This window comes from Heterocephalus glaber, unplaced genomic scaffold, assembly GCF_053883595.1.
Source record: "Heterocephalus glaber isolate CG9 unplaced genomic scaffold, H.glaber_assembly_v1.0 deba00001624, whole genome shotgun sequence".
Classification (NCBI taxonomy): domain Eukaryota; kingdom Metazoa; phylum Chordata; class Mammalia; order Rodentia; family Bathyergidae; genus Heterocephalus; species Heterocephalus glaber.
This window is the reverse complement of record NW_028258391.1, coordinates 350-72,438: the sequence shown is the minus strand read 5'-3', so window position 1 is coordinate 72,438 and position 72,089 is coordinate 350. Positions and strand designations below refer to the sequence as shown.

Sequence of the window (72,089 nt, the reverse complement as noted above, 5' to 3'; positions counted from 1 at the left end):
CCAGACTGTGCGACATTGGTTTTGTCACCAGCCTGTAGTCCAGCCCCTGCAGGCCCAAGAGGCCTTTTCTAGCAGACACTGCCAGGGAAAGGGAACAGGCTGGCCACTGCTGCCCTGGTGCCCACACTGTGGACCAGCAGGGATGGCTGCAGGCTCTTCCCATCCCCACTCCAGCATCCTGCTCCATTGTGTCCCACTCTGTCCCCAGATGGAGAGTGAGGAGCAGGAGGAGCCTGGGGCCTCGTGACTCCTGTCCAGTGGGAACCAGTCACATCTGCCCTATGTCCCTGGCAAAGGTCTCTGGGTCCCCACAGCTCTGCCAGTCAAGCATCAGGGGGCAGAAGAGAACTGCGCCTGGTGCGGAGGGACGTGTGATACTCGGGGCTCCATGGTGAGTGGGTGAGAGGCACCCACCAGGAGGCCACCTTCTCCCCTCCAGAGATGATCATGCCCACAAGTGGGACCCCCGAAGGTCACACAAATGTGTGCTGACTGTCACACTCCAAGAGCCACCTCCTCCTGTTCCATCTACTCTGCTAGGCTGGGTCTAAATCAGTGTAGAAACCAGGAGGAAATGAAGAACTAAATCATCCTAACAATCTCCTGGTAACAGACAGGGAGCACACGTGTCCCAGGCACGTAGAGGTCATTTTCCCTCCAGATCCACCCCGTGATGTCTGCTTAGTCCCAGTTCATGATTGAGGAAAATGAGCTCTTTTCAGGCTATTTGTCACAATGTCCATACCCGGGATAAATCTATAGCCAGGTCTTTCTTCATACCCCATGCACTGTCCACTGTATTTGGCATATGTGAGTGACACTGCTGTCTGACAGTTGCTGTGTAAGCAAACACCAGACCCTAAGACTTTTCCAGGATGCAGGCTTTACCCTCAGCAACTCCAAGATTAAGAAGCAAGTCACCTCATTTCCCTAATCCTCACACTCTTTGCTTTCCCTCTCATCACTCTTCACCTGCTTATGGCACCTGCTCCTGGGGAGTCCTAGGAGTGATGATTTTGAAAGAGGGTTTGGACTGTAGGACACAGGAGAAAGCAAGTGCTCGTGGGCAGAGGAAAGGACACAGGCACAGTCAGGTGCCCAGGAAGTAGGTGCCTTGGGGAGGGCCCACCTCCTCATAGGCTTCCACTTCTGATAAAATCTGATTGAAACATCATTGTGACAGCACCAGGTTGAGAAGATGAAAGGATGTGAGATCAAATCGTATAGGGGAGTAGAAGCTGAGAAAATTTCACCATAAAAACAAGTTGATGAACAATGGGTAAATCTCAAAGCAGCAGAAGACAGTTGTTACAAACACGTTATCACAAACATCTGTACATTGTCAAAGAAAACTAGAGATTTGCATGGAGCTATGTTTGGCTATTGGGTTCAGACACAGAGAGTGGTTGGGAAGGAGCTCTCAGTTTTTTGTGAGTTTCTTTCTACTATTTGGCATTTAAATTTTTCTTCAAACCATTCCTTGACAAATGGGAAAAATGGAATTCTAGGTAAAAGTTAGTATCATGGAGGGATGTTAGAATAAACAGCCAAGTATGCTTTGGGCCCTTGTTCTCCTACAGAAACTTACAAAACAAGTGAAATGCTTGTGTGCTCATCTTGCAGGAGCTCTGCAAAATGCCCATCAGTGCTTTATGGAAATGGAGCAAACGTGCCACGGTGAAAAAGCCCCCTTCTAAAGGGTGGAAAAGTGTGAGGTGTTCTGTGGAACCCTTCCCTTACCCGCTTCCCAGCATGGTCCAGGCCAAGTGGCTCTCCACAACCACAGGGGGACACACATGCTTTACTTGTGAGCTTTCGTTTTCACCTGCCTAGGGGACATCTGAAGGATTTGCTGCTGATTCTGTTTCACAGAAGTCAGAACATGAGTGAGGAAACTGGACAATTCCATAGACACCTGGAGTAGCCTATTTTCTGTGGGGACCTACACTAGGTCATCAAAGGCAAGGGGAGGGAGACTGGGAGTTAGGATGCTCACAGCCAGCAATGTGTCCAGAGTTTTGAGGTTCACACTTGTACAGGAGCAAGGATTGTGTTTAGAGAAATCCAAACATAGGCTTTTGACTCAGGTTGATCTTTAGATGCAGAACAACCTCAGCTAAGTTCCAAAGCTGTACCTCAGCACAAACCAACTGTAAAGACAGGCTGGTGGATGTTTTCTCTGCCTAATTTTTATGGTGTTTGTACTTCTGTTTGAGCTTCCAGAATTCAGCGAAATCTGTCACGATATTACCTGAATAGGAGCTGAAGGGCCACCAACTCAGTAATCAGATATAGCTAGGAAGTCTTTGCAAAAATAGTTTGGAAAAGTCTCAAAATACATGAATGAATACAGACATCTACCCGCCCCCCCGCCAAAGCACGCTGGGATTTGATTTCTAAAGTTACAATATAATAATGTTCAAACACCTAATTGTCAAAAAAAGAATAAATAAAAACTCCACAAGGCATACAAGGTAATAGGAATGCACACCTCACTCAAAGGAACTATATTAATCAACAAAAACCACTCCAAAGGATGTCAAATCTTTAGATTTACTACATATTCATTCAAAACAACTGTCTTAATTATGCTTAAAGACTGAAGGAAAACAAAGACAAAAAAATTAAAGGAAGTCAGGATAACAACAAAGAGTGAGAACATTAAGAAGGAACCAAACAGAAATGCTGGTGATGAAGTGCCTCATAGATGGATGATATAATTTTTTTCAGTATAAATATTCATTTATTTTGTGGAGCTGTTCAGCTCTAAATCTGAACAGTTGAACAGCAGAAGAAAGAATAAGCCAATTGAATTATAGTACAGTATAATTTAAAGCACGTATTTCAAGGAAATGAAAATGAAAGAGAGAAGAGTCATGCGGAAGACGCCGAATCAGCCCGCTGCAGACAGGCAGGTCTGTGCACACCCTACCGAGGTCCTGAGTCACGCGGAAGACACCGGATCACCCCACTGCAGACAGGCAGCCACCTGATTCCACATTACCAAGGCGCAGAGGACACCAGACCACCAGACCAAGGTACTGAGTCCCACTGTTCCCGGCCCAGAGGTAGGGGCTTCTGAGCCGTTGTCCCAAAGGGGAAGGAAGTGGAAGGGCTAAGGGAAAGGATAGAAGGGAATGGGATTAATATGAGAAAATGGAAAAATAGGAACAAAATCTTTGTAAATAGGGAGGGCTGGAGGGGTTGAAGGGAGGGCTGGGCAAAGGTGAAAAACAAGAACCAAGAGAGACTATGTAAAGGTGCAAATTTCCAATGATGAATGTCATTATATTGTACACCTAAAATGTACCGATTATTAGAATGAATAATCGATAATGTAAAATAGGAAGAAAAGGTCCAAAGGGGTAGGGGTAGTGGGAGGCACAGGGGAAAGGAAAGAAGGGAAAGGAAAAACTGATGAGAAATGGAAAAAATGGAAATAAAGTCTTTGTAAATAGGGAAGGGTGGAGGGCTAGGAATGGGGAAAAAATAAGAACCAAGATGCATTATATAAAGGTACAATTCCCAATGAGAAATGTAATTGTTTTGGATACCTACAATGTACCAATAAAAGAATTTAATACAAAAAAAAAAAGAAAGAGAGAAGAAAAGTGATGGATATTTAAGGGATCTGTGGGGTACCACCATGCAGACCACTATAGACAATGTAAGAGTCTCAGAAATAGAGAGAAAGGAGTAGAGACACTTCTTGAAGAAATACTGGCCAAACACATCCCAAATTTCACGAATGATACTCATCTGCAAATCCAATCCATCCACGTAGGATAACGCAAAGAAGCCTACACCAAGACACGTCATAATGAAATAGTTGAAAGGTAGAGACAAGGAGGAAGTCTGCAAACCAAGAGAGTAGACCTGGTGGATGTGAGCCGTCCTCATGGAAACCTTGGTGCCCAGGACACAGTACCATTGCCTTCCATATCTCCAGCTTTTCCATCTACCCATTCACCTAAAGATGGACTGAAAATATTTTTAAAATTGCATGGGCCCTGTACATGTATAGACATTTTTCTTATCGTCATTCCCTAAATACAGTGAACAACTATTTCCACAGACCCTTGTAGACAGCAGAGGATAGGGGAGGGGATGCAGGAAAGATCCGAACTGCAGCCTCTCAATCCAGCCCTTTCTTTGCTTTTCAGGAGACAGTCAGAGGCAGATTTGCCCGCTTCCCATCTAAACTCTGCTGACACCCCTTCAGGGCAGAGGCACGCAGGCTTCTCTGTTTCCAGAGTACAGCGACCCTGGTTTGTGTGTTCCAGCAGCTACCACAGTCCTGATGCCCGGGGAGGGCTGCAGCCCCTGTCCCCTGCAGCAAGGTGACACTGCCCAGAGCTGGGGTCAGGAGGATGGACATCAGCTCCTCTGCTCCCCCCTCACTCTCCCTCCTTCCTCTGCCAGCTCCAGCCTGTGGGTGCCACCTCTGCTCTGCACACACCTGTCCCAGGCTCCCTCCTGCCTTCCCCAGGCCGCCTAGGACCCTTCCTCTTTGTACTGCCACCCAGTCTCATCCTTCCCCTTCCAACTGATCCTCCCCAAGGCTGCCAGTCTTTTAGGAATCACAGATGTGACCCATCCCTCCTCTGACGGAAGCCTTTGTCTCAGGGACCCCTATTTGGCTTCCCCCTCTTGCCCGACCCTCTCCTCATACTCTGGTCCTGCTTGGACTCCCAGGTTGGAATCATAGGGCATTGCACCGATGGCTCCCGTAATGGCTCTCAGAGATCACCTGGACAGAATTCTGGCACACAGGGGACTCACTTATTTTCTTTAACTCACTCCAAAGAGAAGCTGACCAATAAAGGCTTGGATGTTCAGCTGGATGCAAAAGACTACCACCTTGCTGGGTCCTTAGTCCCCCTCCAGGAATCAGGAAGCCACAGAGGCTGGAATCTCCTCTCTTACAGCACACTGGCCCTGCTTCTCTTCTGGCAAAGGCTCATAACCCCTCATACCACATCCTCCTACAGTGACCTAGGGGACAGACAGCTGGGCCCACCCAGGCCGAGGTAAGAAGAGCACTCACGAGTCAAGGAGGTAGTAGACATCAAAAGCGCCATCACAGTACTGCAGAACGTCCTCATCTTGGTTCCCACTCTGCCTGGCCTGTGGGTCTCCGTAGCTGCAGAAATGGGTAGAGTTCGGGTAATAGGAGTGGGAAGCTCTCCAGCCTGAGCCAGGGTCCTGGAAGCTCTGGGCTCTGGAAAGCCACATAGGTAGCAGCAGGAGGAGCAGGAGGAAGAGCACAGAGCAGGGCACACAGGGGCTGTGCCTCCCCATTTTGCTGCCCGTCTCTGTGACCTCCTTGCTCATGGGACCCTGTCCAGAGCCTAGGGAGGCCGAACACCAGCCACCTCGGGCCTCCTGTGTGGCCACCTCCTCTGTGCCCAGGGACCAAGGCCCCTGGAGCCCTGTCACCAATGCGCAGTGGGCCCACACCAGTTCCCTCTGAGAGCACAGTGACTGAGGACACTGCTTCCCTCAGTGTCCAGCCACGGACTGTCCCCAAGGCCCTCCCCCCACCCCAGGGCAGAATACCCTGTGGTTATGATGGACGGAATGGTTGGCATGGTGACTTTGTGACCTGCAGCTCTGCCCAGGGACCTGCTTGTTGACAGCATCAGGATCATGGTCAGCATCATGACCACATGCAGGTCCCTGGGCGGAGCTGTAGCTCACAAAGTCACCATGTCAACCATTCTGTCCATCATAATCCCAGTGTTTTGCCTAGAGGAGGAGGCAAGGGCCTTGGACACAGCTGGCAGCAGGACACCTGGGGCAGCAGGATTCCCAGTCTCTGTGCTCTGAGAGGGAACTTGTGTGGGCACATTGGGCATTGGTGACAGGGCTCCAGGGGCCAGCCAAGGCCCCTGGGCACAGGGGAGGTTGTCAACCAGGAGGCCCTGGGGCAGGGTTCATAAGCAAAGCGGTCACAGAGACAGCCAAGAAAATGGGGAGTCATGGCCCTAGTTCTGTGCTCTTCCTCCTGCTTCTGCTGCTGCTCCTTTCAGCCCTGTTTAGCACAGGGAGCCCCCAGATGTAGTTGCCAGCTCGAGAAATGTCCAGCGACTCGGCCTGGGCTCCGGAAGTTTCCAACCCCAGGTCTCAGTGCACAGCTGGCATAAGAGGAATGCAGATCAGCCGCCATGCCCAGGCGTCTCCGACATCTACTTCATCCTGAACAAGTGAGTGGCCCTCAGATCCTGCCTCCACCCAACTCCAGGAAGAAGCAGTCCCGGTCACTGCAGGCAGGATGGGGCCTCAGAGAAACCCCGTGTCTGTAAGAGGACTGGCAGGGCCTCCAGTGCTCAGCCCCCAGCACAGGCCTCAGTGACTTCCTTATCTCCTCAAGTGGGGGTGTCACCACAGGGGTGGGCTCTGGGTGGCTCTGGCCCTGCAGCAACATGGCCCAGCCCTGGGTTCTGCAGGGCTCTCAGTCACTGGGCCCCAGGAGCCACCTCCCAGCCCTGGGAGAAGCCCCAGCAGGGATATTTTGCTCATACAAGAAATGAAACATACTCATGCCAAAGGCTGTTTCGGATACCGTTTCCCACTGCACACTCACAGCTAATTCAGTGCCATTAGTACGCGATACATTTAAGTATACAGTCCTGTTGGCTTCTTCTGTGTTAATAGAGGTGGCCCTAAAAAGAGAAAAAAATGGATTGTGGAAAGCAGAAAAAGGAATAATTTATACATTTTAAAATATGTACCACATTGCCAGCACATACTTGATACGTTACTACATTTATGCAACTCAAGTAACATCCACAAATTTTATATACCAGGGAGACTAGATTCTAGAACTAAAAAAATCATTCAATTATGGAGTTTTTCCAAAAAGCCCAATGCAGTACCCTTATACTATAATCCTAAGAAAATATTAAGAATCAGTAACTTCACATTATACATTCTAAAAAAAAAACCCTATTTCTAAATTTCTTCACATGGAAATCAAAAACTTCTAACTAGGGGAAAATGAGTCAGGAAATTCTTTTTCTTTTTCTTTTTTTTTTTGGTACCAGGGATCGAACTCGGGTCCTTACATTTGCAAGGCAGGCGCCAGAACCACTAAGCTAAATTCCCAGTCCTGAGTCAGGAAATTCTTTGTATTTTAATAAACATTTATCACTTAAAGTATTTTTAAGACATAAAATATAAACATTTGTAGCTCCCAGAGGAAACTTTAGAACTACAGCCATGTTAATATATGTTTGAAGAGTCATTCATTTGGTCTGAGCAATTAAGTACATGCCATATATATTGATTTTATTATTTTTAAAAACACAAAATAGGCCGGGGATTTATTTATTTATTTATTTATTGGTACCTGGGATCGAACTCAGGTCCTTGTGCTTGCGCAGCAGGCAGCAAAACCACTGAGCTAAATCCCTGGCCTAGGCCGGGGATTTGATCCCGAGTTTGATCCCTGGTACAAAAAACAAAAGAAAACAAAACACACACACACACACACACAAAATAATGCAGGCCTTTACTTGAAAACCTGAGAACAGAAAAATTCTAATAACATCACCACATCAGACACGTTTAGCCTTTGGATGTTCCCTATTACGGGAGAGAATGCACAACCTCTCGGAATCTATCTTCCAGAGGTCATTCTAAAAGGCCCTTTCTCAAATAATCAAACATTTTTTATGTCAAAAAACATTCCCTACTTAGTTTTTGAAGTGATAATCTCCTTATAAATTATACCTATTGTCAACGGCAGAGATACTGAATAGCCCCAGAGGGGCCTGGTTTTGCAAAACCGTTATCAAGGTTTCAACGCGTGACCCCAGTCTGGCACCTCCAGTTGGGTTAAACAAGGTGCAAACAAAATGCTCAGCCATTTCTGGTTCCGTGTCTAATATGGCAGATATGTGTAGGGCCTGAAAACAAAATCAAAAGATACAGTTACTAGAATACAGTTTGCAACACACACACACACACACACAGAACTTTATTACACATTCTGACAAGAAAATAATATGTTTTGAGAAATACCACCTTTTTTCTTTATAATAATGATCCCCGTAATGTGATAGCTAGAACTGTTTCAAGGTACTAGTATGTGGATTTTCAAAACAGGCATATATTGAAAGAAAGTATCTAAAACATAAATATTTTAAGCATTTTAAAATAACACTCATTAAAAGATTAAATTCACATCTTCATTTTTGCTAACTTCTTATGCTGCCCTGACTTTATACCTTTATTGATCCCATTCTAAACTAGGAGTCACTGCTCAAGTGTAGTGAGGGATCAGGCACCAATCAGAAACAATCTGAATCTCTACCAGCAGGAGACTGGATCAACAAAGTGGGATCTCTTTACTGGAACACTACTCCGTAACACAAGAGGAAGAAATTACTGCTTTGTGCAATCATGCAGATTTCAACAATTATGTTGAGTGAAAGGAGTCCAACACAAAAGAGTAGATACCCCATGAGTCGATTGACACAGCCCAAGAACCAGCAAAATGAGTCTGTAATTATAAACATTAGAAAGCAATTTCTTCTGGAAGAGGGAAAGGGCAAAGGGAACGCTTCTGGGTGAGAGACTTGTTAAGTATCTTAATCTGAGTGGTTACACGTGTGCATATGTCTTTTAAGTCATTCATGCACACATTTAAGATTTGTATATTATATTTCATGATTAAAAATGTGGGGAAGAAAGCAGTTATGTGCATTAAAATTTATTCCAATTTGCCCTAACATTTAATTTGCCTAATGAACAGAAAGGGCTTTTCTTCACCCTATGAAAAAGTAACAGGAAAAAAACAATACAAATAATTTAAAATTTAAAAATGAAAAAATGTGAACACAGCAAAAGAAGGGCAAAATCATAATAAACTTCAAATCTGAATTTTTATATCATTTCAGGATTTAAGTGTCTCTGAACAATTAAAGGTTTACATTTCCAAGAACATAACAACAGCCCAGCATAAAAGTATGCTGAAGTTTACACAAAATTATCATGAGGAAAATTATTTAACGGGATGAACTATTCTAGATGAAAGAATTATGTATATTAGTTTGGAGTTATATTTTATATAGCCAGCTAGAGAAAAATGTCGAAAGGTAGTATAACTATCTTAAAATTAAACTGTTTTTAAAAATAAAGTTTAGTAACAAGTATAGAAAATAAAAAATATAAAAAAATTTAGAGGGTAAACTTCCATGAGATCACAGTCATAATTCAACTCAAACTCAGCATTTTTCCTCTAATATACTATTCCTACGCCCAAACAAGCAATCTAAGATAAGCAGTTACATTTAAACTGTGGCAAAAAGAAGTGTCTGAGTGAGGCTGGGATTTTTTTGTTTTTAGTTTATGCTTAATACACAATATAAAGAGAATTTTGCCATTGACATGGGCTTGAAATTCAAACTAGCTCTATGTCGTTTTATTATTTCTCCCTCCCTTGCTCCATGAAGAGCGACTTCTCCAGCTGCACCTCATTGGGACCACACACTCCTCTCCGGGTCTGTAGGAAATCCTCAGTTGGGAATGCTTCCTTTCCCTTTGAGGATAGGTAGGGTGCACCTTTAGAGAAGCCCTCTGCAACATTAAAGATAAAAGAGCCACACCGCACCTTGAATCGAACTCCTTCCTCTAAAACAATGTAGCCTCGGGAAGGGGTCAGGTCCTGGGACTCCGCAGAGGAGTTGGCCTCGGTCACCGGGAACTGCACGGTCACGGTCCCGAACAGCCCCTGCGCGGGCTCCCAGACCACGGACAGCACTGCCTCGCTCTGCTGCGTGGAGAGGGAGACCGAGGCGGCCACTGGCTCTCTCAGGAAGAGGCGCTCGCTGTTGTTGAAGGACAGGACTCCGGGGCCATCGTCGTTAGCGAGTACAGTGACCAGGTCTGCGAGGGCGAGGAGCAGAGGTGAGCGGAAACAGCGAGCTCTGAATGCCAGAGGAGCGTGGTTGTGTCATTGGAAATGAGGCCTATTCGTTACCTAAAGCCATTATTTTACGTAAGTTTTTCTCTTTAAAAAGAGGAAAATTGGGGGCTCAGTGGTTCTGCTGCCTGCCTCACAGGCGCAAGGACCCGAGTTGGATCCCCGGTGCCAAAAAAACAAAACAAAACAAAACAAAACAAAACAAAACAAAACAAAAGAGCAAAATTGTCTAAAGCATTTAATAAAATTCCATATTCCCTCGTGATATAAAAACAGTCTGTAATCTTGGAAGAGAAGGCATGTTTGTCAAGCTAGTGGAATGGCATCTCCCAGGAGTCACTAGCAATACCCCATTTAATGCTCAAAGAGCAATACCATTGCCATTAGAAACAGAAACAACACACGCAGTGGCATCTCTCCTCCCTGCTCAGGCAGCAGAGTCCTAGGGCTATCGCCCAGGAAACTGGCACAAAGAACGGAAAGGAAGGGCCAAACTGTCACTATTTTCTAAATGAAATGTTTGTCTACTAAGAAAATGTACAAGAAAAAAATTATTATGAGTCAAAAACAGAGGCTTAGAAATCCCCAAATATCAAGAGCTTTCTATTTTTACAATCATTAATAAAAATATTAGTAACTGCAACAACCAATACTATCAACAACTTACTAACTTTCTCATCCATATATTTAATTTTCACAGTAACTCTACAAGGTAGATTGTATGATTATTCCCATCTCACAGAACCTATAGCTAAAGCTGTCTGAGGTTCAAAAGCTAGGAAGCGGCAGAGCCAGTGTGCAAGGCCAGGATTGCACACGTAGAGGAAAACACAGGTACAGACTCACTACATATCTGCGCACTGGCTATGAGGGTCTAAACAGGAAGAGAAGGGGCCTCGTTCGTGCAGGAACACACCCGGATGGCATCACGAAAACGCTAAGAGCCACAGGAGCAAACCCCAGTGCTGCAATGTGCAGCTGTGGCGGATGCTGGTGCACACTCCAATGTCCCTGTCCCGACCCCTTCTCGGGCACACGCAGCAGTCCCTACCTGCCCAGTGCTCGCTCTCTGCACCCGAGGACAACGCTGACCTGTGAGAGTGAGGCCAGCCCTGCTGCAGATGCTGGGCCCCGAACTCCCAAGAGTGGCCCTCAGACTCCGAGGGGCAGGAGGCAGTGGCCTCCTCCTTGGTAAGGGGATGCCCGAGCTTCGTCCAGCTGTGTCACAGGACATCGGCAGGACCGAGAGCTGCCGGGCTCTACCTCATCTTTCATCAGCTTTGGATCGATGCAAAAGAACTTCACACTGAAACCCAATGCCTAATGGTGTTTCATTCTCTCCATGATGGCAGGGCACTGCTTTATACCATTTAGGACAAAAATAAGGTTGTATGCTTGTCTCACATGCTACTAATGAATAAATTCGTTCCATGTTAAATAGTAAATGTAAAGGAAAACTACGATAAAGTATATTTTTCATAACTATTGTATTTTCTAATATTATAATGTAAAATATTTTAGAGTGAATGGAAAGAAATAAGTAGCATTTAACAAATTATTAGAAAATATTTGATACTTTACGTTTTAAAAAAAACCCTTTTAATAAAAGGCTTCATAATAAACTTAAAAGACGTATGACAGTGCAGGAGAAATATCTGTGATATATGTATGCAGTGAAAGACTGAATTTAGATACTAAAAATTTTCCTATAAACCAATACAAACACAAGCCACGGGAAAGTCCACAAAGATCCTAAAAACCAGGGTCACACAAAGGAAAAAGAACAGAGCCAAACCCACTAATGAAAGGAAAATGAAGAAAAATGCATAAAAATGTACAATATGACCACGTATCTTTCATTTGTTGGAATCAGTATAAAAATTTTAAGACAAAAGCAGTTGCTAGTGAGGACATGGGGCAATAGCCCCAGTGCCCAGGACCGCGGACACGACAGAGGCGGTGACCCTGTCCCTCACTCAGCACCCACTGCACTTGACCCGGAGTCCTGACTGTCCCCGCTTACAAAGACGCAGGCACAGGCGCATTTAGTAAAGCTTTTGGAAATGACCAAAAGGTCCATTAATCAGGCATGGTTTAAGACATATCTACTTTCAAAGCAGGGCCAGGGATTGAGCTCAGTGGTTCCGGTGCCTGCCTCGCAAGCGCAAGGTCCCGAGTTTGATCCCTGGTACAAAAAAAAAACCCAAAACACCACACAAAGCAATTATTGTTTCCATAAAAGTTTTAAAAATAGAAAATTACAAGCCTAATGTAAGCTCAACAGAGTGCAATGACCTCCCTCACTGTGGTGGGCAGTAACCTATATGATCCCAATCAGAATTATCTCAAGACTTCTTTAGGAATACTTGAATTTAAGTGTCCTCTCTTTCCTGTTATGTGGAACACAGAAAAAAGATGCTGAACACCATCTGTCTTGTAACAGTGAGTAATCTTGGCTTTGGGATGAAGCTATTTCCAAAAGGGCCAGGAGATGAGAGAAGACCTCGGAGTCTGGAAGGATTAAGTCCTGGTCCTACCTCATCTAAGGCCATATATCTCTGAACCCTGATTAAATCCATTTGAATTGAATTTTGAATTGCTCACACATAGACAATTCTTAACCAGCACATGGTGTCCCTTCCCAAAATCCTGTACCTGTAACTCTCTATGTTCTACAAGAAAATCATTTCATCTCAAACATATGCTCTCTGAACATGAAACAACAGCCACACCCTTGAAAACAGGTTTCTGCAGTTAGAAATAATCAATTTATTTTATCAACACACCAATAAATAGAATACAGTAAAAAAGGTAAAGATCAATCTTTGGTTACTCAAAATTCTTTCATATTTTTCAAATATAAAAATCAAACTTCTTTCCACAGAAAGGGCATTAATGCCCATTGCCCTCCAACATTATCAACATTATCAACCCCTATCATCTCTTCACTTCAGTCTCTCCGTCATTCACTGCTCCTTCCCACATCAAGGCATTTGTCTCCCTGTTCCCTCCATCCAGAAAGCCCTTTTCTCAGGCCTCAAGTGACTTCTCCCTTTCTGCACAAAAATCTCTACTCAAATCTCTACTCAAATGGCACCACACCACTTTCTCTCTGAAAGACCATCACCCTCTGATTCTGCTTTATTTTTCCTTAGGCACGTGATACTTTTCTTGCCTATGTATCTGTTTACCGTCCATCACTCTAAAAGAGAAGCCAACCACTGTCCTCATAGTGTTGAAAACCATGCCAAACACACAGTAGTGTCCCAGGGAAGATTTGCCAACTGAAAATGTGAAAGCTTCTATTTCAACTTCTCAAAGAATGTTTTGGATAGACAGAGTCTCATGTTCTAGGACTCAAGTTAGGCTTCTACAACTAGGAAAGTTCTGTCGCTAAAAGCATATTACCAGTAATGAATGGATGAAATCAAATTTAGAAGTTGTTTTTCTTTTTATGACATTGTTGTCATTTTGATGTGACACTGACATGGTTCTTGTTATGTTGTTTCCTTTTTATAACATATTTTGCATAATTTAAGGACAGCTCTGTAAGATTTGCACAATTGAAGGCAATGTCAGAAAATGTCATTTCAAGAGTCATGATTTGCAATTGCCACCAGCTCATGCCTTTTTGTTGTGTCTTGTGTCCACCCTTGAAAAAGGAATAGGAGGAAATGCTTAAACATTCAGACATGTAACCGTGGCCTGGCTCTTTCTTTATCACCATCAGAAACATTCAGAAATCCTCAGGATACTTATAGAATTATACGCTTCCCAGCCTTTCTAGTTATATGTTATTTAAACTGGGTTCTTAAGTATCTAAAGTATTTTATGATGGCTCTATTTACACAAACTCACATCAATTTTTATCTTCTGAAGCTAAATGTGACCATACAAAGTGAGGATGAAAAGTGATTAGATCAAGGAAGGTAATTAATCTCAAATAACAAGTGACAACAAGAACAGAGTTTAGAGAACAGAGCTGCTTAGAAATTTGTATGGTTCTGGCCAGGCATGCTGGCACACCTACAATCTGAGCCCTTGTGAGACTGAGGCAGGAGGATCACTGTGAGCTTGAGGCCAGCCTGGGATACACAGTGAGTTTAAGCCCAGCCTAGAATACATAGTGAGACCCTGCCTCAAAAAAATTCGTACAGTTCTCTATAACTCTGAAATGGGCCCAGGCCTAATAGTGTGTTCCACAGATAAATAATTCCACTATGGCATTTTCAAACTCTATGAATAAGTTAAGAAACAGGTATAGAAAAATTATACTAAATAAATAAAAAATGATCAACAATAGCTAAATGCCTCCTAATTATAATAAGACTAGAATGCACTTATGTTATAATTAAAAGTCAATAATTTATCTGAACATTAATAAAACATAGGAGTTTTGCTGAATTAAAGAGTCCTTGTTTAACTGTTCCATGAGTGCAAGAGTAACTCGTGCTATTAATAGATAACAAATCCCTCCATTCATACCAAGATGTCCACACACACACAAGAAAAGCACTGCTGCCACAAACACCTCCAGCTGGGGCAGGTTCCAAGGGGACGCGGTACAGACAGCTCTTCTTTGCTGCCATCATTAACTTCTCTGTGAGTTAAGAATTTTTTAAACTAACATTCATTTTATTGTTATATATTTAAAAGGCCTAGACATGACAAAAAGAGCTGGTTGGATGCCACAAAGAGCAGCCAGATCTTAAGATAAGCCAAGGGGCATGGGAGGATCTAGCTTTAAGTGGGTCAGTAGACTTTACAATCATAGAGTATTTTATAAGAAAAAGAATGCAAAATAATACATGTAGAATTTCTGTTTGTCCAATATATTTTATACATAATTGAGAAAATAAGTCTCAATAAATTACAAATTTAAGTCAACAAATTCAAAACAAAGTGTAAAAATCCAACAAGACCACGATATTTTTATTAGCTGAATACTCAGCATACCTCAATAATACTTTTGTTCACTTTTTGCTGGGTGTCTTTTGATCACATCTTTATAAGACAAAAGTGTTTTAATATGTTCTTTTTGGAGAAGAAAAAGACAATTCAGTCTTTCTTCTAGCACAACTGATAGATGCTGTCTTACAAATATATTCCTGACAAGAGAGTGTTTCCATTTTGACTAAGTGTTGATAAGAATGAAATTTGTGCCTTACAATGGTGTATATCTGATGAAATTTTCACAAACTAGCCTCTGGCTCTATCTTATTCTGCTCTCTGTTGCTAAACTAGATTGCCACATACTGGGTAATTTATAAAATAAGTTTATTTCCCTCATGATTCTGGAGGCTGAGAAGTCCAAGGACAGGTACCCACTGTCCCTGTACCTAACCCACTCTTGGAATAATGACGTTAATCTTTTTATGAGGGCTCTAGCACCATGACCCAAACACCTCCCACTAGGCCCCTTTGTCCAATATCACTGCCTTAGGAATCAAGCTTCCATCATGAGAATTCTGGAAAACAAACATTCAAACCATAGTGAGTTTGCAAACTATGTTTCTCCATCACTACCAGCACACACTTCAGAGACAGCATAGGAGATCATGGTCATCCTGCATATGTCAGTGTTCCCAGAAGTTGTTTCTGCACTTTGACAGCTGCAGTATGTGATCATAGGTGAAAATGACTGCAGTTCACAGAAATACTCCACTAAACTAAAAGTAAATGCATTCTTAGCTCACCTTCCCCTTCAGAATCTCAGAAGTGTTTGGAGGCACTCCAGTATTACTCAAGATAGTGGAAGTGTGTGCAGAGAAGGTGGAGTGAAAAGAGGTACTGGTTTTCATTGACTGAGGTTAAAATCTATTGTTTATAAGATAGACAGACAGACAGACAGACAGACAGACAGATAGATAGATAGATAGATAGATCCATCTGAACACGTACTTGGGGTCTCTGCCAAAGCGTCAGAAGTGTCCCTTACAAGTGACAGGCCTGATGGTTAAGCTTGAATAGCTTCACACTACATCTGCATAATTCAGAAGTTGAAGATTAGAAAAGAAACCCTAAAGCCAGGACAGAGATTGATCAGAACTGAAACAGCACAGGAAGTCAGCAGCACATTCCCCTTTCACCATGGCCTGCCTCTCCCAGGCTGCCCGAATATCAGAGGCAAAGAGCACCCAGACAGAATGTAGAGAAAAGCAAGAAAAAATATGCTATTTATAAGTAAAAAGCTAAAATAGCAAACTTATATGGATTCACCTTATAAAAATTACTCAGATTTAATGAATTATTACCATATGTCATGTTACTAGCACTCCTAGGCATGGATTGAATTATATCCCCTCAAAAAAGATATGTTAGATACCTAACCTCCAATATCTCAGAATGTGATCTTAGCTCCAAATGGAGTATTTACGGACGTAATCAGGTTAAGATGAAGTCATTAGGCTAATTCATTATGGCCGGTGTCCTTATAAGAAGGAGAAATGTGGACACACATAGACAGTGATAGAGGGGAAATGACATGAAGAAATATAATACATCTACTACAATACAAGGCTACTAGGAGACAGGAGAGGGGAATGAATAGAGCCTTCCCTCATAGCCTTAGAAGAAAGAGATCCTGCTGACACCTTGACCTCAGACTCTCAGCCTCCAGAATTGAGAGAAAGAATACATTTCTGTTTAAGTTTCTCAGTTTGTAGTACTTTTTGCAGCAGCCCCAGGAAACTAATACTGTACAAACATTGCCTCCTTAAATCCTCACTATGTTCCATTAAGCTGAGTACTGTTACTATTCTATCTAACTCAGATTGAAACTGAGGCTTGGAGAAACTATAACATTGCTCAAGGTCACAGGAGTAACAGGAGATGGAACTGATTGGGGGGGGTACTGGGGATTGAACTCGGGCCTCATGCTTGCGAGGCAGGCAGTGGAACCACTGAGCTAAATCTCCGGCCCTCCAGGCCCATGCTTTTGACCATTATGCAACACCAGCCCAGTTATCTTTGTACTCAGTGATTATCATTTCTAACTAGCAACATCCATGGGTAATATGTAGAACATTTAATCCCTTAAAACTACCAAAATACTACTTTTTAAAAACCTACTATTAATGCCTGCCTGGCAATTGTGAGGCCCTGAGTTTGATTCCCAGTACCAAACATAAAAAATAAAAACTCACTACTATCTAGGATATAAAGGCCACCTTATTTGAGAATAATTGGCACCAAAAAAGAGAAGAAGCCCTTAAAGTGAAATTAAAGACCAAAATTAATCATATATAACAGTTGAGGGAATAGCTTTTAAGATTACATTTTGAAGAAAAACTAAGTATTATTAATGTATTTACTATTAGGATGAATAAAAGTGAACATTTGACAGACAAGTTGAACCAAATTTCTAATAAAGTTATCTAATACCCTTTATTTTACATTTGATTTTCACAGCTTGATTATAAGGAAGGTCATTTTGGGGGAAAAAAAAGATATGTGTATATATATATATATATAAATCATTGATTGTCCCAGGGTCATCTATTATTTTTGGACATTGAGAATTTTCTTGTCAAAAGAATCCATGTAGTCATTATCCTTATTAAGGTTTTTCATCAACTCTCAAGTAGGTTAACTCTCCAAAAATGCCAATTGTAAATAGCTTTGGGTAACACTGAAACTGTTCTGCAATGTCACTTTTATGGACTTCATGATCTCTTGTCTCTTTTGCAAAAACTGTGCTTTCACCTTGCAATTTAAAGTACATGCTGCTGTCAGGTGTTTACAACTTGGTGCAATCAGAGGGATTTTGCTCCAGAAATATACCTTGAAGCACATGGATGAGATGAAAGCAGATAGATACTATATTATGTGCAGAGAAATATTGAAATAGGGACTAATATTATATACTATGACAAAAATATAGTTTCTCAGGTAACTTCATAATGTTTGGGACTCTGGTAATGCACACACACACACACACACACACACACACACACACACACACACAAAACAGAGACCTCCCACATTAGCTTAGAACATAATTTCCCAAAGTGTATTTAGGGAGCTATAGTTCCCAGAGAAATTTTATATAGATATAGATATATAGATATAGATGGAATAGAATATATGTATATGTATGTATATATATATATATATATATATATATATATATATATATATATGAAATAGAAAACAAGAGGGAGGTTGTGCATAAGCACATTTGGGAAACACTGAGTTAAATACAGATAAATTAATTTAAATGCTCCAAGACTTACCTGAGGCTATAATATACTAATAATGTACATTTTGAGTTTCTGAGAGCTAGATGCAACATATAACCTTGTATATTTGATGATAAAATTGTCTTTTCTAACATTTCATAAGGTCAGTGTTCAGAAGAGTGCACAGAAAACACTGGCTTAGAAAACCCTTTCTTTATATCTGGCACAAGTTTATACTTTAGTAAACTTTAGGTGAACAATCTCAAATCTGGGACTTCCAAACAAGTATGACTTCATTTTGTTTTGTCAAAATGTAACTCAGCTTCAAATGGCTTTGAGATTAGAACAATGGAATATCACAAGCAAAACACTAGACTAAAAGGAGAATTGACACAGTCCTCATGTATTGAGGGGGTTGGTTTCGTTGTACAGTGGGGTAGGCTGGTTAATCCCTAAGGTCCTGGGCAATACATGAATCCAGAACCAATGAAAAGAGTGACTCAGAGCAGCAACAGATGCTAAGGACAATGATTTCAGAAGCCATAGAATTGAAAACACAGGATGTCTTACCTCCCTAAGGCCTGGTCTAGTTTGTAACAGCATAAAGATACCAATAGGTAGATTTCTTTGCAAAGGAATTAATATATTTAAGGGATTTTTTAAAAAGACTCTTGCCAAGACTTAAGACTAAAAGTCCAACTGGAGAAGGGAGAAGAGTTATTGACAGGAAGGATGGTGGAGGATGATGCAGGATATCAAGTTTGAAACTCTCAAATAAAGCAAGAAACAAACTTAAGCTAGGAAAAGTGTTCCTATCTAAAAGAACCCTGTCAAACCAAAGAAAATGTCCCGGTGCTTCAGTCATTTACTTACTCAGTCCACAGATAGCAAAGTTTCTATGTTAATATGTTATTAAAAAGTCATTAATTTTAAAACTTCATATCTCTTTTTTTGCCTGTCATTTATTTATCATTTTTACCCTGTTCATATCCTTGAGGAGGTGAGTTGTCGTACATTATTAAATCATATAGAAAAATCCGAAGTAAAAGACAGATCAAAACTAATTAAGAGGCAGGCATCTGGGTTTAATTAGTCACTGCCACTGCACTCTCTAACAGGATTTCTATTAGCTCAGACTGGCTTCCTAGAAAAAGGAAGCAATCAAGTTCATGGAATAGAGGTTAATCTATCTTCCAGGTACTATATTCCAAGAAGATTATGTTGCCTGCATGTTTATATAAAAGGCAATGGATAAGGGAAGTTTTTACCTCTACTACTGGACCCTGAACATACCTGTCATCTTTTCCTCAGCCCAAACTCTGAATCAAGGATTCCTATGGAAGTTGCCACAGCTTGATGTTCACCTGTTTCACACTGCAGAATTTCCAAGAGTTACAGGTTAAGGGAAACTACCAGCCTTCTCTTCCATCTCTGGAAGGTGAAACTTGGGCCTTCAGGTTCCTTTCATTTAGGAAAAGCTATATGTATTTGTCAGCTTTGCATTACTGTAGCAAAATACCTGAGATAATCAAGTTAATAAGAAAAAAGTCTTATTTGGACTCATGATTTCAATGGCAGCAAAAGATTCACCCACTTAAACAGACTGAAGCTCATCAAGGATCCAGCAATTTTCTTCTTTCTCTTTCATTCCATCCAGGCTAGAAGTCTATTGGTTGGTACCAACCAAGGTGAGTCTTCACCACTCAGTTTGCTTGCCTATATGCTACTCATGTCTGAAAACACCCCACAGACATACTCAGAACTGTGCTTCACTGATATGCTACGCATTCCTTAATCCGGTCAAGTTGATGTTTCACGATTAATGGTGACATTTATAAATGCAAGTGAGGTTTCTGTGTCACTAGGAAAAACTCAGGAAGAAGGGAATGCAGTTTAAACTCAATCCTGGTCTCTTTCTTGTGATGTATTCATCAGGAACTTCACCCAGTTAGGTTGCAACTGTATACAGTTTTGCTAAAGACTCAGAAATACTCTTAATGTGAATGCTCCCTAATGTCACACCAAATAAAGCTACATGAAAAAACTTAAACTATCATCATCACCATACTTATATGTTACTCTACAGCTTTGTTTTATTAATTCACCCCATTTTAAGGTCTTATCCCATCACCTCAATTTGGAAGTATTTGGAAAACTAAGAACAAAATATATATATTTAGAATTGTTGAGAGCTTTTTTCAACATCTACTCAGTAAACCAAAAGACTTTAGAGATACAGAAGAATAGATGAGCAAAATTTCCCCTGAATTGTCAAATAAAAACCCAGTTCACCTTTTGGAAATTTGCCTATTGATTTTAGAGTTAAAATCCCTGACAAGGGCCTCAGTATCAGTAAGATGTAGTCAATTAAAGAGGAGTCTCTGAGTCTTTGATAGCAGATGCAAAACTGAGGTTCTTCTAGGAAGTAAAAAGAGCTTGGTTCTCATCTTTATGGACTGTCAGCCCAGAACCACACCTAGGCTGGTCTCAGGATGCCCTGGAGTGGGGATTCTTAACTGTAGTATTATTGACCCTTAAGAGTTAGGTCATTCTTTGGTGGGCTGAGGTGAAGAAACAACAGTCTTGTGCACAGTAGAATATAAGACGTTTGCCATCCTACTAAAGGGCCACTATGTGTCAGTCGTACCCCTGCCCTAGTGTGAAAATCAAAAAATGCCAAATGTGCCTTGAGGGTGAGGAGAAGAACAACCCCTAACAAGAATCATAGGCCTAGATGTAGGGCCAAAGCACTCATAAAACCACTCCTGTGGTTTAGAGCTAAACCCTGCCCCCAAATCTCAGGTGTTCAGAGGTAAGACTTTTGGAAGGTGGCTAGATAATGAAGGCTCTAACTTTATCTGTGGATTAATCCATTGATTGAGAGCATAATTTGATGGCATCATTGAGGGTTCATGCAAACAGGAGGCAGGGCCTACTTGAAGGTAGTGATCATGAAGTTGTGACCTTAGGAGCTATATATAGTCGCTGGTCCCTTCCTCAGGGCTCTTTCTCTTTCTCTGTTTCCTAGCTGCCACCAGGCAAGTCACTTTACTCTGTAATGTACTTCTGCATTGATATTTCTCCCTTGCCATAGTTTTAAGAGCAATGGAGTCACTTGATAATTGGCTGAAATTTCTGAAATTATGAACAGAAATAAACACTTCCTCATTTCAGTTGTTTTTCTCAGGTATTTTGTCACAGTGATGAAAAGACAAGTACCCAGAGAGATTTTAGATTGTTATCCCCAAATTTCTGGGCCAAAAAAAGGAAAGAAAATATCTTAGTATGTGAAACCTTAAGGTTATTTTTCACTGGTTGGCTGTCTCTATAATTTTAAAGTCCCAATATGCCTGTGGGAGAATTACAAATTTTAGATAGCTCTAAATTCTGATGAGTCCACCAGGATTTTAGCTGCCATAGGTATCCATCCTTAAAGAACCACAAAAAAATTCTTTAAAATATCTAGAGCTCTATATTTTACCCAGAATTTTTACTTTCATTACTTAAATCTGAATGAGTTGCTCATTTAGAATTGCACTGTTAGCACAAAGTAAAGCTCAACCCTGAGAAATCTTGGTCAATCACCACAATTTTAGTATCCAGATAGCTAAGTTTGACTCTTTCTGATGATCAGACAGTGGGCTCACTGGTGTTTTACAGCCACCCAGTAGGACAGATTAAGATTATGCCATCCACATGTAAATTGTATGTTTCTTTCTAGTTCCTAGGATAGGCAAAGAGGCATTCAAATTATCTAATTTATGCATGTGTGTGTGTGTACTTATGTATTCAGAAGAAAGGCATTATTATACACCACATAAATTAGATTTTGATCTGTCAGAACACATGTCTTTCCCAGATAGATACTGACAATAGTATTGTGAATTAGCCTTTGAGAAGCATGAACAGCCTGGCATGTATGATGAGGTATGACAGATTAGCCCATAAAAATGCCAGTCTGTATATTTAAAGACCAATGAAACAGCAATGATCCTTGAGAAAAGTTTTGTGTTGTTCTTAACCATTCTATTAGTGGCCTAAAAGAATACTGCAATGATCAGTACTAAACTAGTTTTCCATAAAATTTAAACCATTTTAGGATTAGGTTAAGCACAAAGCTACAATTTACATAAATGTCCCACAGAGTACTGACTCTGTAATTTGTGAGCAATCGAGATTCCCCTCATCCTAGCCTGATAGAATAAAACCTGAAGAGTTAATTTAACAATGATTGAGTCCCATTCCTCAGGGAAGGCCCTAAACTCTGTGGGACAGAAAGAAATAACCTCCTGAGATACTTTTAAGGTGAATAAAGGGCTTTTAACATGCAGTTGTTTTGCTGTATTGAGATAATAAGGGGTGAGGAACATATAGCACACAGCAGGGCTGTCGAGAATAATTAGTCATCTGATAGTCCACAAAGATTTGTTCTCCTGCCATTACAGAATACATTGCATACGTGGCAACATCCCCAAATCTACATTTGCAATTGTTTCTGACAAGCAAACTCCAAGACTCCCCTTAAAATCTATTATAACCTGATTTTTGGAAAGGATAAGTCGTTTATGAAAACATTTGAACCTAATAAGCTTACATATGACTCGTCTGGGTTCCATTTGTGGTGTTATCTTGATGACACAGCCAGTCTATGAGGCTTCCTGGCAGGCCTTAGCCAGCAAGGAGACAGTGGCCCATCCATTGCCCAGAAGCGGAGCCTTCTAGGCCAGCAGTTCTGAAAACAGTCGGAGGACACACTATCTCAGAATCATCTGAGCACCCCTAAAACTGCAGTTTCCAGGTCCTCTCCCCAGATTCCATGAATCTGTATTCTGGGGGCAGAAGGCGCTGGAATCTGAATTTCAACAAGCATCCACAAGTGACTCTATCCCACTAGAGTTTGATTCTAAAAGATGCTGGATGAAATTTGAGGAAAATTTCAAATTGGTCCCATTTTAATTTCCTCATGTCCAGAGCCTTAGCTTTTTGGTTGCATGTTTGGTCAACTGTAGTAACTATATATGTTGAGTGCCATATTCATTGAAGAGAAGAGTGCTAAGTTTAAACCCCAAGTGTCCACAGCCCCTTCCTAGTTCCCACTCTCTGTCACAACCACTTTTATTTGAGGTACTGCTTTTAGCCAGCACACACCCACACATGCGGCCTTAGAAGAGAAGATAAAAGGTTTCACCTCACCTTTCATGGGCCCACCTAGGCTATTTTATCCAAATATGTTAGTTTGGCCCTTTTAATAAATGTTGTATTTGTCAGAGGAAAAAGAGAACTTTGCCTCTTCTCTCCCTGTCCAATTACAATAATTAATTCATTTTTAAAAGGTACACTTCATTATTCACAAAACATTTGCAAAAATTACTCACCATGTGGGTTTGATATTAGTGCTACTCCCATACACTGATGTAGATATTTTGATAATTAAATAGCACCTTCTGTCTTCTTTATTAGTCACCCTACAATCACCCTACAATTTACAGTTATTGTTACCAAACAGCAAGATCCGTAACAAAAAATAGGAGAAACCTTTTTGGAAAGAAAATGTACACAGGAAATCAAAAGAGCTTTATGCCTCCTTATTATTAAGGAGGCACATCACATCAACATAATATCCTGTCATTTGATAAAGGGACAACACATTCTTCAAGGAAAAGAAATAGACTTTAGAAGTTGCTACTTAGACCAATGATTTTAAGTTAAATATTTTTTGAGAGAATGTATAATGCATCATATCTAAATCTTGCTCCTAATTTTAACCAGTTGGTAAACTTTTGTGTCTGCTTTCTTTCATATGCATGAAAAGCCATCTCTGACTTCCAGAGAATCCCAAACTAAGACTGTGTTTTACAATATGAGTCTTCCAAATACTTTGCAGAGTTAAAAACGAGAAATCCCTTCTCTATCATTGTGAGATAAACAATTTAAATGGAAGAAATATTTATTTTGTCTCAGACAAAACTCAGAAACTCAGAGGTTTCAGTTCATGATCACTTGGCCCTGTGTCCTTTGGACCTGTGGAAAGGCAGAACATCATGGCAGGAAGTTCATGACAGAATGTTATAGTTTGGATCCAAAATTACCCTCAAAAGGCTCATTTGTTTAGAAGATGATTGGATTAGGGGGTGCTATAGCTGGCCTGCTGGTAGGAGGTGGGGCCTGGTTGGAGGTGGGTCACTGGAAGCCTAACTGTTCCTCTTTTCTGTTTCCTGGTTGCCATGATGTGAGCAGATTTCTCTGCCCAGACCTTTCCCTCATGTTGTTTCTGCCTTGTACCCAGCAGACCATGGACTCGTACTTCTGAAACTGAAAATAAACTTCTCCTCCTTTAATTTTCAGGTGTCTGGAATTGTATCTCAGCAACAAAAAAGTGACTAAGACAGACAAACTTGCTTACCTCAAGGCAGCCAGAAAGCAAAAGAGAAAGGGAAAGGGGACTGGCCAGGGTCCCAGTATTGTCCTTCAAGGGCAAAACCCTCAGCAACCCAATCGCTCTCCACTAGGCCCAGCCTCCTAAAGCTTCCACAGACTTCCAACTGTAACATCAGCTGGGGCTCAAAGCTTTAATACATAAGCACCTTGGGAGCATTTAAGATCCAAATCATACCATCCATCACATCACACAGCTCATTTTAGTGTGTAAACATGACAATGATACATCACGGCAGAGTTTTCTAGGGACCCATGGATAACGGCAAGGATGAGACCCACAGCTTAAGTCAGTCTGTCCTCAAGGGGCCTTCCCCACATCCAGACCAGCTAACAGCTGCTGAGGAATGACGTGATACCCTCCTCTTGTGAAATTATTTTTGTAAAGAAGGATTGTATGATCAAATTCAATGAGAAAACACAATCAACTACAGATTTACAAAGCATATTGTCATAGCAAGGATCTGAAAACTCACAAAGACAATGCTAATCTTGTCTGAGGTGACATTCCTTCAACTTGTGTGACCACAGATTTTCTCTCATCACATCTATTCACATCCTGAGGATGCACAGTTCTGCAGTGTACACTGTTAGGCAGTTCTATCAGCACCTTGGTGTGTCCATGTTTCCACCACAACTGCAAAGAATCCTCCCATACCTGGCCACCAAGGGACCAGGGGTCACATTAGTCCCCAAACACTTTGATTGACTGCAGCTCCAGACCACAGAAAACTTGTTCTGGGTGGTGTGTGGAAACTCAGGAAAATGGCACATAGGTTTCCAGTGCCTCCCAAAATCCACTGGGTGGTACAGTGGACAGATGAACCTGACAATGTAAGACCAAACACTATGTTGTCTGTGAATACGCAGTTTAAAAGAAGATAGGCACATAAATTTACAATTAACCCTGGCATCCACAGAAAGCTACACAGCATGTGGGCCTAGTAACTGAGCTGGTCCTGTAAGGAAGGAAAACCAGGTGGAAGGATTCAAGGTGGAAGGATTCAGTAACTGCAATGCTGTGGGGTTATTGGAACCTGGAAGTGAAAATCTGAATGCTGAACCTTCAAACCCAGAAAATAGGAGAATGGTGGCTATCCTAAAATAATTAATAAAACCAAAAGAATCTCACACTGCCTTGGTAGTATTTTGATGAATCTGAAGAAAAGCAGTACATTTCTAGTGAATATCAGTCATTTTACTCATCAGCATACACCCACCCAACTTTTCATAAAGCAATGCCCAGATTTTAAAGGTGCATAGAGTAGTGGGATTGATTTACCTCTAACATTATCAGCATGGAATCACATTTCTCCCCTGAGTGGCTTGACAGGAAAAGCAAAAGCGTGAGTACTCTGGAAATTCTAGCTAAGCTCCTGGCTATCAGTCCGACTGCAAGGAAGGCAGAGAAAACTGATGAGAAAACCTAGGGCCTTGGTAATATCATGGGAGCCCCTGGGTCAAACCATACCTGAAGCTTGAATTCCATGGCTAATGAACTCCTTTATTATTTAAGACAGTTTAATCTGGTTTTTTTTAACCATTGCAGCAAGCACACACATAGATCTTAACTGACAAAATGTCCAAATAGTTTGCACTGATAAGCTGAGCTGCCAATAGGAATTTGGGAAACCAACTCAAAAAAGTGAAGGTGAAGCGAGGAAAGCTAACTGATCCAGAGACAGAGAGAGAGGAATGGGGTGGAGGAAGAATGAAGGATGAAATCATATGAATCATCATATGTAAGGGAAATTTGAAGAATAAGTGAACCAAATAAGGAAATGGAGGCTTAGGAAGGTAGAAAGGAGCCCAAGGGACTAAAGTACTGACGTCCACAGGACATGGGTAAGAAGACGAGTACAATTTTCTAATTTTTTCTCAAGGAAATATTTTTATTCAAAAGAACTACTACTATTTATTGAGACATAGTAGCCAGGCTGTGTTCAAGGCACCATTTATATAATAAATCAATCTCTTTACCTTTACTATGAGGTGGGTACAATCACTATCACTGTACAGAGGAAGTTGGAGCACAGAGGAGGTAATTGATTTGCTGATAGCCACACAGCTAGTAAATATCAGAACTAGAATCTAACCCTGGTATTCTGCCTTTAGAGTTTACTCTCTAAACAGGTATACTGTGCCTATCAGCTGTCAATATCTTTCTGGAGGTGCAACTTTTGTGCAAAGGCTTAAGAATGCAAGTGAAGATTTGTTTAATCAAAATTCTACATCTCACATTCAGTCTAATTTGGATGAATGGAATACTTATGCACATTTATATAAGTATTGTTCTCTCTTATGATGCTCAGTTAGAATGTAAGTAGCATTCACATCCTAGCATAAATGAGTTTGACAGAAAATTTTTATACCACCAAAGTAACCTGGGACCATATAAGTGTGCTAAGACCATAAGATACCACAAATCAAACAGCTCAGAAAAGAGAATTGAGTACCAATTTTCCTCTCACTATTCAGTGAATCAAGATGTGATCTCTCCTATCTAGCCTCTATCACCTGAAGCCCAAGACTTCATGCTTCACTGAGCTCAGCTTTAGAAGATGAGGTTTCAGTAGAAACAAAAATTAAAAATAAAAACCTCATGGGGCAGGCTTTCTAGGTAAAATACCAAATTTAATAAATGTTCATAATTTTGAATATTTGAGATGTCGTATCAGTTCATTTTTCATTGTCATAATGAAATATCTGGTGCTGGGTGACTTTATAAAGAAAAGAGGTTTATTCGGCTAACAGTTCTGAAGGTGAAAAGTCAAGGGACCACATTGGATGATGGCCTTTGTGCTGGCATGGGACATTGGGCATCATGCAAAGAAGAAAGCAGTGTGCATGTGTCTCTTCTGGTCTCTCTTCCTATAAAGCCATCGGTATTTAATCGTGTGGGCTCCACCTTATCTGACCCTAGCCACCTCCCAGTGGCAGACGCCTACACACCAGAGTCAGATAAAGTTGTTTTTTTTTCAAGTGACTGAAACTGTGTTTATTGAAAGAAGCATTGAAGTTAATATGGGGCCCACCTCACCACCCACTCTGACCCCCTAAGCCATGCAGGAGCAGGACTGAGGAGAGAGAAGCATGTGTGTGTTGGACAAGAACCCTAACTGCAGTTATTTCTTTGGGAGAAAGAAAGAAGAGGGGAAAGGTGGTGCTGAAATGATGAGCAGGGGTGAGATGGGTGTCGCCCTGATCTGGCTTAGGTGGAGTACTCCACAGAAGCGTCAAAGTGGACTCAATACTTCGTAGTTACATGAACCAAACTTATGGCTAAATGTGATTAAATTTTAATACATGATCTCTTGGGGGACACACTCAAAATATATCCAAACCATATCCAAACCATAGAAGATGTTAACATGAACTTTGAACAAAACTTTTTGAATAAATTAATAAAAAGCAAAGAACCAAGTAGTAAAAAAAAGACCTAAACCTATTTCAACCTAAATATCTGGAACCCATTTATACCTAGATACTGCCCTGGGAAACCTCTCAGTATGCTGACCATCCAACAGTTAGGATGTTCCTATTATCCTCCTTGACTGTAGGTTTTAGTCCTTCATTTCATGTCCATGTCCCTCTCTACCTTATATCCACAAGGGCAAGGGTTAGGGCCATCATCTTCACCACTCCCATTTAACCCAGAACTTGGGTGTAAAACTGGCTCTCAGGGATTAATAAATGAAAGCGAAGAGTGGCTACTCTAAATGAATGAACATTTCTACTAATCAACAATAAGTAGGAAACACAAGAGAAAAATGTGCAGAATATGTACATGAAAATTAATTAAAAATAAAACAATGGCATCAATTTTCACCCATTTTCCTTTCCCTTTAAATACAAAGCACAAAATAAAATGAAACACGTATCCCCTAGACGTGGAAAACAGTCCCTGTCACAGAATGACCTAACCTTTCTATGGGGCACCTTGGCTCTGTGTCTTGACATCTCTAAAATGTGCATGCCCTTTAGCTCATCAATTATGCTTTCAGGAATATGTCTTAAGAATATATAGAAATATTTATCTAAAAATGGTCAATGCATCATGTATATAATAACAAGGACAAATCTAAGTAAGTGCTGAGAGATGATTGCTTAACTGATGCACATTAGTAAAATGAAATTATATGTAGCATTTTTAGTTAACACATACTGAACCCTTTTATGGGTCAGACAACACACGAAGTATTTAACATACAATGTCTGATTTAACTCTCAAAGCACTCCAGGAATTGAGAATTACTTTGAGGGCCGTTTTCCATGGGAGGAAATTGTCATTTAAAGAGATGAAGTCACTTACTTGAGGTCACACAGCTAGTGAAGAACAGAAGAAAGGGTGACCTCCAAGCCAGGTTTGAGATCAATGACTATCTGTCCCCATGTTAAAGGTGTCAAATATGCACTCAGAGTCATGGAAAGGTGCCCCTGAGTTGCTGATATGTCAACTAAAGAGACAAATTACAAAACAGTATATAATACAATCACCTCTTTGTAAAATACATCATATTATATAAAAATACATAAGTTTCCATGTTGACATACACTCTGGCATAGCCATGTGTTTACCTTTGCACACAAACTAGGGGAATTTACATCTGAAGGTTGTCTCAGGGTTGGAAGGGTCATGGGACAATGGACTTTTCATTTCATTTTTGTTTACCTTGCTGTTTTTGGTTTTCTAGGATGTAAATAGGTCACTTATGCAATATTATTTATTGTAAAGAAATTCTTTTTAAGTCGATCTCAAAGTAGCCTAGAATTTCAGAGCGTCTTCCATGTGACCCAATCTCATCTCCTTTTTCTGAGCAAGATGACCAAGCCCAGAGAAACCAAGTGAGCATATCACTATCCAGTCCACAGCAGAGCCAGGAGTAGGACCTGTGCTCACCCAGGCTCTCACTGCCATCCTAGGTGCTCACTGGTGCGGTGAAGAATAACAGGACAAGACAAGAGCACACATTCATTTTCCTGAGTACCAATTGGTCCACTTTCTCTCACAGAATGACAGCTTTTCTGAGAGCTACTTGTGTGCCCTGGGAGACAGAAGGCTGCAGGAAAGTACACCAGGCCTGGTTGTCAGATGGTCTCCTAATAGCTCTGGATCATTTTCCCTTAACCAAGGCCTCTCAAGAGAGAGGACAATGAATTAGCAGCCCCAGCAACTCCCTCTAACGGTGAGGTCCCTATGGATACTCTGACTCAATGGGTATAGAAGAATCAATACCAGAATATTCCAAAGTATCTTTCTCTGTGATACTAACGGACACCTGCAAGTAAGGAACATAGGTCCATATACATCTTCAAGCATCAGTGTCTTAATTGGAAACTGAAAGCAATTGCTTCCATCCTAGCATATAACTTTTTGTGTCTATTGTTAGAAAGAACAGGCACATGGCTCTCTGCCAGAAGCCTTGAAATGGATCCATGTTCCTTGTAATTGTCATTTCTAATCCTAAAGAGATGAACCTGATGAATGGTAAAGAGGAAGCGGGCATGCACTGCCATGCTGCTCAGACAGATCTGGCCAAGCCCCACTGGTAACTTAGAACCACAGGCTGGGCAGGGGGGTAAAAGGCATCGAGGGCAAACTGGAAAGCTGCTGGAGAACCAGGGCAGGGAACCAGAGCATTGTCCAGGTGCATTGGCCAGGGAGAACTGGCCAGCTGTGCTCTCTCCATGTAACAACAGTTGAAAATAGACCTCAGGGCTCTGGAAGAGGCTGAGAGCACTCGACTCTTTCCTGTTAGCATCCACTATCCAAGGCAGTGAAATGATTCTGAAGCAAACTTTCTCCAGAAATAAGAGGATGTTGGTTGGTCCTCTCTGGGTCCTCTTTCATGAATTAAACTTGAAGGAAGAACTACCATGTCATTAAGGCTTTGGTTTTTTACCTCCCTCTTCCTGTCCCAAAGGATTGATGGCATAGGAACAGTTCCACTTTAGGGAAAAATGGGGATGAGAGACTGCAGTGTCTAGATAGTTGCACCAGCCATGGCTATCAAACAGAATGAGCTGTCTCAGGAACACCAAGATCCTTCTCACAGAAGGAGCAAGGACAAAAATCAGAAAGATGGCCCCATCCAGAAGAGGAAACTTTTACACCAAAGTGGGGTGCAAAATGAAACATGAGAAAGAAACATGAGAAAAATCAAAAGACATTTATAAAATTGTGAAGTCCACTGTGGCATATTACTGGTAATTTTCAGTGACTGACCACTTAGAAATATTTTTCTTAGGGGCCGGGGATTTAGCTCAGTGGTTCCACCACCTGCTGCGCAAGCACAAGGACTTGAGTTCGATCCCTGGTACCAAAAAAAAAAGGAAATGTTTTTCTTAGAAAAAAAAAAACAAAACTACTGCAGTGAATAGCTTTTTTCTTGGTTTAATAATAGAGAAAAATTTAAATACTTGATTGTGCTTTTTGACATTTGTTTATATTTGTTATTTGTATATATAAATACATTAGTAGATTTTAAATAAATCCTTACCTAAGAATTTGCTTTGGAAATTTTAATTTTTTTGACATTCCTATTTTAACTAGATTATCGAACTGTGGAAAACTGAGAGATGCATTATGATTTTTTAAAGAACATTACATCTAAAAACAAAAGAAAATTGAAAGCTGTTTCAAAATTATACCCAACTTCTCTAACACAAAGATGCACTAGTGGTCCCTCCTTAGAAGAATGTCCAGCTCTTGAAACATACAGTTGGGGGTCTTTTTACACCCTTGGTCACTCTGTGGTAGCTAGGACTGCTGTCACTAGGGCTGCCTTAATTTTAACTACTAAACATAGCACAATGGATGTGACCTCAAGCCCAAGTGTGGGTCTCGGTTACCTACACATTTCCAGCCTTGAGGATGTGTCATCAAATGTCTCCTGGCTTACACATAAACAAATCAGCTTGAAGAAGTCCCTTGAGCAGACAAACCTCTCTGTCTTTCCTCCCTCTGATGAAATATATCTGACATCTAAAGAAGTTCAAACCCAGACATTTCAGCCTTTCTCTGACTCCAGGCTTACATTTTGCAGTTAGAAAGCACTTGCCCCAGGGATTTTATTAAGCCAGTAAAAGCTAGCAGAAAGAACACTAGCCACAAAGTCAGAAAGCAAAGGTTCAAGTCACAATGAAGTCTCTGACTTGCACATGTGATAAGAAAACTCTCTAAGCCACCATGTCCTCTCTGTAAATAGGGATAATGCTAGCTCTGCCTCCATCCTAAGACTGGATGGAAAGCAGATTTGTGTTCAAGCACTTGGTTCTCTGCCCATAGCTACATGTGCAGGTGGTAGATGGCTAGATGGGGACACACATCAGCTCTGCATGCTGCCCATCTCCCCGCCGGCTCTAGCCTCAACAGCCTTCCCAGAATGTCCCTCTCCTTGCACAAGTGGCCCAGCCATGTGCTGCAGAACAAGCCTGAGAGAGCTTACAAGAGACTCTAGGAGGCTTGCCTTCCTGGCTGCCCATCTGGACAAGTTCCAGTCTGGCCTTGCTCTGCCTCAGGCCCCATCTACTGACCCCCAGACAGCAAATACCACGGTTGTTTCTAATACTGGCCAGCTATGATGCTCCTGCCTATGGATTGTTGCTCATGGTAATCTTTGCTTTCTGCAGCAGGAACTGGTTGAGTCAAAAAGCTAGCTCCACAATAACAGTGCTAAACAAATCATGCCAGGCCTGGTATTTTTAGATACATGAAAATTCTCTCTGAGCACAGTGTGAGGGCCTGCAAAATTCAGGCGGTTTCCTATGGCTGGGAGAATACTGATAAGAGCTTTATCCAATTTACAAGGCAAGAGAAGGAAATAATCATGTGTGATGGAATTGGACAAATAGCCCAGCTCCAAACAATTATGAAATATAATGTAATTATAGAATACTGTGCCGGGGTCCTGGCAGTACTGGATTCTTCTCTTTCACGAATCAACAGTAATACAGAGTTTTGAGGCTGACAGACCTCATGAGTAACCAAAAACTGTTTGCAAGTAAAATTCAAAACAAAAACCAATATACATACACATGTGTACAAAATACATAGCCTTTTCTTTTACATTGCTTGAACTGGTTTCACAGTGCTCCATCAAGTAGGAGAAAGCACTTCAACGAATGCCAGTCCCCCCAAAACCCAATTCTGTAAATCAAAGAGAAAGAAATTTATATTCTACTGATGATTTCCTAGAGAGACGGGGAAGAAGTTTCATTACAGAAGCCACAAAGCAGAATTGGGTAAAGTTCCTCTGTGGGTTTTCTGTGTTCCACCTCTAGATTTCCTCCCTCCCAGCCTGACTTAACCCCCTTCACCACAACTGTCCCCGGCAGGTGGAAGGTGGCTCTCTCCCACTGCAAAAGGCACACAGCTGACAGGGCCTTCCCTCCTCTGAAGCTTGCTAACAGGGTGCTGCCCAACTGCAGAGGTGGAATATGGCACTAACATGTGCACAAATATGTAAGAAGGAATCTTCCCTCTCTCTGAGTTGCAGTCCAGCCTGTGGACTGGGGGAAACAAAGGAAGGAAGAGAACATCAGGAAGGGAATGGAGAAGGCTGAGAGAAGACATCCTCCTTCTAAGGTGGGGAATAGATCCACCTATCTCTCCTCCTATCCCTTGTTCCTCAGTGCACATTTGAGCAGCCAGGAAGCCAAATTGACACCATAGGGATTGAGGTGTGAACAGTAGCCTTATCCCACATTCCTTCATCTTACAGTTGTCCTCTCCATCTAATGACCTGTCCCTCTGGAAGACTCAGATGTATACCCGTCACCTCTTCAGGCTCCTCCTCCAAACAGAGCTGGGCTTCCCCTGCAGTCACGGAGACCCACATGCAAGATGACTTTCCAGGTCCCCAGAGGAGACAGCAAGACACTAAGGGGAACTGGCCCCAGATCTGAGGTGTTGGCTCCTCATCCAAACAGCTCTTCATTCTGACCTAAGCTTCTTCCAATCGTGCCGTACGGTGCATGCCATGACAGGGCTCTTTCACCCCCACAGCCCTGACAAGAGTGAAGAGTAAACTCTGTCCATACAGGCACTCACCACCACTGCCTGGCACCCACCACGGTGACTCCCAAGGCTGGGCCACTGGGCAACACACCAGTCTTCACACTGCCACAAGGGTCAGCTTTCTAAAATCAAACCTTTTCTTGTTCTCCCTCTTCTTGCTCTCTCTCCTTCTCCCGCCCCCTTCTTCCTCCTCTTCCAACACCTTCAGAACAGAGCTTCCCTCTGCTTGTAGGGAGAAGATCAAATCTTTCAATAGTTTATTTTACCAAATCCCTCCCGAGCTGGCCTCTTCTTTTAGCAGGCTCTCCACCCTCCAGCCTCACTGAGCTTCTTAAGGTTCCCTGAGCATCTCAGATCTTTGTATATCCAGCTCTTTTCTTCCTCCTCCATCTCCTTCTTCACCCTCCTCTCTCCTCATCTTCCTGCTTCCTCCTCTTTCTTCTTCTCTTCCCCATCCCATTCCTCTTCCCCTTTCTGTTCCTTGTCCTGTTTTTTTTTTTCTTCCTCCTTCTCTTCCTTCTCATCCTCCTTCTTTGCCTCCTCTCTGTAGAGAGCCAGCTTCTCACCATCCTTCAGGTGTCACTCAATGCTCTGTTCCCAGGACCCCCCTCCTCACCAAAAACGTCATCTAAATCAGTTTTCCCACATACAGACCTATACACAGTCATAGTTCTCTGGCACAGAAAATGGACCCCAGATTCAGGATAACTCCTAAAAATCTTAATTGCTATAATCTTTGTTGTTGTTGTTTTAATTACTGCTTTGCTGTCCACCTAAAAGTTTACTGTTATTTCCAAGATGGCACAGACTGTGATTCATTCACCAAGCAACAACACCATTCATGACATAGGTTCCTAAAATCATGATCCTTGCTAGGTAAACGCTGATGAGCCAGTAAAGAACACAGCCAGTTTGAATTTTGGGGTTTTGGGAGGGACCTCCTGGAGTAACTCCAAAGAAGAGTCTCCATCCAGTTTATTAAACTAGGTCTTTTATGGGTCTTTTAGGGGGTTAGTGGAATGAACTTAGGTGGGGTGAGGCTTGGGGGGAGGGATGAGACTGGAGCAACAGAAAGAGAATGGCTGAGTATGTGGCTATAGCAATGGACACTGTGACCAAGCAGGTAGGGTGGGTGTGTTGTGTCCTAGTAGAGTAGGCAATGCTCCCAGAATCGGGCAGGGGAGCAGCAGGATGTAAGAACAGGCTCTGACTGGGGTGGCTGGATGGGGGTGGGAGTGGTAGGGGTGTCAGATCTATCAGTGTTATGGTAAGATATTATCATAACTTGTACTTCTCTTTCAGCCAAGGGTAATGTGATTTATTTTAAATAAAGTATTGTATTAGAAAGATCTGTGAAAGATTTTGTAAACTAAAACATTTTAGTACCAAATGAAAAAATTAAAGGCACCCTGAGATATCATAAGACTAGGATGAAGAATTATTACTTAAATTTGATTTGACAAAAATGACATAAGAAATAGTGCTTAAAAGATTTGTAACAGCTATCAAAGACTCAAAGATAAGAACTTTCTTCACCACCAACATCTTTAATGATAAGGTAAACGCTGCCTCAGAGATTTTAGAACATATTTCACTAAGAATGACCCCTCACCTGCATATCCTACGTTCGATACTCAGTTATGACAGTGTTCAAGATCAAAAACATGAGGGATGTCTGATGTTGACTTAGATTCCCACAGCAGTAGAAGAGATTTCTGCACTGTAAGTAATTAAAGTTATCTTATACCATATCTAAGTTTCTAAAGGAGCCTGAAGTGATCTGTGTCACATGTAACACTATTAATCCAAAACCTTTGTTTAAAAAGAAAATTTCTTTTTGGCTTGTCTTTAGCTGATAGTTCTGTGCCTCTTCAGTCATGGAGGCAAAGATGGTATTTCCACATTTGTGATTGCCAGTCCTTAAGACATTTGGCCCTGGGCATTAGCGAGTACATTTCTTTGTTCTATCTTCTTTCTTTTCCTTTTCTCTGTGTCTAGAAGAAGCCTCTCTGGAGTGAAGGTACCACCTGTGAAATTTACAGTTGTATATTAGTTGTAAATTAGTAATACAGTTTAAATTAGTAGTTGTGATTCAACCACTGGCCAAACATTCCAATTGCCACAGGTAAAAGGGACTTGCTCAAGGGCAACAGTGGGGACAATTTCGGAGTGACAGGCATGCACCCATGTCCACAGTGCAGGGAGCTGCACCTGCAACCAACTGACTTAATTATCTTTCATCATTTAAAAAAACAAGAAACATGTTTCTCACCATTTTCTGTTAAAGAGACTGCTTTGTCCTCTGCACGAGAAGGGGGATGGAGGTAAAGGATGGTAACATGGTGAAAGTTGTCAGGGCTTTGTTTTTGGTGCTTTGTTTTCATTTTCATTTTCATTTTTGATTTTGTTTTTGCCTAGCCATGACTGGGTCAGTCAAACCTACAGTAAATGGTAAATTCAAGTTTAGAATGCCACTATGGCCATCAGTAATAAAAACTAACCTCACTGGCTAAAGAATGAAGTATGTGTTGATACATTTGCAAGGACCTAAAAGAGAAACAAAAAATAAAAGGAAAGTCTAGGATAAGAGCTTTTATTTTTTTAAATATAGGGTGACACCTGATTTATTTAGTCTGGGGAAGGCCAGCCCTTAGGTGTATGAAGTAGTCCTGTCAAAACAGCCCAGATGCCTCAATTGTCTGAAGCAACAGATTTTGAAAACAGCAAGTGAGATTTTGATTAAATATCAGAAAATATTCTTACTCATAAGACATCACAGCCACTGGTAAAACTTTGCAGCAAAGCCAATAAGCAAATTGTAGCTGGTGATTTCTGTTAAGAGCTTTGGTTTAGGAGGTTTCACAGCTTCATCTCCAAAGCCCTGATTCAAAACCACAATGTTCAGCAAGTCAGTGAGATTTCATGCTTTCATCGGAAACCTGAACCAACAAATGCATCTCCTGATGCCATTCAGGGTCTTAGAGTCTTCACTAAAGAACCAAAAGAAACCATGGAACTCGATCTCAAAGCCCTGCTTCTACACCCAGGAGCACAAATTCCACTTAAAGGGTCAATAAAAAGATTAGAGGTGAATAAATGCTTGTTGGAACAGAACATTAGTTGCTACATTTAAGCCCCCACCACAGTATCCGAATGTGATTGAGGTTTCAGAGGGAAACCTACATGGTATGAAATGTAACAATTACTGGTGTGATAATATGAGATGTTTTTGGCTGTCAAGTACTTTATTAAAGAGGGGGCTGGGGATCTCTTATTGCAAAGGTAGGTTGAAATTTTTTTTCCAACTAGAAAAAAATAAGAAATGTGGGGTAACACACTTTCCGGTCCCCTTTCTGTCTCTCTTAGGCAGAAGCTTTCTTTCTCCCAATAATTTTTTCCTACTCTTAACCCTCATTGTTCTTAGAATTCATTCTTCAATTTTAGAGAACATGAACTCGCATTTCGGATATCTAGTAGGTTTGGGAGTTACATCTCTTACCCCTATATCATTTTGGACGTTCCACCAAGATTAATGGTCAGAAGTAAGAGTTTGCTTTTGTTCCATAGATTCTAACTTTGGTCTTTTTGCATCATGGGTTGTAACTTGTTTCACAGGCTCTGGACATTTGTTTCATAGATTCTGTTTTTCGTTTCATATAAATTCTGGCCTTTGTTTTGTCCTTTGATTTAAAAGTGTCTTAATTTTAAGTTGTGTGTTTTAAATGTTTGCAAATTTCTTGTTTTGCTTATGCATTGTATTTTGTTAAAATTATGTTTTATTCTTGTTTTGTATGTGTTACATTTGGACTTAGTTGCTTAAAAATGTAAAATGGGTCTCTTATGAAATTGTCTCAGATAAAAACAGTTCAGGCTTTTATCTGTCCCTTATAGAATCCCAAATGGTGGTTATTCTGCCAGCTAATAATTGCCTTTAGGGCAACGGCCACTCTCAAAGCAGAGGACAGGTTTCTCTAGTTGCCCTCTGGTGAATTGCCACTCCCATTGACACCAATGGCAGGTGGGTGGAATGTTGACCAGATAGGCAATTGGGTTCCTTTCAGAGACAGATCTCTGATTGCGTGGAACTAGCAGAAACTGAGGTGACAACTGAGGGGTCATGGCCAGGGCTACCCTCTGGTGGATACCCAAAGGTCACTCAGAAAAAACTAGCTCCCAACAACCCATCCGGGTAATCAGCAGAAAATCTCCACATCTTGTCCCTACCTGGACTCTTCAGTGAGGTGAAAAGGGAACTCTGTCAGTGATCATCAGATATCCTCTGTCTCAGAGTGATCTGAAATGATGCCCTCAGAGCCCTTTCTTAAGCCTCTGTTAAGAGTTGAGCTACAGGTTTGGACTGCTTTCTCTACTACTAGTAAGTCAGACCTCTAGATAAATGTAAAAAAATCAAACCTTTGATAGATTAAAAGCTACCTGAACCTTCTCTCCCCCTCCTAGGCATGGTCTTCATCATTTATGTGTGTAGGGGAGAAAAATGCCTTTTCTGATAGGTTATGGACTTTAGAATGTTGACTGTGGACTTATAAAATGCTATATGGTGATTTTTTTGGATGTTTAACCAGCTTGAGCTTTATTTGGGGGGTTTTCTCTCTGCTAGTGAGTTAAAAACTCCACTTAAACTTTTCTCCAACTTGTTGAGAGTTCATTTGAAAATTCCTTGTAGTCAGACTACTCCTCCTTCCAGAAAGTCAGACTAAGGCAACTCGAAACACCTGTTTTGCCTTGCACTAGGGAAAATAACAATCAGTAACTTGCATTTGTGTTTCACACGCTAAATAGAATATGAGACTATTTTGCTCAGCCTTTCTCTTCCTCCATGCATGCGCATAGGAAGTTGATAAAGGCGCCTTTACTATGCACATTGTGGGCTGCTAGGAGGACCTATGAGTTTCAAATATTTAGTGAATTTAAAGTGGACCTTAAAGGACTAGCCTTGTCTTGCTAATAAAAGTTGCCTAAATGAATGGATAGATAACAGAAATTTCTCAGAGCTTTCTCTGCCCTAGGGCCCAGGGCAAAATCTCTCAACAATCTTTGGAGGTGATCTCTTTTGGAGGAGAAGTCCCTAATTTGACTGTTGACTTATTTTCTTCTCTCTCTTTCAAGCAACTAGAAAGCAGTGGTTTAAACCTCTTGGTTTGGGAGCAATACTTCCTTCTCTAAACATGACTGTTATGGCTGAAGTCAATTGTAACTTGTGCTTTGAGAGTACCTACTGCAGTAAGGATATGAGTTCCCTGAGGAAGATAAGATCCCGCGCTGGTAAAGGGTAGATAGTCCAGTTGGGTTTTATTTTCTAGGTCTCTCTCCAGACAGTAGCTACCTACCCTGGAGTGGTATAAACCTTGGGGGATGTCCTGGGGATGCCCTAGGGGGCACAGGAATCAAGCAGAGACTTATGAGATGATATATTTGTTTCTCTTGTTTCAAATTGAAACTCCATATCTGAACCTCTTACTCCTTTGAAATATATTAAGGAGCAATTTAGTATTTCTCTACACCCGAGAGTGATGTGCCTATCTCCTAAAGTCAAGTACACAGGGGAAAGTACTATGATGCTATCTCACAATTAGAATTGTACTGTCAAAGAGAAAAAATGGTCAAAATCATCTTATGTTGAGATTTTCATTAACTAAGTAATTCTTGCTTGTGTTTAAATGTAAATGTGGGATATAAAAAAATGAGAGATACCTCACCTTTAAGACATTCCATACCTCTAAGCCTGAGGCTACTCCTTGCCCTTTAGAACCTGAGAAAAGTTTCCAAGAGAACTTTAAGCCTTTACCACCAGGTGCTGAGGGTAGACTTTCTAAGCCAGCCATAATGAATCTCTACGAGGGTATATCCATCCTTAGCTAAGTTGTTGCGGTCACTCAAAGACAATATCCTTTGCAGGAAGTAAATGGCAAATATGGGACTACCTGTGTTCATATGTCTTTTTCTCTCAGTAATCTTAGACGATCAAATGAGACTTAAAAGTTTTCAGATGACTCTGATATGTACATTGAGGTCTTTAGAGGATTTACTCAGACCTATGGACTAGATTAGAAAGATGTGAAGTTGCTCTTAAATCAAACATTGATTTCTAATGAGAGACAAGTAGTATTACAACCTGCTACTATACATAGAGTTAGATATTTTAATTTTGGAAGCTCAAAAAGACAGGTAGCCAGTGGAACAACTGGTTTCTACTAGAACAGAAGCAGTTCCTATACAAGACCCCCACTGGCCTGCCAATCAGATAGGAGATTAAATAGAAGACATTTTCAGGCATGTATTCTTGAAGGTCTAAGAAACATGAGAACTAAGTCCTTCAATTATTTTAAATTGTCAACTATCGGGAAAAATAGGACATCCCTACATCCTGATTTGATAAAAGAAAATACTATAGTTTTTCCCAAGTCACAGTCTTGCAATATGTAGATGGTATGCTGTCATGTGCCCCTTCAGAAGAGGTTTCTAGACAAGATATCTGCTCTGCTGAATTTTCTAACAGGCAGGGATTATAATATTTCTAGATCTAAGGCACAACTTTGCAGCCTTTAGGTAAAATATTTAGGCCTTAGTATATCTAAGGGAACCCAAAGACTGGAGGAAGAAAGAATTAAACCAATTCTTTCCTTTCCATAGCCCAAGACTCTAAAACAGCTAAGGAGATTGCTTGAAATGACAGGCTTTTGTGGCTTTCAGATAGCAGGATATAGTGAGATTGTGTGACCCCTCTATTAGCTTATAGAAAAACCCAAGAGACAGACACCTAGGGATCTCTTTCCCAGACCGCACTCTAGAAATTCAAACAAGCACTTCTAAATGCCTGACTACAGGACACCATTTCAGTTTGTATTTTAATAAAAGGTGAGACATGGTTCTGGGAGTGTTTCTACATCAGGGAGCTGCTTAATAGCCTGTAGGGTATTTCAATCATAAATTAGATATTGCAGATTCAGAGTAATTCATTAAAAGGGTAAGCCCTAAACAATATAGTTAGAACACTTTCATTCTCTATCAAGAGGCAAAAAGCAGCCGTTTGTGTTCTTTGCTTATTGGTTTGATTTTTGGCTTGGCAATGCAGTGGGAGTCAGTCATAGCTTTTGTCTCTGGAGACATGTTTTGCTAAGGACCACAGATCCACTCTGGAAAAGCTCCAGATCTTAATTTTCCTTCTACACCTGAGATGCTGAAGATTTAGTTCTTGTGCCATGCTTAAAGGCACTCTTCTGTCCCTTCTCCATTTCCCTGCTCCTGAGAAATAGCGCAGTTTAATTCAAGGCACTTCCCTCTACTGTGGCTGCTGGATTTCAAGACAAAGCTTCCAGAATGGTGAGTTTCCCCTTCCTGGAATCCTTCCAGAGCAAAGATGACCTTCATTTATCACTGGGCCATATAGAAAACTGGTCTGGGTTTAGTCCTGAAACTCTCAAAAGATAAATGTAAAAGTTTTAGTCCAGATTTATCTTTCAGTCTTCTGGTAAAATTAGAGAATGGTAAGAACAGCTAACCTGGCTCTGGCCACTTCCTTGCACCTCTAGTCTGCCGTCACTGGCACTGGATGAGATAAAGTCTAAGGGACACCTTAGATTGGGCACAGAACAAGAGGGATAGATAGGGATGACTTCTTTTCCTTTTTTTTTTTTCAAAATGGGAAAAACTGTCATAGGTAGGCATCTGCAGCACAGGAGGTTGGAGCCTTGGCAGGCCTTCTTCCCTCACTGCTTGAAATTCATTCTTAGCTCCAAAGAGCATCACCTAGTCTCTTCTACATGCAAACCTGGCCTGAACAGACCCCCACTAGAGATAGTTAAAATTACCTTTAATAGTCTGTCCCTTTAGAGGGAACAATTACATGTGGCTGTCAAACAACTATGGTTATCAAAGCAACAATGAGAAGCCTGTATAGCTGGGTATTCCAGTCAGTTAAACTGTCAGCTTAGGCCCATCTTAAAATGTTCTTTGTTTTCACAGAGGTAGAAGATTTTTATTCCTTTTTTTTTTTTTTTTTTTGTACCAGGGCTTGAACTCAGGACCTTGCGCTTATGCAGCCAGCACCAGAACCACTGTACTAAATCCCGGCCCTGATTTTTATTTCTTTTGATTCTTATTACAAGAGATCTCTGTAATTGATCTACAAAGTTCTGACTAGTCTTATTTATAGTTATAAATCTACAAATTATCAAAGTTATTGTAATTCAACTTGGCCAAATACATCTGCATGCACTCTGGTTTACAAACAAGTTGTCTCTCAACCCACAATGTGGGAAAAAATCTTCACCTGCTCTTCCTCAGACAAAGGTCTACTATCTCGAATCTATAAAGAACTTAAAAAGATCAGATCTCCCAAATTTAAAGACCCAATACAAAAATGGGCATCTGAAATGAACAGACATTTCTCACACAAAGAAGTAGAAATAGCAAATAAATACATGAAAAAATGTTCAACATCACTGGTCATTCAAGAGATGCAAATGAAAACAACGCTGAGATTCCACTTCACTCCAGAAAGAATGGATGCTATCATGAAATCAACCAATAACAAATGCTGGTGGGGCTGTGAGGAAAGAGGAACCCTGCTCCACTGCTGGTGGGAGTGTAGACTGGTGCAACCACTGTGGAAATCAGTATGGAGATACCTCAAAGAACTAGGACTGGAAGTCCCATTTGACCCCGCTATTCCACTGCTGGGGATCTTCCCCCAAAGAATTAAAAGAATCATACCACAGTGATATATGTGGACCCATGTTCATAGCAGCGCAGTTTGTAATAGCTAAAACTTGGAAACAGCCCAAATGCCCATCAACTGGAGACTGGATCAAGAAAATGTGGTTTTTTAATAAAATGGAGTACTACTCAGCCATAAAAAATGAGAAATTAGAGACATTTATAGCTAAGTGGATGCACATTGAGGCAATACTCTTAAGTGAAATAAATAGGACACACATGTATAAATACCAAATAGTTTCTCTGGCGTGAGAAACTGAAAGTGTAAATAAGAACTAAATGTATAATAGGTGATGTGAAATAGAAAGAAAAGGAGCTAAGGGGAAGGAAGTGGGAGGGCTAGGGGAAAGGATAGAAGGGAATGGGATTAATATGAAAAAATGGAAAAATAGGAACAAAATCTTTGTAAATAGGGAGGACTGGTGGGGTTGAAGGGAGGGCTGGGCACGGGTGAAAAATAAGAACCAAGAGAGACTATGTAGAGGTGCAAATTTCCAATGATGAGTGTCATTATATTGTATATCTAAAATGTACCAATGATTAGAATGAATAATCGATAATGTAAAATAGGAAGAAAAGGTCCAAAGGGGTAGGGGTAGTGGGAGAGGCAGGGGAAAAGAAAGAAGGGAAAGGAAAAATGCTGAGAAATGGAAAAAATGGAAATAAAGTCTTTGTAAATAGGGAAGGGTGGAGGGGGTGAAGGGAGGGCTAGGAATGGGGAAAAAATAAGAACCAAGATGCATTATGTAAAGGTACAATTCCCAATGAGAAATGTAATTGTGTTGTATACCTACAATGTACCAATAAAAGAATTTAATACAAAAAAAAAAAAGTTGTCTTACGTGTGTGTTTGTCTGCCTGTTCAATTTGTTACAACATGTACAGCTGTTATGTTTGAGTTTCTTTCTTTTGGGATTTTGGATTTTTTAAGATGTTTGCCTATAACTCAAGTTAGCATATAGATAAATATAATTAAAGACATGCTTCCCCCAGGTCGCCAGATGATCCAAATAATGTTAACTGGTTTTACAAATGCAGTACATATTGTTGTCTATGTATAATATCAGGAAACTTTCATTGGTCAAAATTAATGTTAATTGTTATGATCTGGCTCTCATAGGTCATCTAAAAATTTGTTAAAATAATTAAAGACTCTTGGGCTTAGGAAAACTATGGGACAGGACTCCCCTTGGTAAATAAAGGAGTGGCTGCCTGGAAAAATTTATTCCAGCCTTTGCTCACAAAGGGGACCCCAATAATTTCCATAGCCTTGTGCAAAATACATTGCTAAACATATTGTTGTGATATGTATACATTGGTCATGGTCTAACTTTTCGGTGGGAAAACAAAGTTTTATTTAAAATATTCTTGATACAAAACAAAATTAAGGGACAAAGGGTTTCATGTAACTGATACTCATCATTATTTCATGGTGTACTAAATATCATTCATGCCTTCTAGGTGTACAGGTCTTCTAAAATATTGTTTATGGTAATGATCTTTTTTGACTCAGGTATCTGTCTTTCTCTTACACTCCAGCTAATTTTGATAAGAGGTACATGTCAAGCCAACATGAAAAAACCAGTCAAATAATAGTTATCTTAAAAACTTATGTGATGTATGTTATATGTGTCACCACACTTACGGATGCTCAATCACCAAACAGTTGAAACAATGTCACAATAAAATTAGAGGCTAGACATTATGAACTCCTAAGATACATTTATAGGCCAATATGTATGTTCTCCTTAGATGGCATCCTACTAAAGGATAACAAATAAGTTTTCTTTATGTCATTTAATGTCTTGTGATCAGATACAGGTGTTTGACTGAAAGACTATTCTGTACTAAGATAGATATGTAAGTGTTACAAAGAAGATATCATCATGATTGTCATGCTAAAATACTACCTGTGGCTCTTGATCTTAAGTTTTTCTATATAATATATAACCATTGTCTGTTAACATTTTACCAACCATGGTTGGTAAAATAACAGCCCTCTAACTGTGCTTTATACTTCAAAAGTGCTTGATGTACTAAGTATTATAATAGTTAAGCTCACTGCTCCTACTGAAATACTTATGTCACTGATCTTCTCTTCTGGGTGTTCAACAACTAAAGTTTGGAGACCAAAACTAGAAATATAACTGGGCTAAGAGGACAGCCAATATTTTGGCCCTGGCCCCTCAAGGTCAACAAAGAATCCAGGACGTGAAGGAACCTTTCCTATAGGATCCAACATCTTTGGTAAGTCACTTAACCTCTTGAGCAGGGAGACTGCTGGGCACCAGAGGACAAATGTACTATGTGCCAAAGAAGGATCACAAAGAGGGAAAAATCTCCCAGGCTTTCACTGAAAGCAACATGGTAGAGCAAGGCTGTGATCCATCCTGACAGCTGTCACTATGTATGGTTCCAAAGTAATGCCTGAGGAGACTTAACTGACCTTGATAGATAGAAAGAGGTTCATACTGATTGACACAGGTCTCATTTTAACTTGGTCTTAAACACCCAGCAGAAAAGAATAACCAAAAGAGGTACAAAATAATGCCATAGTAATAAAGCTAGATATAAAAGTGGGCTCCAGTCACTGACCCCTTCTGGCAATTTCTAGCTATACCAGTAGTTGACCACAGTTATGGATCATTAGGAAAAAACTATAGTAAAATCTATAAGAGCTCAGCTAGAGTTTTAAATTTCTTGAGCAAGATTTGTTCTTCAAACTGTCTCTTATCTTCTTAGATAAGAGACAGATTTATAACAAAGTATCAGACTTATACATAAACCTTATCAATAAAAGAATCTAAGAGCCAGCAGGTTACAATCACCATTTCAATTTCTAAGTGCAACTTTCTCCCCAACCTGCCCTTCCATTCTAGTGCGCTCACGCCTAGATTATACATGCTCTAATTTCTTAAAAGTTTTGTTTCTTCTTGCCTAGATGCTTCCAAACTCCAAGCAGTCATACAAATGGAACCAGTAACAAATGTTCTAGACTTCTTTTACCGGGATTCACCAGCTCAACCTTGTAAACAGCTCATAACCGCTAAACTATACAATATGACTTCTATGTTGGATTCTGAAGTCCCCTGCACCTTCTCCTCTTTGTGGGAGGCTATTACTAGTTCCTCCCAGTGGAAACCCTTATTGGCTATATTCATAGCAATCCTGCTGACCTTATTATTTGGCCCATGTATTCTTAACTGTTTCTTTGGCTTTGTCTCCTCCAGACTCAAAGCTATATGGCTACCAAGATGACAATGCCTGGCACCTATCAAGGGCCTTTAGATAGACTCTCCGTAGAGTAACTCTAACTGCTGATCACAACTACGACCCTCTTCAGCTGGAAGTAGCCAGAATGGTCTTCGCCCTTTGCCCCTTCATGCCAGTTAAGGGTACTTCTTCAGAGGGGGGAATATTCCAGATAGATAAGTTAATTAGATATCTCATGTGCAGTTAGACAGGGCCAGTCCTCCAGGAGCCAACACAGCAAGGAGCCAACATGGAGGACAATCAAGACACTTTCACTGAAGGCCAGAATTGAAAGGGAAAGAAACTACATACCCCTGTACTTCCCCTGGGGATAAATAGCAGTGATTGATATCCTAAATAGGTATTAATCACCTGGGTGGGTGTCAAGGTCTTAACCCAGCCTGTCCAGGAAATATCCCTGACCCCCACCCTTACTGAAAATCCTTGTATGCTTGCTATGTGACTTGCTCCCCCATTTGATCCCCATTTAATCAATATTACCTGGGTGACTGTACATGTAATCTTCCTGGTTGATCATGGTTTTGTCCCACCTCATGCCCCCCTTGTAAATTTCCATTGGGTCTTATAGTTTTGTCCCACTTTGTACCTGCCTCACCACATGGCTTTGCTGTATAAAACATCTTTGAAAAGTGGGGTGGGCAGGCAACCCACTTTCTGGTCCCCCTTCTGTCTCTCTTAGGCAGAAGTTCTCTTTCTCCCAATAAAGTTTTCCTACTCTTAAAAAAAGAATAAGAAATGTGCTGTGCACTGCTTATAAGGTCTCAGTGCAGCAACTTTCTGATGTACTCAAAACAAAAGTTGGAGAAACGAGCCACGTAAGATTCTTGCTCCTACCATTTCAAGCTTGGAGGTCAAAAGGGACTTTTTTAAATCCCAGGATTAGTGAGGGGCACCAACTCCTGTCCTGGGATTAGTGAGAGACAGAAAAAGAAAATGTAGGAAAGTAAAACAGAAAAAAATGTTTTTCTTTTCTTTTATTAGTACATGTTTGCAGTACATAGTGGTTGCATTCATTGTGAGGAGTTGGTACATGTACATAACACATCTTAATTCTTTTTTCATCCCTTTCTCCTCCCCCAATCTCTTGGTCTCTTTCTCATTTGCAAAAGTTCTATTTCTGTTTCCTATTAAAAAACAAAATAATTATAAAAATATTTTGGTATAATGACCCTCAGGCCTCAGAGCTGAGGAAAGAAGGTGAGTGTAAACCCTGGTACCTGCACACCAGCCTCAGGACCCAGGAGAAAGCTGGGGATGGTGCTCCCCTCAGCCAGGTAAGCTACTCCAGGCACACCACTGTACCAGGTCACCCACCCTCCTCCTCTACTGGCCCACTTTCTGCAGTTTTCTCTGCACACCTGGGTGCCTGTCGTGAGTGGGTAATTCATCCCCCAGTGCAGCAGTTAGTTAATCTTTACACCTTTTTTAAGAACCTCAGGTGTGAGCTGCAGGGCCCTGTGGAGCATTTCTGGCTCTTCAGAGAGGACTGGAAGCTACGTCCCAGTGCTGGTCCCAGGGCAGAATCTCTGCTCCCATGTGATAATTGGCCCCAATGCCCCCACCACAGTCAAGCTAGCAGGGGGGCTGGACACAGGGTCCCTCCCAAGGAGCTTCCCCTTCAAGAGAAGGTGAATCAAAAGTGCACAGGGAGAGGAGCCAGCTTAAAATGGAGTCAAGATATTCCCCTGCAGTTAGCATAGATGAGACCTTGCTAGAGAAATGGTTAATTCCTCAGATGGCCCAAATCACAGACATGCCCAGGGAGGATGAACAGCTTGAGAGAGAGAGAAAGAGAAAGAGGGCAGGGTGTTGATCAGGAAGGATTTGTGCAGACCCTGGGGTGAGGGGATTGGGTTCTAACCAGGGAAGGTAATTCTGCAAAACTGGAACACACAGGCACTGTGTCTGTAGGCAACTCTGACAAAGGGCACAGTCTCGGAAATTGAATAGAGATCTGTCCCCTGTCTCTCAGCCTACTGACCCACTTTCCTCAGGCTACATCTCCCCCAGATCTATGGTACCCCCCACCCCCTTGAATCTTTCAGTTTGCCAAGAGGGAGGAAAGATTAAGCCTAAGGATCCTAACGTAGGTGCAATAAGCAACACAGACCTGTTTGACAGTTTTTAGACAGAAATCTCTCTCTCCACCAAAAAATCCTTTCAGAGCCACCCTTTAACTGCATTGTGCAGGTACAAAACACTGAAAGATATCTACACCAACCCCCCATCACAGGACTAAAAGTGTACATATAGTCACTTATTTTGTTTAAAGCATTGAAAACATCTGCACCTAAAAAGCTGTTAGTGTGCTATTCTGGAAAGAGAAGCTTTTGATCCATTCTTAGGTGTTAAAACTGTGGCACGAAGTATTTTCTCAAAGATCTTCCAGTTAGTTGGTGAAGCAAAAGCTCAGTAAATTAAGCACATATTTTTTTAAAAACATTCTGGAGCCTGAGATCCCACAAAGCTAAAATACCAACAGAATGAGGAAGTATAGGCACATGCACACACAAATTTCAGACACACAAGTTTGCCAAGATTGACCTTAGTTGATTTCCAGGAACATATTGTGGCTACTAATAATTTTGTTACAGTAGACCCTTGACTTATGAGCTCAATTCGTTCGTGAGGGCTGGTTGTAACTCAAGTTGGTCAATTTCAGGCTCAGGCTCCTCTACACAGCCTTCAAAGTCTCTCTCCTATATACAGGCAGATCTCAGTATCCTTTGACAGACATTGGCCCGGGATTTCCCAACCCCACACAGGAAAGGATGTGGTAATGTTCCTTCCAGAATTCTTAAAGGGTTAAATCTGTATCTGAGACCATCTGGAAGCACAAGCAGTTGCACTGGGGTCATAACTCAAGGCTGGTCATAAGTTAAAACTAAACTTCTGGTCATAACTCAAGTTGTTCTTATGCCATGCTGGTCGTGACTTATGGATTCACTGTACATTCACTGAAGTGGCTGTAAAAAAACACAAGTGATGTGATCACTGGCCTGGTTACATCTGCCCTGCATGTGCCCTGGACCAGTGAATTGCAGTGATATGTTTTCCATCAAGGTATTTAATTTCAAGTCCTAATTCTCACACTTGCTGAAAGGACTGCCTGACTTCAAGTTAGGGCTCTTCCTCTTGGCACCTGTATGACCTTGGACAGATTATCTGCCTCCCTGTCCTGTCTCCTCATCTTTGAAATGCAAAGTAACATCAGACAATCCACAAAGCTCCTAGCACAGTGCTGGGCAACATGCCACAGTACATGGCCATAAAAGTGGATTATGACTACTTCAATTAACCGTTAGATGTTGTTGACCAATTGTCCTGCTTTGAGTCTCAGAAACATGGAGCCATCTTTGGAAGGCAGCTATGGTAACTACTACCACCAATGCCTCGCATGGAGCCATCTTCAACATGGAGATGATCACATCTGCTTTTTCAAGAGGGCTATACAGGTTGGAGGAAATATAGTAACATAAAAAGAACTCAACAAATGTTAGCAGCAATGATGAAGATGATAAGGAAGAGGATTTTGATGTTAATGATGTTCAAGGTGAGCCAGAAATCTCACTGATATCAGCCTTAACCAACCTGTTTCCAGAGATGGCCCCCTGTCCATCCCAGAAAGTGAATGTTTTAGTCTCACTAGATTGCTTCTCTTTTGCAGAGGGACAAAGATCAAGTGACCTAGTTTTGAATTACATAGATATAACCTGCATTCAGAGACTCGGATATTCAATTGTTGCCCTCCTCTTTCTCTTTTCCCTAAACTCTAATGTAGGGTAGTATCTCAGAGAACTGATTCATCTCCTCACATTGTTCATTTACAGCTGTTGCTAGAAAGTTATTATGTAAATGGCCTCACTCCTCAATCTGCATTATTCTCTCTTCTTGTAACAGTGAGATGGAATTAAGTGCTAGCCCTGTACTGACTTTGTATTAGAGTCTTTCTATACTCCTCCCTATATTTCTCTCCTTTATCAATAACTTTAGAAGTTAATCATTTTACAGTTTGAGAAGTTTGAAGAAGATGTAGAAATTCTTGTGCATCTTGATGGGGAGGAGCTGGACTTCAAAAGGCACTGACTCTCTCCCTCTTGTGTTAATATTTAATACCTTGCTTCTTTAATTTTCATAATTCAAATTAAAACATCATCATTCTCCTATAGGATTCATTACCTCTAATAATCAAAGAACAAGTTTCAGCTTGACACACGGATACCATAGGGCTGAGCCAGTCATTACCATCCCTTCTTCTGGATTCATCTAATAAAGATGAAAAGCTTCCAAGATAAAAGGAAAAATAAACACTAGTACTCAAAGTAAACAACAAATTAAGTAAATCCTAAAAAATCAATTTGGAAATATAGGGCTCACTTGTTTTATTTTTTGTCACATTCCAAAAGATATTTGTTACATGTTCCAAAGGGCAGAGTCAATGTATTTTTTGCCCCCGAAGGCATACCAAACATGTATGAAGATTTCAAAACTAGCGCAGCAGGCTTTCCAACAAATGGAAAGTGAAGTTGCACATTTCATTTCAGATGCCTGTTTCTAAATCATTGATTTTTGTAGAAATGTCACACTGCACTGAAAAGAAGTCTCTCTTTCTCAATAAGCATACAGCCAACTTTCCAGAAAATGCCAGCATTTTGAGCTAAGACAGAAAGCTTTAGAAAAGCCCATGAAATTCAATTCACTCTCCCATCTTATGCACATGATATCCAACAATTTCAATTACACACCAGCCTTCATCCCTGCTCTTCGGGGGGAATTTTAAGCCTAAAACAAGCAGTGAATTGGCCTCACCCTGCTGAAACTTGTGGGAAGAACCATAGGAATCAACTACTTACTCTTTAGTTTCAATACACTGAAGAAAAAGGGTTAGACTTATTGCTTGAAGTAATAAGGTCAAAGCTGTAAGGGGTAAAAAATACCTGCAGGTTTATACCTGTAGTTTTATTTTTCATGATACTTTAACCTTCAGGCAAATCTTCAAAGACTAAACCCAGCACTCTAAAAAAAAAGAACAGATGTTCAAATTCAGTGGCCCCACCAAAACTATGTATCTTTAACCTAATTTTCTGCCCTTAAAAGAAGAGATGATGGCTGGGATTTACTTTTAAGTTGTTAAGCAAAAAAGAAAAAAATAAATAGAAGAAATAAAATAAGAAACTCAAGGCAATTGTTGAATCTAATACTTTTGTGTGTATTGAGAATTTCCACAATGAAATATTTAATGGTGTTCCTCTTACTCAACAAAATGGTTGGGAACCACTACATCAAGGAGTAGAACAGTGACTCTGATATTTTTCTGATGGAGGAAGAAAGAAGTATCTTCACTAACCAGTGCTTAAATGGCTCCAAGCTCAAGCATCAGAGGAATGATGGTCAATGCATTTTGGTTAAGGAAACAAGCTCTCTCAGAATGCATACCAGCAGATTATAACTTTGTCCCCTGAAGACTGAGCTCATTGTACTAATGGTTGACCTAATATCATTTGTAGAAAAAGAATGAGGGCATGTTAATTACGGCTAACTGTAGCCAAAGCTTGATGTATAGGTAAGACAGGTCTTAGGGGTAGAAACAAGTGCTCATAATAAATGAGTTTTAATCATAATAATCAAGTTTTAGAGTCATCATTTTGGAAGCAATGGGTGGGTACAAAGGAGAAAGGGAACTTTCTCTCAGAGGGATCAGGAATGGTTTCATAAAGGAAATGTCTTTTCAGCACCTTGCTGTGCACTGATATACCTATCCACAATACTTTCTATATTGTAGGTTTTCGGTAAATACATAGTGAGTCTTACTGAGCACCCTTGCCACTTCTTCAACAACTGTCCACCTATTAACGCTGGACACAAAATGAAATCCAAATTCTCCAGTCAGTCATTCAGGGCCACTCACATTCAGAATCCAGCCTTCTCTACAACATTTCCAGCCTGGTCTCCTGCAATCCCATCTCAGCCTCCAAGCCCAATCTCAGCTAGCCTCTCCCTCCAAAATTCCTTCTATCCTGATCATTCAAGAAGTCTGTGGTGCAGCTGTGTCCATCCCAACACCTCCAAAAGGGAGAGGAGAAGAAATGGGTGCAGGGAGCTGAGGTGAGAACAGATACCACCATTTACAGCCACAGGAGGAGCTAGCAAGAGAACCTGATCCAAAAAGAAATAAATTCCCCCACTGTTAGAAAAATGTTTTTCATTATTGTTTCTCTGCACCCAAATAATATCCTCTATTATTATATTATATACTTATATATCCTCTATTATTCCTGTCCTGCTGAGAGGAAAGTTTTCTCAGTGTCTGTTAATAAGGTGTGTTCAAGCTTTTACATGTAGTTTATTTTATGCCCTCCAGATCTAAATTACTGCCTTCATTGGCATTCCTCCAAAATCAAATGCCAGTACAAGAATTTGAGAACAAAAAATGATGGAGGAAGTGCCTATGAACTTGTAGGTGAAGAGGATATGTGAGGCAGAGAAGGTAAGAAGCCATTATGAAGTGTTGTGAAGCAAGTGACACTTGTAAGAATTTGGACTTAATCTCACTGAGGCACTCAGAGATAGCTGTGATGAGGGTGATCCCCGCCCACCCAGCTCCGCCCCTGTCAATCATTGGTTGAGAGCTTGGAGGAGTGGGTCATATTAATTCCCTAACCCAGTAGTGATGAACCTATGACACAAGACCCAGAGTGGGCTGTTTGTATCACTGAAAGCTCTAAAAAGTTAGCTATCATTGCCCTAGCCCAACTACCCTCCTGCCCATGGCCTAGCAGCTCTTGCAGCTAGGAAAAAAACTTTAGGCAGTGAGTTGGAAGCGTAGGGGTTGGAGGCTGAGCCAATATGCCTGGAAGCTGTAAGTGCTGCAGGGCTATGAGCAGTTTATTCTAATGCACACCCCCAGGTTTATACATATACACATGTACTGTATATAAAGCTGTGAGGTCATGTTATTAAAACTCCACAGATGGGTAAAAGTACTACAATGAGATCATCTTAATATTTGATGAAGTGTATCTTTGCCTATTGTTTTTCAATAGCAGGAGACAAGAAACTAAGGACCATAGACCAAATCTGGCCCTCTGCCTGTTTTGCTAAATAAAGTTTTATTGGAAAACAGCCATGACCATTTATTTATTGTGCTGCTTGCATATTATATCATCAGAGTAGAACAGTTGTGACAGAAACCATATGGCCTGCAAAGCCAAAGATGTTTACTATCTGGCTGTTTATATAAAGACCTTCATGTATTTGGCCTTTTTTTTCCTTGGACCCATCACACAAGATTAAGTTCAAAATCCATGTCCTTTAACTCCCATGGGTGAATCCTCCTTCCTCTAAATGAAATGACTTCCAAATCATCGTTTCCCTCTTGCTAGTCCACTCCTCAATTTCTTTCTCTATTACTTTGTAAATATTCACTTTCATACCACCACTACCACAAGAACTGAGCTGTATTTGTACTTAGATCCCTAAGGTCTACATGTTCTTTAAGAATATATTTACATACAATGAGTTCACTTGGAAATTTTATCTCAATGATCACTGATCCACCTCTGGTTGGGTTCCAGAAAGTTCTCAAGATCCAGCATCAGACTCTGATCCAAGGAGGTCTCCTCTTGGCTAGTCCAGGGTTTGTGGTATACATGGGTGTAACCAAGCCATGTTTTGACCCTGCAATGCATGGGCCGCATTTAACAAGCAGGCATGTGTGGAAGAGCAATCCAAAGGTCTGACTTTCATTTGCACATCCTCTTATCGGGCAGAACCTTGAACTCTGTCTACAATACTGAAAATTCTCCACCTACTAACTCACTCCTCCCAAGATCAAACCTCAAAAGTCTCTCACAGTTATGGCTCTGTGACCCTTTATCTTTCAAAACCACCTTAGGTGTCAGTAATAAATCTGTCACCTTCTGAAGAAGTAAAAACATCACTAGCAAAAATGGCTTTTCATTATTTCTGCCTATTATAAGCAAAAGTGTTCAGATGGCACTTTTCAGAGCTGCTGAAATAGTAAACAATAATAGAACATCTTTACTGCCTGATAACTAGAAGCAACTTACCTTCATCAAAATAAATCTCAGCAGATTTCAACACCCTTGGAAAGAGCAGAAGAGGATAAAAGAGAAAAACAAACCTTAGTGGAGTGATATTTTATTTATATCCTTTATTTATGTCCTGTTTTACAAAAATAGGCATCTCTGCCCCCTGAATGCAAGCAAAACCTGCAACAATTAAGGAATTTGTTACCTGCTTAGCAACTTTTTAAATATAATCCAGAAAAAATTAAGCCAAACTATAGAGTAAAAACTTTACCACAAATTCTTTATCAATCTTATCTTTTTCAAGGCCCATGTAAAGAACCAAGTGATAAGGAATTTGTATGAACTATTTAGATTTTAATGAACTCTGAGCAGTATTTCTCCCCTTCAGGAAAGACAGGGAGTAATTTCATGACTTCCAAAAAATAGCTACTTAAGAATCCTAACTTGAAAAAGTTGACAACGATCTATGTCAAATGTATTTGAAGTGATGCTTGTATTCTATAGACATTTTAAAAACACTTTATACTTGTTTGGTGTCTTTAAAATAACTGTGTGGCAGAATGCTATGGGGAATAAAAGTTGGGAGGGTGATCTAGCTTGATGTACAGGTAAATAAATAATAATAAAGTCCATATGGGTGAGATAAGCAACAACATCTTCATTTTTCAAATAAGAATGGCATAGCCCTGAAAATGATAAGACTTTCCCAAACTCCTAATGAACACACACATACAAAAACAAATGTCTTCCTCATTCTTGGTTAAAAGTCTCCTTCAGCACTGGGCTGACTTCTGCATCCAAGAATGTGAATTTCTTTTCATTATAGCCTGTGTGCATTAAATAAATTTTAATTAAAGTGGAAAACAGTCATGAACCTGAAGGTTATGACAAAAGCTACAAAATGAATTGACTGAGTGGCACTGATATAAGAAATACTCTGCTTTTCAACAGCTTTTCCCACGTACTTGTTGAACATCTGGGCAAGGACAGCATGTGAGAACAACAGAAGAGGATTTCAGAGTTTGAGTTTCACATTACAAGGCTCTGGCTCCTTACCCGTGTTGTTTTTTAAATGATGTTCTTGACAACCCTCAATGAGGACAAGGTCTGTAATCACTTAAGGACCCACCAATAATTCTGCTTAACTTGGAGAAAAGTGATAAACTCAAAATGCACTTAAAAGCATTCCCTCAGGACACACTATAGAAACTATTTGAACAATTCATATGCTAATATTTTAGGACCAATGTGGGGAGATCCATCCTATGAGAAAAGTACAATATTCCAGTAGGAATCTCTTTCTCTCCCTCTCCCTCTCCCTCTTTCTCTCCCTCACTCCCTCTCTTCTCATTTCTCTCTCTCACTCAGAAAAAAATTATGTGTGGGATTGAAAGCAAGAAAAGCTATCTATGCATTAATAAGGATTGGCAGAACCTACTGTTACTCACTTAGCCACAACAGTAGGCCCTGAGAAAATGATCCATTCAAACAATACTGTCTTACAATTATATATGACTATTACATACCCAATGTGGTTCATGTTGAATTTAATTTTCATCTAAATTTAAAATACAGGAGACACTGAAAGCCATTATTTGATTTGGAGTGAATGAAGTAAGTCATTTAAAAGTACAGTTTAATTTTTTTTAAGTCACAGCATAACTGAGGGAGGTTAGTCAGTCTATTTCTACTTTAGAAATACACAAGAGCAGCCTGGGATGCTTAAATGTAAAGTGCTGTATTACAAAAAGGAGGAAAATTAAGTAGTCGGATGTATTTGCCACATTAAGGCAAAATGAGCACTACTGTGATTAGAGCATTTTGAGAAAAATGGATGTAAAATACTTTCCGTTTAAATTGTAGCAACAGCTGTAATTAAAAGAGCACTTTGCTATTCATGCTGAAGAACAGGAAGATGATTTTCTTATGCAGTTTCACTTTTTTGCTTTTTTTAAAACGTAAGCCAGGAGCTTAAGGGTAGGCAAGTCACACAACCCAGCTTGGGCCCACCTCATCCCTAGGTGGTTCTCCCAAGAGATGGGGCAGTGCTCAGTCCTTGAAAAGGGCACAGGAAATAAAAGTGCCAGGAAATCTAGTCACACCTGTATAGCCCAGAAGAACTAAATGCAGAATGAACACATTGGTCAAATTCAGTTTACTCACTAGGAGTGATAGTGCACACCTGTAATCCTAGCACTCAGGAGGCTGAGGCAGGAGTCCTGCAAGTGCAAGGCCAGCCTGGGCTACACAGCAAGTTCAAGTATAGCCTGAACTACCTAGCAAGACCCTGTCTCAAGAAAAACCCCAAAAACAAAATCAACAACAACAAAGCTCACTGAGACATGGACCCAACTGCTCTGCTTTTAGTTGAAAATGACTGCGTTGGCTTCTTCAAGATGGAGAAATTTTAGCCCACTAATATTGAGCAAAAAACAAAAAAAAAATCTTTCTTTTTAAAAATTCTATTCATTTTTAAAACAAATATAATAGCTATTTTTGCAAAATATCAAACTAAATCAACTGAGACTAAAAATCAAATCTATCCTGTAGCCCTACTCAGAGCCGGCTGCATTCTCACAGAGGTGCCCATAAATTTCCTCACATATAGGAGCAAAATCACATCGGGCGTGCTCTTTTGCCTAGCACCTACTTTCATGCACTTTTCCTGCCCAACAGCCTCCAGGATATGTATTTGTAGCCCCCAGAACTTCCAGGGAAGGTTGCAGATGGGGAGCAAATATGTGTGAGGAAATAATGAATCCAGCCTTTCTCCCAAGCTAGAAGTTAGCTTCCTTTGCATTCTTGTGAAAGAGTGCTATAGGATCCACCAGTAGAGAATATTGGAGAGGGACTTTTTATCTTATGCTGTAGGTAGGGCTATATAGCATTCCCAAATCGTCTGATAGTACACATTTCCTGAGCAAATATTTAACACAGAAAATCAGGAACTCTCTAGGAAGCTTCTCTTTCTATAGCTTGAGTTGAACCAAAGGATTGGTATTTTTACCAAGGCCTCCCTTTAACCAGGGAATTTGGTAAGCTCTATCTTATGCAATAGGGAAAATTCAGTATTGATTAGTCCTGAAGAAAAATAAGAGGAAAGAGGTTGGACAAAATGACTCAGGAAATAAGACACATATTATAAAACACTGGATAAGAGATAAGCAGAATTCTGCCTTACCATCCTTTTAGATCTGGATAGAGCAAAGCACGAGGGTGACCAAATCCTCCAAAATGAGGAGTCTGGATAATTAAAAGTATGTCCTCTCTTGTGATCAATCTAAAAAGAGGAGATTGTTCAGGTTACAAGACCAACAGAGAGGAAGGAAATGAAGGCAAAGCGTCCAAACATGATTCTGGGAATTTTTATACTGACAAAAGTTCTGAAAATTTCATGTGGCAGGAGTATAGTAGAGAGGAATACAACTTTTCTTTGCTGTTTATTATGATGTGAAGAGGATGTGAACTCCCAGGAATCCACCAGCCTTCTTGGCCATCCTGGGCTTCAGAGGTGGATAAACCTACCATGCAAGCTGAGAGTACATGGCCTGACCATTTCTGTGAGCCAGCCACAACAAAATGGCACTTCTGAAGGACTTGAAACACCTTCCTTCTAGTAGATGCCAAGTGTCTATGGTTCCTACAATTACATCAACAGCTGCTACATGTTTCACCTAAACATTTCCTAAATAAAGGTCTCTCTTTCCCTTGTTATTTATGTAGGTGACTTCACACATCACCTTTCATGTCTGAGGTTCTAGGACATAATTCATGTTATGATGAAAAGCAATATCTGTTCATTTTAGCAGTTGCCACTACAAGGAAATATTTCAGGCACATTTATAGTGAATGATCGCATGGTATGGAGTACCCAGAATAGTGAGCAATTAATACTGAACATACTACAAATCACTGGGTTCAGGCTGAAGATGAAGTATTTCTTTCATACACTATGCTAGATGTAGAAGAGAAATGTCCTAATGGGTCCAAGATATGGCAGTGTCACTTAGCCATATACTATGGAGCATGCTAATGCCACTGCCCAGAGGCAGTGCAGTCATGCACTGTCATGCTCAGGAGACCCGGAAGACAAACAGCTTTTCCCCTGTTCAGGGCAGTGTCTGGGCAATGACATGCAGGCTTCCCCTACATTTCAGATGGGACCTTTGGATCCCAAAATCCAAGTTATAGAGTTCCACTTCAGAGAAAAGATTGCTTGCTTTTTTGGAGTCCTGTTGAGGCTCATTTAAGGTTCACTTACCATGTGGTTTTTGAATTTTTAAATAGGGTAGTTTTAAAATAAGATTTTTTTTTGGTCTATCTAGAAATACTGCCTTCTTCAGTGTCTATTCTATCTATAACATTGCCCAGGACCAGCACCATTACAAACAGATACAATATGAATCTTTTATTTCAATAACTATGACCTATCACCTTAGTTCATATAATGGTGATTTAATAAATGACTTGAAGGAGAAAGATGCTTACTTTCCAAGAGTTTAACTTATTCCCATGAAGTAACTTCTACCATTTAATAGTCTGATTAGATATTTGCAGTTAAGTATAATGAATAATCAAAGAACTATCTTCTCTCAGTGATAAGACATAATTATTGTGAATTCCAAAATTTAAAAATAAAATGTATTAGACTAATAAGATTCAGATATATCATTAAATGTTTATAATTACACTACTCATATGAGTTGTCATCTTGAAAAAGAAATGATTTATCTGTATATGAAACAGATTTATTTATAGAACAAACAAGTTAAAATTGAGAAAACATTTATAATAAATATTGATACAATCATATTGCTTTTTGTACATTTTCTATCATTAAGAAAACATCATTTTAAAATATCTGCTTAATCATTTCACCCTAACTGAAATATAATAAATATAATGTTAAGCATTTCTAAAAGTTATACATTAAAAAGAATATTATATTCTCTTGGGCTGGGGGTTTAGCTCAGTGGTTCCAGCACCTGCCTCCCAAGTGCAAGGTCCTGAGTTTGATCCTCAGTACCCCCAAAAAAACAAACAAATAAAAAAAAGAATATATTTTCTTTATATGCCACTTAAATGTCTGTATATTTTAAGTTCCATGGAGTAATACATACTCATTGAAGAAATGTTTCTTGGGGATTTAGCTCAGTGGTTCCGGCACCTGCCTCACAAGTGCAAGGTCCCGAGTTTGATCCCCTGGTACCAAAATAAAAAAAATAAAAATAAAAGAAATGTTTCTTAAAAAGAACAGAGAAGAAAATAAGAATCCCTCATAATCTCCATTCAAAGATAACTATTATTATTTTAATTAATTTTATTGGTACAATTTAAATATACTTAAGGATCACATTCATCAAAGAAAATTTGAACCTGTACGTAGTATATCTTGATTCCTCTTTTTTTCTCAATCCCCTCCCCTCCCTGGAATGCCCCTCCTCATTTACAAAAGCTTTGTTTTCATTTTTTTCTTCTTTTCTTTTTTTCTCCCCTCCTTCTTTTCCCCCTCCCCCCCTTTCCATTTCCCTTTTCTTTTGAACAATTTCTTCCTATTTCATATTATCTATTATACATTTTGGTCCTTATTTACCCTTTCAATTTCTCACGCTGGAGAGACAATGCAATATTTACATGTATGTCTGATTTATTTCACTTAAGAGTATGGTCTCTAGGTGCATACATTTAACTCTAAATGTCTCTAATTTATCTTTCTTTATGGCTGAGTAGTATTCCATTGCATTAAAAAAAAAAAAAAACCACATCTTTTTTATCCATTCATTGGCTGATGGACATTTGGGCTGTTTCCAAGATTTAGCTATTACAAACTGTGTCACTATAAACATGGGTGCACATATATCATTGTGGTGTGATGCTTTTAATTTTGGGGGAAAGATATCCAGAAGGGTCAAATGGGCCTGCTAACCCTAACTTATTAAGGAATTTCCACAGTGGTTGCGCCAGTCTTCACTCCCACCAACAGTGAAGCAGGGTTCTTTTTCCTCACACCTCCACCAGCATTTGTTGTTGGTTGATTTCTTGATATTAGCTATTCTTTCTGGGGTGAGGTGGAAACTTAGCATTGTTTTCATTTGCATCTCTCAGATCACCAGTAATGTTGAACATTTTTTCATTTATTTATTTGCCATTTCTATTTCTTCATCTGAGAAGCGTCTGTTCATTTCAGATGCCCATTTTTGGATTGGGTCTTTAAATTTGGGGGATCTGATTTTTTTCAATTCTTTGCATGTTCTAGATATTAGTCCTTTATCTGAGGGACTACTGGCTAAAAATTTTTTCCTACTGTGTGGACTGACTCTTCACTCTGTTGATGATTTCTTTTGTGGTGCGAAATCTTTTTAGTAGGATGAGATCCCAGTTGTTGATTCTTTGTATTACCTCCCATGCAGTCTGGGTTTTGTTCATGAACTCTTTGCCTACCCCTATGTCCTCAAGAGTTCTACCTATTCCTGTTGATGGGCATTTGGGCTGTTTCCAAGTTTTAGCTATTACAAATTGTGCTGCTATGAACATGGGTGCACATATATCACTGTGGTATGATTCTTTTAATTCTTTGGGGAAGATACCCAGCAGGGGAATAGCTGGAGACTGGATAAAGAAAATGTATGTTTTTTATAAAATGGCTACTCAGCCATAAAAAATGAGAAATTAGAGACATTTATAGCTAAATGGATGCACATTAAGGTGATACTCTTAAGTGAAATAAATAGGACACACATGTATAAATACCAAATAGTTTCTCTAGTGTGAGAAACTGAAAGTGTAAATAAAGACTAAAAGGTATAATAGATAATGTGAAATCAGAAGAAAAGAGGCAAAGGGGAAGTGGGAGGGGTGGGGAAAGGAAAGAAGGGAATGGAATTAATATGAGAAAATGAAAAAATGGAAACAAAATCTTTATAAATAGAAAGGGATGGAGGGGTTGAAGGGAGGGCAGGGGAATGGGGAAAAAATAAGAACCAAGAAAGATTATGTAAAGGTGCAAATTTCCAACGATGAATGTCATTATATTGTATACCTAAAATGTACAAATAAAATAAAATTTTAAAAAGAGTTTTACCTATTCCCTTTTCCAGCAGAATTAGTGTTTCCATTTTAATATTTAGACCTTTGATCCACTTGTATTTTAGTTTAGTGCATGGTGAAAGACATGGTTTTGGTCTTCAGGGTGTAGAAAGCATTTTTCCAGCACCACTTATTAAAGAGGCTAAAAGATAACTACTATTAACATTGTAGATCTAGATAACCCACAAGTTTGGATAGGAAAAAAATACATTATTTATATTCTCAACAAAATTGTGTAGTTCCTTTAAAAACAAACCATAGTAGTATGAGCAAAGAGGATATCTTGACAAAACATGAAGACTTAAAGAAAAAATAGAATTTCTAAAACTGAGAAATACAGTGTATGAAATAAAAAATTCATTGGATATACTTTTTTTTGGTACCAGGGATTGAACTCAAGACCTTGTGCTTTCAAGGTAGGCATGGTGCCACTGAGCTAAATCCCAGGGCCCCCACTGGATGTACTTAACAGAAGACTGAACACTGAAGAAGAAAAGATCAATGAATTTAAAGCTAGGTCAAACCAAAATTACAAACCACAGTAATATTACCAATGCCTGTGATTACATCATCAATATAATCATGTTTTATCCTACATTAGAGTTGGCTGTGGATAAGCTTAGCATATTATTTATATTCCCCAATACAACTATAAAATTTTATTAGACTTTTCATTAGATGATGTGTTAATAGTGTCTGTCTATAGATACATGATATATCACATATGACAGATCTAGCCTATTATCAGTTCAGCTGCACCTATTAGTGCTTTTTTGTATTAGTCTGGGTTCTTCAGAGAAACAGAACCCACAGGAGATATATACATATATAATTATAATTATATATAAATACATAATATATGTGAAGTTTATTATAAGGAATTGGCTCATGCAATTATGAAGATTACAAAGTTCCACAATCTGCTATTTGCAAGCTGCAGTTCCAGTAAAGCCAGTGCTACAGTTCTGAGAACCAGAGGATCAGTAGTATATGTCCCAGTCAAGGGCAAAAGACTGTATCTCAGCTGAATCAGTCAAACAGATAGAGTGAAGTCCCTCTTCTTCTCTGGAATTGTTGTTGTTCTTCTACTTAGGTCCTCAACAAATTGGATGATGCCTATCATCCTTCAGGTGGGCCATCTGCTTTAGTTGGTCCACCAATTCAAATGCTAATCTCATCCGGAAACATTCTCACAGACACATTCAGAAATAATGTTTAATCTGGATACCCTGTATCCCAATTAACTTGATACATAAAATTAGCCATACATGAAACATAAAATGATACATAAAATTAGCCAGTACATGTTTTCATCACTATAATCTAACTCACAAAGCTTTGGTGAGACTTTTAGTTTGGACTGTGTTATGAGTTATGGGTACCAGACTTAACTCTATCTCTTTAAACAACCATTAAGCTTCACAAAAATGTAAGAAGCAACTACTTCCAGGCATTAACAACATGCATCATAAGGCTGTAATCCATGAGATAAGAGAAAACCATGTTAACTCTACACCAAGCCTGGTTTTCACCTGGAAACACTTTCCGATGTGTAGCATTGAAAAGTGAAGCCAAAACAAGAATTAGTGTTCCCTCTGGTCAAAATAAACAGTATTAGTATATGAGACTATAAGGCAACTGAAACTTTTAGGCCAAGAGGTGTTATGTAATGAAGGATCCCAAGAAATAAATATACATGGAGGGAGGCTGCAGCGCGGAAAACGGCGGACGGAAAGGCGGGAGAGGAGAAGCCTGAGAAGCCAAAGCGAGCTGGAGCCGCCGCAGTAGTGGAGGGGAAAGTTCCAGTCGCAGCGCTGAGAAGTGATCAGCTGAAGAAGAAGCTGCAGACCTCCCAACAAAAGCCTACAAAGATCTCCAAGTTTGGATTTGCCATAGGTAGTCAGACAACAAAGAAAGCATCAGCTATATCCATCAAATTTGGATCCAGTAAGCCTAAAGAAACTGTTCCAACTCTTACTCCAAAAACCCTTTCAGTAGCAACAGCTTTTAATGAACATGAAGATAGTGAACCAGAGGAAATGCCTCCAGAAGCAAAGATGAGGATGAAGAATATTGGAAGGGATACACCAACATCAGCAGGACCAAACTCTTTCAGTAAAGGAAAGCATGGGTTTTCTGACAACCAGAAGCTATGGGAATGAAATATAAAATCTCATCTTGGAAATGTCCATGACCAAGACAATTAAATGATGTGTTTTGAATTGGGGTGTGGGGTGGGTGTAAAGTTAAAAGGAACAGCTTCCTTTTTGAAAGAATGGTATAAGACTATCTTTGGAGCCACTTTTTATTTTTATTTTTATTTTTTTTGTTGTTTTTTTGAGATTGAATGGTACACTAATAAGTGAGAGTTTGAAATTAGAGGTAATTTATGTTTTATATACAGATTCCAAGACACTTGCTAATTTTGTAGTTTCACGTGATTCATTTCCAAAGGTTACAGATAATAAAGAAATCAGAAATGGTACATTTTTAAGAATTGCATATTTTTTTAGACACAACTATTACCACATTAAGAGGAAGCAAAAAATTACTGTCTATTTAAAACTGTAAGCAGTTACTCCTAAATTAACTCCCTCATTACCTAAACTGTCTGGCTTCCAGGAACAGCCTTGTAGAGAAAGGGAGAGTATTGTATTGAAAGGAAAATGTCACTGAACTATTGACTGAAAGTAAATTTAGATAAAATTAAAATAGAGGGTTTTTTCCTTATGGGCATTTGTTTTGTTATATTATTAGGTATTGCATTGCTATCAGTGGATACAGATGCTTACCTCTTTTACAAAAAATAATTTTTTAAAAAAACTTCTATGTGAAGTATTAAGTATTTGAAATAGTTCATTTCACTTTAATGGTCTTGTCTACCTTCATTAGTCTTCAAAGAACAGCCATTTGCTACCAAAGTAAATCAGTATTTTGAATGTTCTTCTCTTGGTTTTTATTAGCTAGTTCCTGTAAGCATTTCCTCCAGAACTTGAGGCAAATTATAAGGAACTTGATTCTTTAAAATAGAAACCACCACCAAAACTTTAAATGTACACATTACTTAAGTATTTTGCTGGTTTTTATTTTTTTAAAGGTATGAACACCAAAAAAAATTTAACATTGTAGAAGATAGAAAACAGTAAGATGCATTTTCTGTAACTTTGTCTACACATTTATATTACTAAGTTGTTAAACCCAATTTGAATTGAACTCACTACAGGATTTCTTATTAGAACAATTACATGGTTTATTTTAAGTGTATACATACTGCCCAGTGGCCTCTCAAAAGCATATTGTGGGTACCGAAAATGAAAGAAAATGCATCTTCAAACACATTTTATGGAATTGTTCATCACATATACTGTTATATTTGTATACTGTAGGGTGTTTTGTTTTGTATTTTTACTGTATTTTTATTGTATATGGACTTTTTTAATGTGACAATTAAACACATCGTTGAAAGCATAGTCACAGACAAAAGAAAAATGATGCAGTGATTTCCTGCAGAATTCCTCCAATGTTAAATTTGGAAGCATCTTCAGACTATTTTATTGGTGGTAGATACTTGCTGATCTTTTTTAATAGTCAGTAATTCCAGAGAAGAAACCTGCACATATGCCTAATAAGTTTCTTTTACATTAAAGTCTAGATTAAGCCCCAAGTAAAACAATGGAAATGTATATAGAACTATTAGTTCTTACATGATTTAATTATATCAAGATACATGAATTTAACTTTAACTTTTATGTAGGCAAACTATTCATTTTTATCCATTTTACTGTTTGTTAAAATAACATCCCTCTCCTACATACTCTTTTCTTATCCCAAATGAAATACTAAACTAAGGTCAAGATGAGAGAAATGACTGACATGAATGTCTTCACTAAAATAACCAATAAATTTTTGTCAAACTAAAAAAAATTATATATATATATTATATATATTATATATATATATTATATTATATATATATATGGTGTCATGAGGAGTCTTTAAATAAAAACTAAGCTTTCAATCCTCAGATAAGATTCTAAGAAGCCTAGCATTAAAGAGTCACTGGGATACTGACTGTGAAGTTTCACCATGAAATAAGATAGAGTACTAACCAGGCAAAGTAGGATGCCACGTAAGCATCCTGAGCTTACTTTAAGACCTGAGAATATTCACATTTCAATAGAATATTCACATTTCAATATTATATAGAATATATATAGAATATATATATAGAATATATATAGAATATTCACATTTCAATAGTGGTGCTACTGTGAATTAAACTGAGTCACTTAAACTGCATTAAAAAAATTCTTTAAAAGTAAAAAAATCATCCAACAGCAAGTTAACACCTATGATATCCAGCAAATGATTTTAAACACTAGACATATGAAAAAAAAGTGACCTATAATCCAGAGTGAAAAAAAATCAATATATATTGCCCCAGAGATGACACTGTTATTAGAATTAGCAGACAAATTTTTTAAATAATTTTTATAAATATGTTCAAAGATATAAAGGAAAACACAATGTAATGATAGAAATGATATGGAATATCAGCTGAGAAATGTAAACTATTGTAAATGACCCAGTGGGACTTCTAGAGTTGAAATATCTGAAATAATATATTCATTTTATGATTTAAAGGCAGATCAGACACTGCAGAAGAGATTAGTGAACTTGAATGCATATAAGAAGAAACTAAGGAAACTGAAGCTCAGACAGAAAAAGACAAAATGAAAAGTACAGATATTCCATAAAATGCGGAACAATATCAAACAGTCTAATCTATATCCAATTAGAATGTAAGAATATGGAGCGAGAGAGAAAGAGAGAGAGAGAGAGAGATTTTGTAACAAAGAAAAAAAATTTTAATGGAAAAAAACTTTTCCAAATTTCTTCCAAATTTCTTCCAAATTCCAAATGCACAGAACCAAAAAGCATTCAATGAAATCCAAGAGTACACACACATAAAAATTCCACATGTAGGTATACCACACTCAAAATGCTGAAAAGCTAAAAATAAAGAAAATGTAGTCTCCCAAAAAAGATATCACATACAAAATAACAACAAAAATACCTACAGCCTTCTTATCAGTCATGCAATGCAGAAGACAATAAAATAGTATCTTTAAAATAGCAAAAGAAAAAAAACCCTAGAATCCTATATGTAATAAAAATATCTTTCCAAAATGAAAATAAAATAAAGGCATTTTCAGATAAATAAAATGTAAAAGAACTGGTAAATAAATACCTTTTTACAATGTAATCAAAGAAATTTCTATGAAACAGACAGACTTACCTGAAAGAATGAAGAGGACGAAAAAAGGGTGAATATGTGGCTCGCTATAAAAGACTTTGTATTTGTTAATGCCTTTAAAGTAAAATTTACTTCATAAAGAAAAATTAATAAGAGTGCATCTGGGAGTTTATAGTATATATAAAAATAAAATAAATGACAATGATAGCGTAAAAGATGGGTGGATATAAAAGAGGTCTGTAGTGGTAAAATTCTTACCTAACATCATTACATATAAAGCAGTTAAATATTAACTCATGCTAGATGATGACAAATTGTAAATGCACACTGTAATCCCTAGAGCAACTACTAATAAATAAAGCAATTGTGGTAGGTAAAATAATGACACCCATTCCAAAGATGTTCCATCCAAATCCTCAGAATTTATGAATACGTTACCTTAATTGAAAAAGGGCAGAAAGGGTAGTTTGCAAGTGTGATTAAATTAATGATCATGGGATCAGAAAACTACCATGGCTTATCTGAGTATACACAATATAATCACAAAGGTCTTTATAAATTAAAGAAAGAGATAAAAACATCAGAGAAGGAGATGTGGTAATGGAACCAAAGGTCAAAGTAATGTAATTGTTAGTTTTGAAGTTGGAAGGTGACATGAGCCAAGAAATATAGGCATGCTTGAGAAGCTGAAAAAGGGAAGAGAGTTCTCCCACAGAGCCTCAGAAAAATGCAGCCTTTCTGTTGACACATGTATTTTAGCCCTGGAATACTCATTTCAGACTTCTGATCTCCAAACTGCTTTTTTAAATGTGTTGTTTTAAACTACTAATATTATGGTAATTTTTCATAGCAGTAATAGGAAATGAATTCAATTTTATTGCCAAAAAAGCTAATAGAATATGGAAAAAAAAGAGAGAGATTAACTCCCAAAAGGCAGGAAAGAACAAAAAGGGAACAAGAAAGAGATGAGAAAAACAAACATCAATAAATGTTAAAGGACTGAAGTCACACAATGTCCCTGTGACTGCAACATATTCCATTTCAAATCAGTTTTTAATATCTAGAAACTCCCTCAAAAACTTATAAATGATCCATCATACCTCCAAACATTTGTGAATCAAGGAAAAAAAATCACAAGAGAAATTACAAAATATTTCAAATTGAAAATAATGTACTGTGGGGAGAAAGGAACCCCTCTCCACTGTTGGTGGGAGTGTACTCTGGTGCAACCACTGTGGAAATCAGTGTGGAGATTCCTCAAATAAATTGGATTAGAGGTTCCACTTCACACTGCTATTCACCTGCTGGGTATGTTCCCAAAAGAACTAAAAGCATCATACCCAGCAATATATGTGTAACCATGTTTATAGTGCCACAGTTTGTAATAGCTAAAGCTTGGAAACGGCCCAAAAATCCATCAGCTGGTGAGTGGATAAAGAATGTGTTGAGTTTTTTATACAATGTAGTACTATTCAGCCAAAAAGAAAGATAAACTCAAGACATTTATGGATAAAAGGATGCACCTTGAGGCCATACTCACAAGTGAAATACATAGGACCTACATGTGTAACTCCCAAATCATTTCTCTGATGTGAGAAACTGAAGGTGTAAATGAGGATGAAAATGTATAATAGATATTGTGAAATAGGAAGAAAATGTTCAAAGGGGAAGGGAGAGTGGGGGGGGGCAGGGGAAAGGAAAGAAAAAAACTGAAGGTAAGAAGGAAAAAATAGAAACAAAGCTTATGCTTACAGGAAGGGGTGGAGAGGGTGAATGGAGGGCAGGGGAATGGGAAAAAATAAGAATCAAGATATGTCACGTACAGGTACAAATTCCCAAAGATGAACATGATCATAAGGTATATCTAAAATGTACAAATAAGCTCAATAAAAATTTAACAAAAAGAAAAGAATGTAAACCTAACATATCCAAAGTTTAGGAGAGGTAGCTAAGACAGTGTTTACAGGGTAAATTATAATATTAAACACTTAGATTTTTTAAAAGGTTTAAAGTTAATAATACACATTTTTACCTTAAGAAAGTAGAAAGCAATGAGCACTTTAAATCCAAAGGAAATATAAGAAAAAAATCATAAAAATCAGAGCAAAAATAAATAAAATAAGTGTGGAGGGAGAGGGGCTAGATGGAGGGAGGGTACATGGACCAGGTTCCTGCCAGGTGCCTGTACATGTCAGCATTCTGGAGGTGAAAGGTGGAGTTGAGCAGTTCTTCCAGCCTGCACGGAACGTTGTTCTCCAGGTTCATGCCTATGACAGAATGATTCCTGACAGGTGAAATACTCCTGCAACATCAGCATGGCAATGACTACTTAATAAAGCTATTTATGAAAACTCCTCTATTCCAAGGAGCAGAGCTGCCCCCAGTGCCGAGGAACAGGTGAACCTTCCAGGCCACCAGCAGCACACACACACACACACACCCGCCACCTTGTGGAAATGAAAAGACACATAAACAAGTCTCAAAACCAGACTTCCAGATCACCTAAAGCAACACCAAAGGGAAACAAGATGGAACAATCTGATGCTCAGCCACCTGGACTCCCTGAACTGGCAACAAAAGAGGATGAAATCAGAAATAATTTTTCACATAACAGCAAAGATTGTGTCCACAGTGCAAGACATGATTGATAAATCTAGAGAGGACACAGATTAAAAAATAGAGGAGCTAAGAAACATGATGGAATCCCAACATAGGAAACAAATGGAATCCATAAAACAGATGCAAACAAATTTCCAGGAGATTAAAAACTCCACTGAGGGGCCAGGGATTTAGCTGAATGGTTCTGCAATCTGCATCACAAGCACAAGGACCTGAGATTGATCCCCAGGACCAAAAAAAGAAAAACTCCACTGAAAGTTTACGAAGCAGAATGAACCAATGACCAGTGTGAGGACAGAATTTCAGATACACAACATAAGATTGCAATTAGTGACCAGGAAAAGAAAAATTGTTTTAAAATTGTAAGGGACCACTAGAAATCAATCCAGCAGCTGCTAGATGTTGCAAAGAAGAATAACATAAGACAGTTTAGAGTCAATGAAGAAGCAGGAGAGAGTGCAGACAAAGTAAAAAACTGTTCACAGAAGTGATGGCAGAAAACTTCCCAAGCAGGGGAAAAGAATTTGACATACAGATAAGTGAGGCATATAGGACTCCAAATCGCCTTGATCAAAAAAAATCTACACATAGGCATATAATTGTTAAGATTCCAGAAACCCAACAGAAGAACAAAATTCTATAAGCACTTAGAGAAAAGAAACAAATCACAAACAAAGGAAGGCCTATCAGAATCACAGGAGAATTCTCAGTGCAAACACACAAGGCAAGAAGGGCTTGGTGGGACATATTTCAAAACCTAAAGGAAAACAGCCTCCAACCCAGACTGATTTACCCTTTCAAAATTGATGAGGAAATAAGATACATTCATTACAAAGAGCACCTTAGGAACTTCATGAATATCAAACCAGCACTCCAAAGAATTTTAACACACAAAATCAGAATGCACATTCTTTTCAGCTCCACACAGGTTGTTCTCCAAAATAGACCCAACACTCACTCACAGAACATGTTTACATAAGTGCAAAGGAACTGAAGTTCGCCCCTGTATATTATCAGACCATAGTGCAATGCAATTGGAGAGCAATAGCAAAATAAACCATAGAATTTCATGAACACATGGAAATTGAACAACACACTTCTGAATAACCAATGGGTCACAGAGGAAATTAAACAAGAAATCACACAGCTCCCACAATTAAATGACAATGACAATACAACATATCAGAATCTATGGGACACAATGAAAGCAGCCTTATGAGGGAAATTCATAGCAGTGAATACTCGTATTAGGAAAACAGAGTGAGCCCAATTAAACAACCTGATGCTGAACCTCAAGCTTCTAGAAAAAGAAGAGCAGGACAAAACCAAAGCTTATACAAGCGAGGAAATTATAAAGATCAGAGCAGAAATCAATGCAATGGAGAGTAAGAGAACAATACAAAAAATCAATGAAGCCAAGAGTTGGTTCTTCAAAAGAATAAAGAAAATTGACAAATCCTTAGCCAACCTTATCAGAAAAAGGAAAGAAAAGACCCAAACCCATGCTATAATGAATGAAAAGGATGAAATTACAATGGACCCAGCAGAAGTCCAGAGGATCATCAATACCTGCTTTGAGAACCTATATGCCAATAAGATGGAAAACACAGAAGAAATGGACAGATTCCTAGATACACATGAATTACCAAAGTTGAAAGAAGAAGACCTAAAAATTCTAATCAAGCCAATACCAATCAAAGAAATTGAAAACATAATTAAAAATTTACCAACTAAGAAAAACCTGGGTCTTGATGGCTTCACTGCTGAATTCTACAAGACATTTAGTGAGGAACTACTGCCAGTACTGTTTAAACTCTTCAGTGAAATGGAAAGGGAAGCAATACTCCCAAAATCATTCCTAGAAGCAAGCATCACCTTGATCCCCAAAGCAGAGAAAGACCCAACCAAAAAAGAAAACTATAGGCCAATCTCAGTAATGAACATAGAAGCAAAATCCTTAATAAGATACTGGCAAATAGAATGCAGAAGATCATCAAGAAGATCATACACTCTGAACAAGTGGGATTCATACCAGGGATATAGGGTTGGATCAACATATGCAAATCAGTAAATGTAATACACTATATCAATAGAGCCAAAGACAAAAACCATATAGTCATCACAATAGATGCAGAACAAGCATTTGACAAAATCCAACATGCATTTATGATAAAAAACCCTACAAAAAAGTGAAACAGACAGTCTCTACCTCAAACTGATAAAGGCCATCTATGAAAAACCAACAGCCAATATCATACTAAATGGTTAAAAACTGAAATTCTTCACACTAAAATCAGGAATAAGACGAAGATTCCACTATCTCCACTCCTGTTCAATATAGTTTTGGAAACGTTAGCCACAGCAATTAGACAAGAGAAAGAAGTAAAAGGAATAAAGATAAGAAATTAAGAAGTCAAATTGTCATTATTTGCAGATGACATGATACTCTATATAGAAGACTCCAAGAACTCCACCAAGTCTTCTAGACTTAATAACCAAATTCAGAAAAGTCTTTGGATACAAGGTCAACACACAAAAATCAATAGCTTTCAAACAACAACAGACTCACTGAGAGAGAAACAGGGCAAACAATTCCTTTCACAACAGCATCCAAAAACCTGAAATACCTAAGAATCAATCTAACCAAAGAAATCACAGACCTCTTCTCTGAAAACTATAGCACTCTGAAAAGAGAGATTGAAGATATCAGAAAATGGAAAGACATCCCCTGCTCGTGGGGAGGAAGAATCAACCTAGTGAAAATGGCCATATGTTCAAAACCGCTATATAGATTCAATGTAATCCCAATTGACATCCCAGCAGCATACTTCACAGATCTTGAGAAAAAAATTCAAAAATTCATCTGGAACAAGAAGAGACCCAGAATAGCAAAAGCAATAACAGGCAACAGAGACATGGCAGGGGCCATCACAATCCCCAACTTGAAACTATACTACAAAGTTACTGTGATAAAAAACAGCATGGTACTGGCAAAGAAACAGACCTGAGGACCAGTGGATCAGATCAGAAGATGCCGAAACAACTCCAGACACACTCAGTCATCTCATCTTTGATAAAGGAGCCAAACACCCTCACTGCAGGAAAGATAGCCTCTTTAATAAATGGTGCTGGAAAAATTGGGCTTCAACTTGCCAAAGATTAAAACTAGACCTATATCTCTCACCATGCACTAAACTAAAATCAAAATGGATTAAATATATAAATATTAAAACAGAAACACTGAACCAGCTAGAACAGAGGTTAGGTAGAACTCTTGAAGACATCGGGGTAGGAAAAGATTTTATGAACAAAATCTCAGTTGCCCATGAACTAGCACAAACAATCAACAACTGGAATCTCTTCTTACTAAAACGCTTCTTCGCAGCAAGAGAAACCACCAACAGTGTGAAAAGACAACCCACTATGTGGGAAAAAATTTTCAACTGCTGTTCCTCAGACAAAGGTCTACTATCTCGAATCTATAAAGAACTTAAAAAAATCAGAC

The 72,089-nt window shown here is 39.5% G+C and overlaps 1 protein-coding gene, 3 long non-coding RNA genes and 1 pseudogene across 5 annotated transcripts in view; 2 read left to right on the top strand and 3 right to left on the bottom strand.

Annotated features, from left to right (window-relative positions):
• LOC147822410 (uncharacterized) overlaps positions 1-4,844 on the top strand; it is a 5,492-nt gene extending 648 nt beyond the window's left edge. Inside the window, exons 1-2 of the long non-coding RNA XR_015445711.1 lie at positions 1-3,038; positions 4,164-4,844. The exon at positions 1-3,038 is cut by the window's left edge and continues 648 nt beyond it. This is a non-coding gene — a long non-coding RNA (uncharacterized LOC147822410). The remainder of the gene's footprint in view (positions 3,039-4,163) is intronic.
• Positions 1-5,663, bottom strand: part of LOC147822409 (anthrax toxin receptor 1-like) — a 24,569-nt gene extending 18,906 nt beyond the window's left edge. The window contains exons 1-2 of the mRNA XM_087196858.1: positions 5,560-5,663; positions 5,048-5,143 (exon numbers count right to left, since the gene is read on the bottom strand). Coding sequence (XP_087052984.1) covers positions 5,048-5,143; positions 5,560-5,663 — 200 coding nt within the window. The remainder of the gene's footprint in view (positions 1-5,047; positions 5,144-5,559) is intronic.
• Positions 5,664-6,551: 888 nt separating this feature from the next.
• Positions 6,552-9,772, bottom strand: LOC147822408 (uncharacterized). Of its 2 annotated transcripts, none has more exons than XR_015445709.1 (2): positions 9,617-9,772; positions 6,552-6,665 (listed from the first exon to the last, which is right to left on the bottom strand). It is a non-coding gene; the product is annotated as an uncharacterized LOC147822408 (long non-coding RNA). The 2 variants fall into 2 exon arrangements; XR_015445710.1 differs by lacking the exon at positions 9,617-9,772 and adding an exon at positions 7,735-7,808.
• A 17,132-nt stretch (positions 9,773-26,904) lies between these two features.
• Positions 26,905-43,019, bottom strand: LOC147822407 (uncharacterized). Its single transcript, XR_015445707.1, has 2 exons — positions 35,835-43,019; positions 26,905-35,589 (listed from the first exon to the last, which is right to left on the bottom strand). It is a non-coding gene; the product is annotated as an uncharacterized LOC147822407 (long non-coding RNA).
• Positions 43,020-48,940: 5,921 nt separating this feature from the next.
• Positions 48,941-63,202, top strand: LOC147822406 (PEST proteolytic signal-containing nuclear protein pseudogene; annotated as a pseudogene).
• The last annotated feature ends 8,887 nt before the right edge of the window (positions 63,203-72,089 follow it).